Genomic DNA, 72,089 nt, shown 5'->3' with positions numbered 1-72,089 from the left:
TCTCATGTTTAGTTGCTTTTGATCGAAAATGTGTTGGAGGCTTTTGTGATCGGTGAAGATAGTACTCTTGGTTCCATAAAGATAGTGTCTCCACATTTTAAGTGCAAAGACAACGGCTCCGAGTTCGAGATCATGTGTCGTATAGTTTCGTTCATGAATTTTGAGTTGTCGAGAAGCATAAGCAATGACTTTCGTTCGTTGCATCAATACACACCCAAAACCATGTTTTGAGGCATCGCAATATACAACAAAGTCATCATTGCCTTCGGGAAGTGACAAGATAGGAGCGGTGGTTAGCTTCGTTTTCAAGATTTGGAATGCGGATTCATGTTCGGTCACCCAAATGAATTTCTTTCCCTTGTGAGTCAATGCGGTTAGAGGACGTGCAACCAGAGAGAAATTTTCGATGAATCTACGATAGTACCCGGCGAGACCCAAAAATTGACGAATGTGAGTAGGAGTAGTAGGAGTCTCCCATTTGCTAATGGCTTCGATTTTTGTTGGATCGACTTTAATACCTTGGTCACTTACAACATGACCAAGAAATTGAACTTCCTTTAACCAAAATTCACACTTGGAGAATTTGGCATAGAGTTGTTCTTGTCTTAAAAGTTCAAGCACAAGTCGGAGATGTTGTTCGTGCTCTTCTTCATTTTTAGAATAGATCAATATGTCATCGATGAACACAATAACGAATTTATCGAGATACGGTTTGCACACGCGGTTCATAAGATCCATGAACACCGCCGGTGCGTTAGTGAGACCAAATGGCATGACAAGGAATTCATAACTACCATAACGAGTTCGGAAAGCGGTTTTGGAGACATCTTCCCCCTTAACCCTCAATTGATGATAACCCGAGCGGAGATCGATTTTCGAATATACACAAGACCCTTGTAGTTGATCAAAGAGGTCATCGATGCGAGGAAGAGGATATCGGTTCTTAACCGTCAATTTATTTAGTTCACGATAATCAATGCACATTCGTAGGGATCCGTCTTTCTTTTTAACAAACAAAATCGGAGCGCCCCAAGGTGAATGGCTAGGTTGGATAAAACCACGATCAAGTAGTTCTTGGATTTGACTTTGCAATTCTTGCATTTCGGATGGAGCGAGTCTATATGGTGCACGTGCTACGGGTGCGGCTCCCGGAATAAGATCGATTTGGAATTCAACCGGTCGATGAGGTGGAAGACCCGGCAATTCGTCGGGAAATACATCGGAAAAGTCACTAACAATTGGCACATCATCGATATGCTTCTCATCGGACTCGACTTTCTTAACGTGGGCAAGGATCGCAAAACAACCCTTACGGAGTAGTTTTCTAACCTTAAGGCACGAAACGAGATTGAGTCTGGTGCAACTCTTATCGCCATAAACAATCAAAGGTTCACCATTCTCGATAGGAATTCGGATTGCGTTAAGATCACAAAGGATGTGAGATTTCGTTTTGACTAACCAATTCATACCGATTATTACATCAAAGCTTCCTAGTTCCATGGGTATCAAGTCAATTTCAAATTCCTTACCCAAAATGTTTAACGCACACCCCCGGTAATATGTGTTGGCACTTAATAGTTTCCCGTTAGCCACTTCAATGGTATAAGTGGTATCTAATGGAAGAGGTGGAGTGCTAAAAGAATGAGTCAAAGTCTTGGATACAAAGCATTTATCGGCACCCGAATCGAATAAGCAAGAGACATAAGAATTGTTGAGAAGAAACGTACCCGTGACTAGTTCAGTGTCATCCCGGGCTTCCTCGGTGTTGATGTTAAAAGCTCGGCCGCGCGTATTGGGGTTATCTTTCTTCTTTGGGCATGCATTTCTATAATGACCCGTTTGGCCACATTCGTAACAAGTGCCCGTCTTTGGTGCATTGGGCCACTTTCGAGCGACGGGAGTGGCACTTTTACAATCGTTGGCCTTATGACCAATTCCTTGGCACCGATGGCAAATTAGCTTACTACATTCGCCAAAGTGATGTTTGTTGCATTTGTTGCAAAAAGGTAGATTCCCGGCATAACCCTTCTTGCCGTCGAAAGTGAAAGATTTCTTGGCAAAGTTGTTGTTGCTTGATTGGGAGGGTTCCCACTTTCTTTTGTTGCCGCCCGATTTATCCTCGGCCTTAGGTGCCGGAACTACGATTTCGTCAATCGTTTCAATTTGTTGGCGAGCCATGTTCATAGCGGCTTGATGAGTAGTGGGTTTGGATGACATCACCCCTTGTTTGATGCTTTTTGGAAGACCGAGCATGTAGAGCTCAATCCTTTGAGATTCGGGGTTAACAAGATTAGGACACATCAAGGATAGTTCGGCGAAGCGTTGATTATAAGCCTTAAGATCGTTTCCGACCGCTTTCAAAGCTCTTAGTTCTTCCTCAAGTTTTCGGGTTTCTTCGCGCGGAAAATATTCAACAATCATCTTTTCCTTTAGATCGGCCCAAGAGAGGGCATGAGCTTCATCGGTACCCACCGATTGAACATAGGTGTTCCACCATGTTAGAGCAATTCCGGAGAAAGTGTGAGTGGAGTATTTGACCTTGTCTTGGTCCCGACAACCGCTTATGCTAAAGACGGCTTCCGTTTGCTCAAACCATCGGGTGAGCACGACCGGTCCCCCGGTTCCATCAAAAGTGTGAGGTTTGCACCCCATGAAAGCTTTATAGGAGCATCCCTCGTTTGAGTTTCCGGCTCCATTGTTGTTGTTGTTGTTGTGGTTGTTATTATTATTGTTGTTGGATGAGTGACCGGCCATGGCCGCATCTACGGCGGTGGCTATCATCCGTTCAAGAGCTTGTTCGGGAGTTTCATTGCGGCGTACACGACGAGGAGCCATTGTTCCTTCAAGACACAAGAATATCATTGATTAGTATTCTCAATAATACTAACCGTGATATAGAATAAAGATAAAGAGAAGTTTTTCCTCGACTCGCCTTAAATTCTTTATGCCATAATGTCGGAACGTTCATATGAGTCACCGTAATATAATCCCGGAAATTATATTACCCTGATTCATATGTGCATTCGACATTATTCTATAAAGTCAAGGTGGCGTGTCAATCAAATTAAACAACGTGAGATTAAGATGAACTAAGAGTAGATATGAGTAGAAACGTTCGAGTATAAATGCACAAGTAGTCAAGTAATTCCTACTTCAAGTCTATATGCCGGTTGTAGTCTAGACTCACCAATGTACCCTATGACTCGGGGTCGACACCAATGAACTCTAAATCCCTACAACCAACGCTCTGATACCATCTGTAGCGACCCGACCAAATCATGTTTGACGGCGCCGTCTACTTAGGTCCCGTTACGTGGTCATAAGTCTTTAAGACAAAGTTTGACCAAAATATGTCGCCTTCATTTAAAAATAAAGATTGTTCCCAAAGTTTACAAGAATTGTTCAACCAATAGTTAAGTTACAACGTTATAATACGAATGAAATCTAGGCGACACGGTTTAAAATAAAGTCAAAAGACGCTCCATGAAATGCACATATACTCGACATCCAATGCAAGTATCAAATAATGAGCGGAAGCATGTATCATGTATCGTTCAAGGACCTGAGAAAAACATAGAAATCTGTCAACGAAAACGTTGGTGAAATCATAGGTTTAAGTAAGTAAGTACAAGTGAACCACAAGATTTGCATCAATGAAATGATAGTAATACATTCCAAAAGTTTGTTTCACGAGCACCCAATTATCAATGCTTAACATTTCCTTCCATTGAACCCCATCACTTAGTGCTAGAACATACACTGTTTCTCGAAAATATATTTCATTCGTAAACGGTAGCGAACCGTTTGAATGAGGGTTTGTCAAACCCATATGGATCCATACAACATAAGTTCTCGCTTACACCCGGCAAGTGTAACTAATGATAATCGAATTGAGGATTTTGTTCTAAACTCGTATGTAGAATGTTTGTTTTCCTGTACTTGTGTTCACTTAGTAAAAGAAATGTTTATGTTTTCTCATCCCAAATGTAAGTTCAAAAAGAGTAAAAGTGGGACTATGATCTCACCTTGAGTGCACGAGTAGTAAAGTACTTCAACAAGTAAACGTGTGCAAAGAACAATGCTAGTCTTGACCTAAACAAATAGGTCGTATCAATAACGGTAAACACGATAGGTCAAAGATGTTCAATTAGTCCTATGGCTCGTTAAGACTCGATCTTAATAGCATGTGAATCAAATTGTCATGTTTCATGCAAGATACAAGTATAAAAACATGTTAGAACGATTGCACAATTATTTGGTTAAGTTTGATTAAAAGTCAACTTGGTCGGGTCAAAGTCAACAGAAAAGTCAACGGGGTCGGGTTGGATATCCGACAATTTTTCTAAGTTATATAATCATATATGAGCATGTTGGCCAAGTTTCATGTTAATCGGAGGTCCGTAGCATAGCAAACATTTTCATGTCAAATGACCAAAGCGAACAGCCAGTTTTAGGCAAACGGGACGGCGTCCCAAGTTGCTAGACGGCGTCCCAATATGAAGGTTGGGACGGCGTCCCAGGTTGCTAGACGGCGTCCCAATATGAAGATTGGGACGGCGTCCCGTGATGCTAGACGGCGTCCTGATCTTCTCCCAGGCCCTGTTTGCTGTATTCCTCAAATGGACGAACCAAAACACAAACAATCACATTTTATGATCCGCAAACAATTAGAACATGTATTTTATATCATCGGAAAGCTCTTTCGACAAGGAACGCAACTAAGCACTTATCAATAACATTAACAAGCATTCAACGCATCAAAAGTTCATCTAAAGCTTATCAAACCCTAATCCAAGTTCACAAAATCACTAATCATGTTCTTGGAGTTTCCTTAATTAACCTATACATCAAAACGAAGCTAATGATACTAGGAACACAATTAGAACATGAACTTTTAACATCTAACAACATATGATCATCCAAAATTCAAGAACAACACACCAAAATTCAAGTTCATGCTAGTTACACTAAAACAACGAGATCGAGCATACAAATTACATACACGACATCACAATGAGCCATAGACACTAACTAACACCATTTCAAGTCAAAAACACGAATTTAGAGAAATCTAGAGTTTTAGAAATGTTACCCAAACGAGATGAAGTTGGTACCAAAATGAAGAGGATGAAGAGAGGATCACGAATATGTAATTTATTTAGTTGTAAGCCTCCTAGATCGGATTTAGATGATGATTGAATGAATTTTGTAAATGGGTGTGTGTTCTTGCTAGAGAGAAAGAGAGAGAGGGAGATGATAATGAATGGGTGAAAGGGGTTTGACCCTTTGACCTAGTCAAGGGTTTGATCCCTTGTCAAGTTTAGTCCCTCAACTTTCGTTCGGGTGCGTGAATTACCTAAACGAGATAATTTAAAACGCTTATCAACGGGAGATGTTATCAACATATAACGGACTTTATATTAGTATAACGGAAAAATAAATGGAAAAAAAGGCGGGATGTTACAGAAATGTCCCGTTCTTATTGATTAAAAACGTTCCATATTAATTGATTTCGTTGCGAGGTTTTGACCTCTATATGAGACATTTTTCAAAGACTGCATTCATTTTTAAAACAAACCATAACCTTTATTTCATAAATAAAGGTTTAAAAAGCTTTACGTAGATTATCAAATAATGATAATCTAAAATATCCTGTTTACACACGACCATTACATAATGGTTTACAATACAAATATGTTACATCGAAATCAGTTTCTTGAATGCAGTTTTTACACAATATCATACAAACATGGACTCCAAATCTTGTCCTTATTTTAGTATGCAACAGCGGAAGCTCTTAATATTCACCTGAGAATAAACATGCTTTAAACGTCAACAAAAATGTTGGTGAGTTATAAGTTTAACCTATATATATCAAATCGTAACAATAGATCACAGGATTTCATATTTCAATACACATCCCATACATAGAGATAAAAATCATTCATATGGTGAACACCTGGTAACCGACATTAACAAGATGCATATATAAGAATATCCCCATCATTCCGGGACACCCTTCGGATATGATATAAATTTCGAAGTACTAAAGCATCCGGTACTTTGGATGGGGTTTGTTAGGCCCAATAGATCTATCTTTAGGATTCGCGTCAATTAGGGTGTCTGTTCCCTAATTCTTAGATTACCAGACTTAATAAAAAGGGGCATATACGATTTCGATAATTCAACCATAGAATGTAGTTTCACGTACTTGTGTCTATTTTGTAAATCATTTAAAAAACCTGCATGTATTCTCATCCCAAAAATATTAGATTTTAAAAGTGGGACTATAACTCACTTTCACAGATTTTTACTTCGTCGGGAAGTAAGACTTGGCCACTGGTTGATTCACGAACCTATAACAATATATACATATATATCAAAGTATGTTCAAAATATATTTACAACACTTTTAATATATTTTGATGTTTTAAGTTTATTAAGTCAGCTGTCCTCGTTAGTAACCTACAACTAGTTGTCCACAGTTAGATGTACAGAAATAAATCGATAAATATTATCTTGAATCAATCCACGACCCAGTGTATACGTATCTCAGTATTGATCACAACTCAAACTATATATATTTTGGAATCAACCTCAACCCTGTATAGCTAACTCCAACATTCACATATAGAGTGTCTATGGTTGTTCCGAAATATATATAGATGTGTCGACATGATAGGTCGAAACATTGTATACGTGTCTATGGTATCTCAAGATTACATAATATACAATACAAGTTGATTAAGTTATGGTTGGAATAGATTTGTTACCAATTTTCACGTAGCTAAAATGAGAAAAATTATCCAATCTTGTTTTACCCATAACTTCTTCATTTTAAATCCGTTTTGAGTGAATCAAATTTCTATGGTTTCATATTGAACTCTATTTTATGAATCTAAACAGAAAAGTATAGGTTTATAGTCGGAAAAATAAGTTACAATTCGTTTTTGTAAAGGTATTCATTTCAGTCGAAAGAACGACGTCTAGATGACCATTTTAGAAAACATACTTCCACTTTGAGTTTAATCATAATTTTTGGATATAGTTTCATGTTCATAATAAAAATCATTTTCTCAGAATAACAACTTTAAAATCAAAGTTTATCATAGTTTTTAATTAACTAACCCAAAACAGCCCGCGGTGTTACTACGACGGCGTAAATCCGGTTTTACGGTGTTTTTCGTGTTTTCAGGTTTTAAATCATTAAGTTAGCATATCATATAGATATAGAACATGTGTTTAGTTGATTTTAAAAGTCAAGTTAGAAGGATTAACTTTTGTTTGCGAACAAGTTTAGAATTAACTAAACTATGTTCTAGTGATTACAAGTTTAAACCTTCGAATAAGATAGCTTTATATGTATGAATCGAATGATGTTATGAACATCATTACTACCTTAAGTTCCTTGGATAAACCTACTGGAAAAGAGAAAAATGGATCTAGCTTCAATGGAACCTTGGATGTCTCGAAGTTCTTGAAGCAGAATCATGACACGAAAACAAGTTCAAGTAAGATCATCACTTGAAATAAGATTGTTATAGTTATAGAAATTGAACCAAAGTTTGAATATGATTATTACCTTGTATTAGAATGATAACCTACTGTAAGAAAAAAAGATTTCTTGAGGTTGGATGATCACCTTACAAGATTGGAAGTGAGCTAGCAAACTTGAAAGTATTCTTGATTTTATGAAACTAGAACTTTTGGAATTTATGAAGAACACTTAGAACTTGTAGATAGAACTTGAGAGAGATCAATTAGATGAAGAAAATTGAAGAATTAAAGTGTTTGTAGGTGTTTTTGGTCGTTGGTGTATGGATTAGATATAAAGGATATGTAATTTTGTTTTCATGTAAATAAGTCATGAATGATTACTCATATTTTTGTAATTTTATGAGATATTTCATGCTAGTTGCCAAATGATGGTCCTCACATGTGTTAGGTGACTCACATGGGCTGCTAAGATCTGATCATTGGAGTGTATATACCAATAGTACATACATCTAAAAGCTGTGTATTGTACGAGTACGAATACGGGTGCATACGAGTAGAATTGTTGATGAAACTGAACGAGGATGTAATTGTAAGCATTTTTGTTAAGTAGAAGTATTTTGATAAGTGTATTGAAGTCTTTCAAAAGTGTATAAATACATATTAAAACACTACATGTATATACATTTTAACTGAGTCGTTAAGTCATCGTTAGTCGTTACATGTAAGTGTTGTTTTGAAACCTTTAGGTTAACGATCTTGTTAAATGTTGTTAACCCAATGTTTATAATATCAAATGAGATTTTAAATTATTATATTATCATGATATTATCATGTATGAATATCTCTTAATATGATATATATACATTAAATGTCTTTACAACGATAATCGTTACATATATGTCTCGTTTAAAAATCATTAAGTTAGTAGTCTTGTTTTTACATATGTAGTGTCATAACCCGTCCTTAACCATAAGAACGTGTTAGATAACGTATGATTTCATTGCGAGGTATTGACCTCTATATGCGACATTTTTTAAAGAAAAACTGCATATATTATACATTACAAACCATGATCCTTATTTTTGATACAAGCTTTGGACAAAATAAAGATGATTATCATTTAGTGATAATCTTCGACTTACAAACTTTACAAATGATAATAACAACCCGATTTCTAGCATATTTTACAACACAAGTTCTTGGATATGCAGTCTTATTTTTGACACAAATATGCGTACGCAAGATCCTGCTTAGATTCAACATGATGCAGCGGAAGCTTTAGTAATCACCTGAGAATAGACATGTTTTAAAAGGTCAACATAAAGTTGGTGAGATATAGGTTTAATGCCGGCAGCAATATATATATATATAGACCACAAGATTTCGTATATAAACAGTTTAATAAAAATATTCTAAGTGGTTGAGCACTTGGTAACCATACTTAACATTTAATCACGTCGCATATTCCCTTTATTATGAAATCTTACTACACCGTACCAAGTGTAGTCACGAAACGAAGTACTGTGCAACCGTTGAATACTGGTCGTCCAGTCCGGTTGGGGTTGTCAGGCCCGATAGATCTATCAACAGGATTCGCGTTTACAATACCGCTGTAAATAACAGTTACCAAGCTACAGGGAAGTATGCCAGTGGTACAACTCAACGTAGAATATATTTTTCAGTTACTTGTGTCCATAACGTAAAACATAAAATACATGTATTCTCATCCCGAAATATTTAGAGTTTAAAAGTGGGACTATATACTCACTTTCGTCTTGAAGATATATATATAATTTGACTTGGTCTCCGGTTGATATCACGAACCTATCCATATATAATATATCAATACCTTTTCTTTTTAAACAAACGTCACATATATATACTTGTTATACTTTTAATACTTTGAATAATTCCTTAGTCCGTAGTTAGCAGTTCGTTGTTAGTAATTCAATTTTAATGGTTCATTTTTAGATGTTTAATATACCCGCAATGAAATAAATAAAACCCCCTAACGAAATAAATAAAACCCCATCGTATATGTATTGGTCGAGATTAATCTTGACCCACGGTACCGGTGTTGTCAAATGACGTGTTGCGTACATAAAGTACCGGTGTTGTCAAATGACGTGTTGCGTACAAACATGGGATCTTATGATTAATCTTCTCGTGTTGTTTGCGGGTGATCCTGAACCATATAAAATTGAATTATAAGTACATATATATAAAATATCATGTTATCTTAGAAATATGTGATTTTTTTTAATTTTTCCCAATTAATCCCGAAGTTAAACAAGTCTTAGATATCCGATCTCGTTTTGGTCATAGTTTCTTCGTTACAACTCCGTTTTCGTTGATTCAACTTGTCACTTCCTTGGATCGAGTCCCTCTTTAAGACTATGAACTGTAAATACCTTAGTTTGTATTCGAAATCACAGGTCATAGGTCAAACTTTAGTGAAACTTATGAAGTTAATCATTTTCCATCATGTAAACAACCTTAAATGATTATTTTTCTAAAAATACTTATACTTTGAGTTAAATCATGAAATTTTTATGTGTTATCATATTCATAGTAAAAATCATTTTTCCAGAAAATAAACCTCCAATTCAAAGTTTAAGATGGTTTTTAATTATCCAACCCAAAACAGCCCCCGGTTGCACTCCGACGTCGTAAATTCAGTTTTTAAGGTGTTCTTTGAAAAACCAAGTTATACCTTGTTAAATTAGCATATATTTATGATATATTACAGGTCTTGAAGTATTTTAAGTTAGAAGGATCTATTTAGTTTGCAAACAAGTTTGAAAACATTCAAACTATGTTCTTGTTGTTAAAATTTTATACCACAAAATAAGATAGCTATATATATATGAATCGAATAAGGTTATGAACATAGATTCTACCTCAAGTTCCTTGGACAAGGTTGCTGTAAAAGAGGAGTAAAAAGCTAGAACCAAAAGGGTGATGGAATTGGATGAAAGATTGGAAGTAAGTTTGTGTTCTTGGAAGGATTTCTTGAAGTGTTTTTGTATGGTTTTCTTATGGTGATTAAGTAAGGTTTTTGAAGCTAAATGATGGGGAAAATGCTTGGAGATGATCAAGTATGAAGTTAAGAGTATTTTGAGAGAGAAATGGAAGTGTAAGTATGAGAAAATGGGGTGAAGAAATGGTGTGCATGCATAAAAACGTTTTTAGGTTATAAAGGAAAAAAAAGATACCTAACTTTGTTTTCTTGCTAAATAATTCATGCTACTTGACAAATGGTTGGTTCCACATATTTCTTAATCATTTAAGGCTGCTAAGGAGCAGATTTTTATTGGTATATACCAATAGTAAATACATCTAGAAGCTGCGTATGATACGGGTACATATACCCTAGGTATACGTATAGAAATCTTTGAGAAAACGGAACGAGGATTCAAATATAGCTATCTTTTGTAAATATACTTATATTGTTTTATGTATTTAAGTCTTTAAAAGTGATTAAATACATTACTTATACGATATATGTATAAACATTATAGGTCATAAGTATTTAAGTCAAATAACGTTACGTATGGTTATCGTTTTGAAAACTTAAGTTAGTAGTTTCAAAATATACTTATAACTTATTGTTATTAATACAAAATGAGATATTAAAACATTCTTAGGTCATGTTAAATATGTATATATACATATATATACACAAACGTATAATTATCATATATTGTATAGTTCGTGATATCATCGGTCAAACTAGACGGTCAAACGTTGTGCAAAACTCTTTTCGAAAAACATAAGTCTCGACAATTTGGATTGCTTGTCATGTTGGTAAGGTTTAATTTATGTAAATATTAATCTTATAAATATAGAATGATCGAAAAAGTGCGGGTCATTACAGTACCTACCCGTTAAATAAATTTCGTCCCGAAATTTTAAAATTGTACCTATTTTGCGTCATCGGGAAACAAGTGTGGATACTTTTGTTTCATTTGATCCTCTCGTTCCCAAGTAAACTCGGGACCCCTTGAGCATTCCAACGAACCTTAACGATCGGTATGTTGCTCTGCTTGAGCCGTTTAACTTCACGATCCATGATTTCGATTGGTTCTTCGATGAATTGTAGTTTCTCGTCAACATGGATTTCTTCAAGAGGAATGGTGAGGTCTTCCTTTGCAAGACACTTCTTAAGGTTCGAGACGTGAAAGGTATTATGTACTCCGGCGAGTTGTTGCGGTAACTCGAGTCGATAAGCTACCGGTCCAATGCGTTCGATGATCTTGAACGGGCCTACATATCTTGGGTTCAGTTTACCTCTTTTACCGAAACGTATTACACCTTTCCAAGGTGACACCTTTAGCATAACCATGTCACCGATCTGAAACTCTAATGGTTTCCTTCGGACATCGGCGTAGCTCTTTTGGCGACTACGGGCTGTTTTCAATCTCTCTTTGATTTGTACTATCTTTTCAGTAGTTTCATGTATGATCTCGGGACCAGTTAATTGTCGATCTCCTACTTCATTCCAACAGATAGGAGATCTACACTTCCTTCCGTACAATGCTTCGAATGGTGCAGCTTTAATGCTCGCATGATAACTATTATTATACGAGAATTCTGCTAATGGTAGATACTTATCCCATCCGTTTCCAAAATCGATCACACATGCCCTGAGCATGTCTTCAAGAGTCTGAATTGTTCTTTCACTCTGCCCGTCCGTTTGCGGATGATATGCGGTACTCATATCCAAACGAGTTCCTAGTGCCTCCTGTAGTGATTGCCAGAACTTTGAGGTAAATCTACTATCACGATCAGATATAATGGAAATAGGTATTCCATGCCTTGAAACTATTTCCTATATATATAATCGTAATAATTTCTCCATTCTATCTGTTTCCTTTATAGGCAAGAAATGTGCAGATTTGGTAAGACGATCAACAATTACCCAAATGGTGTCGTATCCCCAGGCAGTCTTTGGTAACTTCGTGATGAAATCCATGGTAATACCGTCCCATTTCCATTCTGGAATTTCTGGTTGTTGAAGTAACCCTGACGGCTTCTGGTGTTCTGCTTTGACTTTGGAACAAGTTAAACATTCCCCAACATATGTTGCAACGTCTGTCTTCAAATTAGGCCACCAATAATGCGTCTTAAGATCTTGGTACATCTTTCCAACTCCAGGATGTATCGAATATCTTGTCTTATGTGCCTCGTTCAATATCAACTTCCTTAATCCACCCAACTTCGGTACCCAAATACGATTTGCAAAATATCGAATTCCATCTTCTCGCATAACGAGTTGCTTCTCATACTTCTTCATTATTTCATTTCCTATATTTTCTTTAGTAAGTGCTTCTCGTTGAACTTCTTTGATTTATGAGTTGAGATTCATGCGAATTTTTATGTTCATCGCTCGTACTCGAATTGTTTCTCGTTCCTTTCTGCTTAATGCGTCAGCCACTACATTCGCTTTCCCGGGATGATAGCGAATCTCACAATCGTAGTCGTTTATTAGCTCGACCCACCTACGTTGCCTCATGTTCAGCTGTTTCTGATCGAAAATATGTTGAAGACTTTTATGATCAGTAAACACAGTGCATCTAACCCCATATAAGTAGTGTCTCCATATCTTTAACGCAAACACGACTGCTCCCAGTTCTAGATCATGCGTCGTATAATTCCGCTCGTGAATCTTCAATTGTCGAGATGCGTATGCAATAACTTTATTTCGTTGCATAAGAACACAACCAAAACCTTGTCGCGAAGCGTCACAATATATTTCAAAATCATCGTTCCCTTCAGGTAACGATAAAATAGGCGCCGTAGTTAACTTCTTCTTCAGTAATTGAAATGCGTTCTCCTGCTCCGAGGTCCATTCGTATTTCTTCCCTTTTTGCGTTAATGCTGTCAACGGCTTAGCTATTCGGGAAAAATCTTGAATAAACCTTCTATAATAACCGGCTAAACCCAAAAATTGGCGTATCTGCGTTGGTGTCTTAGGAGTCTCCCATTTTTCAATGGCTTCAATTTTTGCTGGATCAACCTGAATTCCTTTGCTACTAACAACGTGGCCAAGAAATTGCACTTCTTTCAACCAGAAAGCACATTTAGAAAATTTAGCATATAGCTGTTCTTTTCTTAACAACTCTAATATCAACCTTAAATGCTGCTCATGCTCTTGCTCACTCTTGGAATAGATAAGAATATCATCAATGAAAACGATAACAAACTTATCTAAATATGGACTACAAACTCGATTCATGAGGTCCATGAATACAGCTGGCGCATTCGTCAATCCAAACGGCATGACCAAAAATTCGTAATGACCGTAGCGTGTCCGAAAAGCAGTTTTCGGTATATCTTCTTCTTTGACACGTAATTGATGATAGCCCGATCTTAGGTCAATTTTCGAGTACACACATGATCCTTGAAGTTGATCAAATAAGTCGTCAATTCTCGGTAGTGGATACCGATTCTTGATAGTTAACTTATTTAATTCACGATAATCTATACACATTCGGAAAGATCCGTCTTTCTTCTTGACGAATAAAATTGGAGCTCCCCACTGTGAAGTACTTGGTCGTATGAATCCACGATCCAATAATTCTTTTAACTGACTCTGAAGTTCTTTTAAATCGGACGGTGCAAGTCTATATGGAGCACGGGCAACCGGTGCAGCTCCTGGTACAAGATCTATTTGAAATTCTACAGATCTAAATGGAGGTAATCCCGGCAACTCTTCCGGAAATACTTCAGGAAAATCTCTTGCCACAGGCACGTCATTGATGCACTTCTCTTTTTCTTTCTTTTCGACTTTATTAACATGTGCTAAGATAGCATAGCACCCTTTCTTCAAGCACTTTTGAGCTTTCAAATAACTAATGAGTTTTAGCTTTGAGTTACCCTTCTCTCCATAAATCATTACTGGCGTTTTATTCTTACGAGGAATGCGAATTGCCTTCTTGGCGCACACAACTTCGGCTCCTATTTTGGACATCCAGTCCATGCCGATTATTACATCAAAACTTCCTAATTCTACGGGTATCAAATCAATCTTAAATGTTTCTCCAGCTAAATTTATTTTACAATCACGGCAAATTTTATCGGCTTTAATTAGTTTACCATTAGCTAACTCAATCATGTACTTAGCATCTAGAGGTAATGATGAACAATTCAATTTAGCGTGAAAGTCTCTACACACGTAACTTCTATCAGCACCAGTATCAAATATAATAGATGCGGATAAGTTATTAATGGTAAACGTACCCGTAACAAGCTCCGGGTCTTCACATGCCTCTCTAGCATTAATAACAAATGCTCTCCCACGTGCAGGTCCGATATTATTCTCTGGATTCGGGCACTGGCTCTTATAGTGACCTTGTTTTCCACACCCAAAACAAGTAATGGTAGCCAAAGCAGTTCTATTTGCATTGGTGGCAAGAGTCTTGGTACCATTTGTATTTGTAACGAGAGCCCTACAATCTTCAGCAAGATGACCCTTTCGATTACATTTGTTGCATACCACATTACAGTAACCAGAGTGATGTTTGTGGCATCGGTTGCATAAAGGATTTTGTCCTTTATAACCAAAGCTTAAACCACTACCCGCACCTTGCGTGATTTCTTGTTTCTTAAAAGATTGTTGTTGGTTACCTCGATCATAATTTCCATTCCACTTTCTTTTGTTACCTGATACCTTCACATCAGTATTGGATACTTTCTTATCCATGATGACCTGATCCATTAGCTCGTTTGCCATGGTTATAGCTTCATGAATTGTCTTAGGTTTCGATGCTGTAACGTTTGCCTTGACCTTTTTGGGCAAACCATCTTTGTACATTTCAATCTTCCGTTCTTCGGTTGGAATCAATTCAGGACATAGCAAAACTAATTCCATGAATCGCTGATTGTAGTTGGTGATTTCAGTACCAACAACCTTCAGACTTCGTAATTCATCTTCCAACTTCCTAACCTCGTTCCTTGGACAATATTCGTTGATTAACATTGTTTTGAATTCTTCCCATGGAGTATCATAAGCTACATCTCCTCCTACAGCCTTCACATAATTTTTCCACCACGTGAGTGCACTATCTTGTAAAGTGCATGATGCATACTTGGTCATGTCCTTTTCAACACAACCACTGATTTTAAACACAGTCTCCATCTTTTCTATCCATCGGGTTAAACCGATCGGTCCTTCTGTTCCACTGAATGATGAGGGCTTGCAAGCTTGAAAAGTTTTGTAAGTGCACCCCACACGAGGATTTGGGTTAACTGCAGCACCTCTTGCAGCCTCGACCCATAACATTCTGTCGTTCACTCGTTGATTGATGAGTTCCTGGATTTCTTGTTCCGTCATTCGGTTCAATCGCGCCATATTCTTCTATAAGAATGAAAAGAAAATAATTATTCACATGGAATATTATAGATGTAGTGTATATTTACAGTACATTATAGCTTATTAATAATATGAACCAGGTATTATTATAAAAGCCTTTTCTTCTTATTAGCGTTTTATAATTATATCTAGGGTAGTACCTACCCGTTAATGTCCATACTTAATAGCTTAGTACAGAATCAATTACTACCATCTAAATAATACTTAACCATGGAAAATTATTGCATTTCACACTTCACTATTTTACATATGCTTATCTTACATCGAACATTAAGCAAACCACACTAATAATATTATACAAAACATTATATGATCCCATGGTTTAATACGGCAGCGCATCGTTTGGTCTATTTTCTAGGACGTTTAGGTTCAAAGAATCGCTTAACGCTTATCCTGGCTGTCTGCCTATATTTTGGCTGTGGGACTGAAGAACTGGATGCCGGGATAGAACGAATAGGAATAGCGGGAATAGGGGTGGTAGTGTCTAGTGGAGTTGGTGCCACATCATCCTTATTAAACTCAGGATTTGAATTTTCTAATTCATTAGCCTTTCGTTTCTTTCCTAGTTCGAACTCGTCTTTTGTAATTTCCTGTATTTCTTCCTCGGGTTCACTTTCCTCCTCGGGTTCACTTTCCTCCTCTGGTTCACTTTCCTCCTCGGGTTCACTTTCCTCCTCGGGTTCACTTTCCGGGTTCTCTATAGTTGGTTCATCCGGAATTTGTGAGTCTTCCCCAAAGATATCATTTTCGTCATCGGATAGGTTAATGACTGGAACACCATCTGAAGATTCTGGTTCGGAGTCGCTGAATGTGATAACAAGTTTTGAGCCCGACATCTATCATACAACAACTAACCCATTAGTACTACATAATATTTACATATAAATTTTAACCAACAATGATAAGCAATGGTTTTTAAATCAGACCCGGTCAAAGTCCAGACTTACTAATGTATCCTAACGACTTATCAGTTAGACACACTAATGCAAACCTGGTTCGCTAAGACCACCGCTCTGATACCACATGTCATAACCCGTCCTTAACCATAAGAACGTGTTAGATAACGTATGATTTCATTGCGAGGTATTGACCTCTATATGCGACATTTTTTAAAGAAAAACTGCATATATTATACATTACAAACCATGATCCTTATTTTTGATACAAGCTTTGGACAAAATAAAGATGATTATCGTTTAGCGATAATCTTCGACTTACAAACTTTACAAATGATAATAACAACCCGATTTCTAGCATATTTTACAACACAAGTTCTTGGATATGCAGTCTTATTTTTGACACAAATATGCGTACGCAAGATCCTGCTTAGATTCAACATGATGCAGCGGAAGCTTTAGTAATCACCTGAGAATAGACATGTTTTAAAAGGTCAACATAAAGTTGGTGAGATATAGGTTTAATGCCGGCAGCAATATATATATATAGACCACAAGATTTCGTATATAAACAGTTTAATAAAAATATTCTAAGTGGTTGAGCACTTGGTAACCATACTTAACATTTAATCACGTCGCATATTCCCTTTATTATGAAATCTTACTACACCGTACCAAGTGTAGTCACGAAACGAAGTACTGTGCAACCGTTGAATACTGGTCATCCAGTCCGGTTGGGGTTGTCAGGCCCGATAGATCTATCAACAGGATTCGCGTTTACAATACCGCTGTAAATAACAGTTACCAAGCTACAGGGAAGTATGCCAGTGGTACAACTCAACGTAGAATATATTTTTCAGTTACTTGTGTCCATAACGTAAAACATAAAATACATGTATTCTCATCCCGAAATATTTAGAGTTTAAAAGTGGGACTATATACTCACTTTCGTCTTGAAGATATATATATAATTTGACTTGGTCTCCGGTTGATATCACGAACCTATCCATATATAATATATCAATACCTTTTCTTTTTAAACAAACGTCACATATATATACTTGTTATACTTTTAATACTTTGAATAATTCCTTAGTCCGTAGTTAGCAGTTCGTTGTTAGTAATTCAATTTTAATGGTTCATTTTTAGATGTTTAATATACCCGCAATGAAATAAATAAAACCCCCTAACGAAATAAATAAAACCCCATCGTATATGTATTGGTCGAGATTAATCTTGACCCACGGTACCGGTGTTGTCAAATGACGTGTTGCGTACATAAAGTACCGGTGTTGTCAAATGACGTGTTGCGTACAAACATGGGATCTTATGATTAATCTTCTCGTGTTGTTTGCCGGTGATCCTGAACCATATAAAATTGAATTATAAGTACATATATATAAAATATCATGTTATCTTAGAAATATGTGATTTTTTTTAATTTTTCCCAATTAATCCCGAAGTTAAACAAGTCTTAGATATCCGATCTCGTTTTGGTCATAGTTTCTTCGTTACAACTCCGTTTTCGTTGATTCAACTTGTCACTTCCTTGGATCGAGTCCCTCTTTAAGACTATGAACTGTAAATACCTTAGTTTGTATTCGAAATCACAGGTCATAGGTCAAACTTTAGTGAAACTTATGAAGTTAATCATTTTCCATCATGTAAACAACCTTAAATGATTATTTTTCTAAAAATACTTATACTTTGAGTTAAATCATGAAATTTTTATGTGTTATCATATTCATAGTAAAAATCATTTTTCCAGAAAATAAACCTCCAATTCAAAGTTTAAGATGGTTTTTAATTATCCAACCCAAAACAGCCCCCGGTTGCACTCCGACGTCGTAAATTCAGTTTTTAAGGTGTTCTTTGAAAAACCAAGTTATACCTTGTTAAATTAGCATATATTTATGATATATTATAGGTCTTGAAGTATTTTAAGTTAGAAGGATCTATTTAGTTTGCAAACAAGTTTGAAAACATTCAAACTATGTTCTTGTTGTTAAAATTTTATACCACAAAATAAGATAGCTATATATATATGAATCGAATAAGGTTATGAACATAGATTCTACCTCAAGTTCCTTGGACAAGGTTGCTGTAAAAGAGGAGTAAAAAGCTAGAACCAAAAGGGTGATGGAATTGGATGAAAGATTGGAAGTAAGTTTGTGTTCTTGGAAGGATTTCTTGAAGTGTTTTTGTATGGTTTTCTTATGGTGATTAAGTAAGGTTTTTGAAGCTAAATGATGGGGAAAATGCTTGGAGATGATCAAGTATGAAGTTAAGAGTATTTTGAGAGAGAAATGGAAGTGTAAGTATGAGAAAATGGGGTGAAGAAATGGTGTGCATGCATAAAAACGTTTTTAGGTTATAAAGGAAAAAAAAGATACCTAACTTTGTTTTCTTGCTAAATAATTCATGCTACTTGACAAATGGTTGGTTCCACATGTTTCTTAATCATTTAAGGCTGCTAAGGAGCAGATTTTTATTGGTATATACCAATAGTAAATACATCTAGAAGTTGCGTATGATACGGGTACATATACCCTAGGTATACGTATAGAAATCTTTGAGAAAACGGAACGAGGATTCAAATATAGCTATCTTTTGTAAATATACTTATATTGTTTTATGTATTTAAGTCTTTAAAAGTGATTAAATACATTACTTATACGATATATGTATAAACATTATAGGTCATAAGTATTTAAGTCAAATAACGTTACGTATGGTTATCGTTTTGAAAACTTAAGTTAGTAGTTTCATGTAAGACCCAAATATTTATTGTACATAATGTATTTATGGTGTACGATGCGTATATGAAGTGTACGAAGCAAGTACGTGTTGCTTGCTCGAATGTCGAAGAAAACTGGACGTTGTTTGAGGTACAAGGTGTGTACGAATCTTTTCAACCCCAAATAAAGTTTGAGTTGATGTTTCAAAGCCTTACCATTGGAAAGGAAATCTTATTACGTTTCCAACGATATTTGGTTCATCGAAAACGGAGTTACGGTCGAAAAGTTATGGCCAAAACAAGTTGCTGAAACCTGTTTTGGGCTCGACCACAAATTCCAGTTGTTTGGAGCGGCGCTCCACCTTTTGGCGCGGCGCGCCGATTGCCCCTGAAGCATTTTTCAGCCTTTTTAAAAGGTTCAAATGAGGGGTACTTTGGTCTTTTCATTTAGGGTCGGTTTAGGGTCACCAAAACTGATCTAGAACTCCATTGGAGCTCATTTCTCACCAAACACTAAACACATTCAAGAATAAAGGGAAGATTTGAGGTTCAAGGGTTTTGATTCGAACTTAGGAGCAAGAGGAAAGGTTTCTCTCCTCGTTCTTGGCTACACGGGAGTACAAACGGTATGTATTAACTCTAAGATCCGTTTTTGGTTGATTCTTCATATGAATTGGAGTTTGATTTGTGTTATTTGTCTTGTAATTAGTTTAAAGAATCCCACTAGTCATGAACTTGAAGGTTTAAACTAGTGATGATGGAATTGGTTGTTTAAATTGAGATTAGGGTTTGTTAATGTGATTAGTTGATCAAAGAACCTAATTAGAGTGTTTAATTCATCTAAAGGAATTATGATTTAAGGGATTTGATGAAAGAACTCGTGAATTGGAAAGTTTGACTAGTTTAGGTCATAAAAATGGGTTTTTGAGTAAACAACCCTATAAATGGCGTTTAATGGCTAAAAGAGTTAAGATTAGCTATTTCGGGAACGCGGGAAGTGATTTCATAAGTTTTGGACTTGTGAGTATCGTTTTATGCTTAATAGGGTGTAAAACACACTTTAGGACCAAATGGGCGGGTCGTGTGTTTAAATGAGCGATCGAATGACCAAACCATGTTTAAATGATGTTGTTGAGGCATAATCACAAGTCATTTGTGATTATGAAGGTTTTCGAGCGAAAAATGGTTTTTGGTCAAAGTTGGTCAATAGGATGTTCTAGGAGAACATATGTATTGTTTAAGTCGAACAAGCATTGTGAGTAGCTTATTTGCATGTATACTTTGCGTAGGTGATTTGCGTGAAGTCGGTGGAAGAAGTTAAGATCGCGGGATACGTTCTTCAAGTATTTCAAGGTGAGTGGAATATTTATACGCTTATGTATATAATTTGGTTGCTTGTATGCGATGTGGTAAGTGACATCCGTTAGGATTCACTTTTCGTGGACCACGATTGAGATGGGAAAATATAGTGAGTGATATCCGTGTGGATAGCTCTTCGTTGGCTATATTCATTTTGTGTTTGTGGCGAGTGATAAACGTATGACCTATCACTCTTTGTCGGCCACGTGTGTATATATATATGGTGTTTGGAATGTGGTGAGTTATATCCGAAAGGAATGACTCTTTGTTGACCACGATTGGAGGTGAGCATGTGACGAGTGATTAATGTTCGACCTATCACTCTTCGTCGGTCACACGTGTGTGTTTGGGCTTGTAGCGAGTGATTAACGTTTGACCTATCACTCTTCGTCGGCTACATGTGTATGTTTAGATATGTGGTGAGTGATTAATGTTTGACCTATCACTCTTCGTCGGCCACATATGTGTGTTGGGGTAAGTGGTGAGTGTTATCCGTTTCGGGATCCGCTCTTCGTTGGCCACTTATCGGAGGATGGTAAGCGGTTTCGCTTTTCGTCGGCCATCCTTGTGATTGAGGTAAGTGTTAATGTTTCGGTTGCACTTTTCGTCGGCCTCATGGTGCGTAGTGGTGAGTAGTTAACGATTTTGACCTACTACTCTTCGTCGGCCACTTACGCGTGTGATGGGTGGTGAGTAGTTAACGATTTTGACCTACTACTCTTCGTCGGCCACCATCGAGTCGAATGTCGACATTGGGTATATTGGGACGTGTAATTTTATTAGCATTGTACGTATTTTGTATTTGGCGTATATTATTGTTGAAATCTCTATGCTAATGATGTTGACTTGTTGTACGTACGATTAATCGCTTATTCGTTATTGCGGTTTGCTAATGTTATTGTGTTGTTGTGTAGGTGTATGCAAGTAATTGGATTATGTATGTATGCGTATAAGTATTGCATTCACTAAGCATTAGCTTACCCTCTCGTTGTTTACATTTTTAGGTTCGAAGGCGGACGTGGCAAGGGTATGCTCGGGATTAGATGATTTTCCCATTTTGATGCTTGCTTGGATTACTTTTGGATTCGACCTAGGATTGGGTAGTTTATCCCCAACATCATGCTCGTAGTTTGTTGGAACTTAGACTCATTGGGTCGAAGTTGTATTTTGTATAAAAAGGGTATTTTGGGCATATGTGGGCCCCGCGATGTAAAACTCGTTTTAATTAATTAATCGTGTTAAGTTTTACTTATATTAACGTGTTGTAAAAAGCATTTCGTCTGAAAGTGTCGGGAACGAGTCTATCTTTTTCGCATTTAAAAAGCCCGGAGACAGGCTGTTTTGGCGCGGCGCGCCAGGTAGGGGGCGCGGCGCGCGGGGTCACTGTACAGCAAAATTTTTTTTTGTTTGTATTTTCACGGGGTTTGGTTGAGGGTTGGTTTGGGTTGTTACAAGTGGTATCAGAGCATGGTCTAAGGGATTTAGGTGACTTGAGATAGGCGCCTAGACTTAGACTTTTTTTTTTGTGTGCTATTATGCGGGACTTGTAGGATTACGGGTCGGTTCGGGTTTCTAGTTAGTGCCTTTGAGAATAGGTGCTTTAACTATGTGTTGTTTATGTTGATACTAATTGTGTTGTTTTGTGTTGAATATCTAGCGAAATGGTTGTTGTATTCATGAGTTCGGCACGGCGTGTGAGCGTAATAATGCGTCGCGAACATTATTACGGTTGCAAGCCAAGTCATGCAAGTGATGTACAACAAGTATTGGACTAGATGGGATGCACGAACGTTGGCATACTTATGTGATGTGATTATTGTTCGTGGCGGTGTATGTGATTTACTTGTGTTGCGTTCCTAACCAAGTTCATTTCTTAGAATGAAGACGAGGAATGGACATGATAATGGTGATCAAAGCGACGACTCCGAGTTCACGGCTAAGGTTGAGGCCATCATTAAACGTTATAAAGTGGAGTTTCTCGAGGATGTTAGAAAGGTGTTCCAGGAATCGGTTGATGGGCAAGTAACCGAACTAATCAACGAACGAGTGGATGCCGCGATCGAAAAGGCATTCGAGGCTAGAAACATTTACCCTCGTGGTGAAGGGAGCGATGGTAACGGTGGACATGGAAGGCGGGACTTCCATTACAAGAACTTCAAGGATGCACAACCTCCTATGTTTAATGGGGTAAGGGATCCGTTGAAGAGTACATGTTGGGTTTCCGACATCGAGGGGGCTTTCCGTACTAGTGAATGTCCTCCCGAGAAGAAAACGAGGTACGGTTCTAGTATGTTACGTGAAGAAGCCAAGTTGTGGTGGGATGACAAGATTCAATTGTATGGCGAGGAACAATGTATGAGCTTGTCATGGGATGAGTTCAAAAAGGAGTTCTTTGATGAATACCGAACTTCTTCCGATCTTGATAAAATCCGGGACGAGTTACACAATTTGCGACAAGGTTCGATGGACTTGGTTACTCTCAAGTCAACCTTCTTGGCAAAGACTCGTTTTTGTCCGGAGTATGTTGGTGATAATCACAAGTTGATGAAAGACTTTTACCGTACGATGAATGATGAATTGAAGGGTAAAATTAGTCGGGGAATGGCTAAGTCTTTTGAGGAGCTATTCGAATTGGCTCGGGGTTTCGAACCGGAGGTGTCGAAGCCAAGCGTGTCCGATGTTAGTAAACGGAAGTTCGAAGCGACTGCGTTTTCGAACAAGAAGAGTAAAAGCGCTACCGAGGGTGTCGGGAGCATGAAAAGGAGTGGCACCGGTGGTTTTGTGCCCACGTGTTATAATTGTGGCGAACGAGGTCATTTGTCGCGCGAGTGTACGAATGCAAAGTCTAACAAGGTTATGTGTTTTAATTGTCAAAAGGAGGGACACCGAAGGTCGACGTGTCCGGATTTGGTTAGTGATGCATGAGAACCTGACGATGGTGTTCAGGTAATTTTTCGACTATCTTATTGAATCGTACTTATGATTGTGTTTAATGCATTTCGTGTTAGTGCGTAGTGTAATGAGGGGTAGTGTTCCTTATGGAATTACCCTATGTTGTTGGTCCGGTTGTCGGGCGAAGGGCATAAGACTTGGTGTAACCAAGCATTCCTTGATATTGGAAAAAGTTTATACCAAGCCACATGTGTGGGTTTGGGTGTTTGGATGTTAGAGCGTGTACGCTCTCGCGCTGAGGTCGTTAAACCGTGTGGTTCGTCGGGTGGATAAAACCCGAGAGGTCTAGTGTTGATCTCGATGTGTATTGGTGAAGGAGTCTACATGATGCGACGTTAGGTGCCTTCTTCCATACCTACAAGCATAGTGTTCGACTCTGATGGTGATGCGGTTACGTTGTACTTAGGGTACCGGGGATAAAACCTTAGGTGCATGAGTGACTAGGTGAAACTTTGGTAAGTTATGGCAATCGGAAAATTGCAAGGATAAAGTTTGTGTAAATTGTGGTGCACTTTTTGTTCGAAGTGTTTGAGATTAGGTTGAGGACCTTAGTATGTCAAGGTTGGAGCGAGATATGGTAATGGGTCGTGTGAACCCAATTGTTTGTAAAGTCTACCTTGGGTAGCATTGTACGGTTGTACAAAACGTGGTTATGGAACGTAGTTCCAAATGGGGGAGTTACACTCCCGCACAAGGAGGTATTAGTATGAGATTTCGGATGGTGTTTTTTTTTGGTAGATCCAAAATTTGTGTCGGGACCTTGATTTTTGGTCGATTTGTGGTAGAGTACAATTTCAGTTAAATTGTACTTATGATTTTGGACTTACATTATCACCGAGGTGGTAATGTGGTAAAACTCGTTGAGAGGTAATGGACATGTTTAACGAGCAAGGTGAAATCCCCCGGTTAAGGGATGTGTGTGTCGGATTCTCTTCTAGAGAATTATTGCTTTGTGCCTATGTGCGATATAGGTGGTTCTTGCTCGGTTGTGATGGCGATATTCGCGCGTGCGGATATTTCGTGTGCGAAAATTCCTAGATGTGTGGAATGATTCCAAGTATGCACATATACTTAATTTGTTTATATGTATTGTGGCAAGTGTCATCCAATTGTGAGGGTTCACTTTTCATTGGCCACGGTTGAAGTGTGATAAGTAGTAAGTGTTATCCGTTAAGATTCACTTTTCGTCGGCTACTTATTGGTGTGTGGAATGCGTTTTCCGTTAGGGATCGCTTTTGTTTGGCCATGTGTGGGTAGAGGTAAGTGTGATCCGTAAGGATGCGCTTTTTGTCAGCCTCTTGTTGCGTAGTGGTAAGTGGTTAACGTTTGATCTACCGCTTTTCGTCGGCCACGTACGCGTAAGGATGTGGGGCAAGTGGTATCCAATCGTGAGGATTCACTTTTCGTCGGCTCCATTGTGTTGTTTATTGGCCATGTTATTGGTGTGTTGTTACTTTAGCGATGTACGTGATAAGGGTACGCTAAAGGGATTGCTAACTTGATACGAGGTATGGAACGTTAGCTTACTTATGTCATGCGGTCGAGGCATGAGTTTGTCCCGGTTTGGGGACGAAGCGAGACTTAGTACTCGGTTTGGTAGAATTGGTGAATCACGGAGGATGATTCTAAACAGAAAGGTAACTTTGTGTAAGGTCGCCTAAAGGATTTGTATGAAATCTTCGAATTTGGGGGAAATGTTGTGGACATCGAGTTTGGACGTATGTCGAAGGACCATGGATTTTGGTACTTGCTAATTTAAGTGACAAGGATCACGAGGACGTGATCGATTCTAAGTGGGGGAGAGTTGTAAGACCCAAATATTTATTGTACATAATGTATTTATGGTGTACGATGCGTATATGAAGTGTACGAAGCAAGTACGTGTTGCTTGCTCGAATGTCGAAGAAAACTGGACGTTGTTTGAGGTACAAGGTGTGTACGAATCTTTTCAACCCCAAATAAAGTTTGAGTTGATGTTTCAAAGCCTTACCATTGGAAAGGAAATCTTATTACGTTTCCAACGATATTTGGTTCATCGAAAACGGAGTTACGGTCGAAAAGTTATGGCCAAAACAAGTTGCTGAAACCTGTTTTGGGCTCGACCACAAATTCCAGTTGTTTGGAGCGGCGCTCCACCTTTTGGCGCGGCGCGCCGATTGCCCCTGAAGCATTTTTCAGCCTTTTTAAAAGGTTCAAATGAGGGGTACTTTGGTCTTTTCATTTAGGGTCGGTTTAGGGTCACCAAAACTGATCTAGAACTCCATTGGAGCTCATTTCTCACCAAACACTAAACACATTCAAGAATAAAGGGAAGATTTGAGGTTCAAGGGTTTTGATTCGAACTTAGGAGCAAGAGGAAAGGTTTCTCTCCTCGTTCTTGGCTACACGGGAGTACAAACGGTATGTATTAACTCTAAGATCCGTTTTTGGTTGATTCTTCATATGAATTGGAGTTTGATTTGTGTTATTTGTCTTGTAATTAGTTTAAAGAATCCCACTAGTCATGAACTTGAAGGTTTAAACTAGTGATGATGGAATTGGTTGTTTAAATTGAGATTAGGGTTTGTTAATGTGATTAGTTGATCAAAGAACCTAATTAGAGTGTTTAATTCATCTAAAGGAATTATGATTTAAGGGATTTGATGAAAGAACTCGTGAATTGGAAAGTTTGACTAGTTTAGGTCATAAAAATGGGTTTTTGAGTAAACAACCCTATAAATGGCGTTTAATGGCTAAAAGAGTTAAGATTAGCTATTTCGGGAACGCGGGAAGTGATTTCATAAGTTTTGGACTTGTGAGTATCGTTTTATGCTTAATAGGGTGTAAAACACACTTTAGGACCAAATGGGCGGGTCGTGTGTTTAAATGAGCGATCGAATGACCAAACCATGTTTAAATGATGTTGTTGAGGCATAATCACAAGTCATTTGTGATTATGAAGGTTTTCGAGCGAAAAATGGTTTTTGGTCAAAGTTGGTCAATAGGATGTTCTAGGAGAACATATGTATTGTTTAAGTCGAACAAGCATTGTGAGTAGCTTATTTGCATGTATACTTTGCGTAGGTGATTTGCGTGAAGTCGGTGGAAGAAGTTAAGATCGCGGGATACGTTCTTCAAGTATTTCAAGGTGAGTGGAATATTTATACGCTTATGTATATAATTTGGTTGCTTGTATGCGATGTGGTAAGTGACATCCGTTAGGATTCACTTTTCGTGGACCACGATTGAGATGGGAAAATATAGTGAGTGATATCCGTGTGGATAGCTCTTCGTTGGCTATATTCATTTTGTGTTTGTGGCGAGTGATAAACGTATGACCTATCACTCTTTGTCGGCCACGTGTGTATATATATATGGTGTTTGGAATGTGGTGAGTTATATCCGAAAGGAATGACTCTTTGTTGACCACGATTGGAGGTGAGCATGTGACGAGTGATTAATGTTCGACCTATCACTCTTCGTCGGTCACACGTGTGTGTTTGGGCTTGTAGCGAGTGATTAACGTTTGACCTATCACTCTTCGTCGGCTACATGTGTATGTTTAGATATGTGGTGAGTGATTAATGTTTGACCTATCACTCTTCGTCGGCCACATATGTGTGTTGGGGTAAGTGGTGAGTGTTATCCGTTTCGGGATCCGCTCTTCGTTGGCCACTTATCGGAGGATGGTAAGCGGTTTCGCTTTTCGTCGGCCATCCTTGTGATTGAGGTAAGTGTTAATGTTTCGGTTGCACTTTTCGTCGGCCTCATGGTGCGTAGTGGTGAGTAGTTAACGATTTTGACCTACTACTCTTCGTCGGCCACTTACGCGTGCGATGGGTGGTGAGTAGTTAACGATTTTGACCTACTACTCTTCGTCGGCCACCATCGAGTCGAATGTCGACATTGGGTATATTGGGACGTGTAATTTTATTAGCATTGTACGTATTTTGTATTTGGCGTATATTATTGTTGAAATCTCTATGCTAATGATGTTGACTTGTTGTACGTACGATTAATCGCTTATTCGTTATTGCGGTTTGCTAATGTTATTGTGTTGTTGTGTAGGTGTATGCAAGTAATTGGATTATGTATGTATGCGTATAAGTATTGCATTCACTAAGCATTAGCTTACCCTCTCGTTGTTTACATTTTTAGGTTCGAAGGCGGACGTGGCAAGGGTATGCTCGGGATTAGATGATTTTCCCATTTTGATGCTTGCTTGGATTACTTTTGGATTCGACCTAGGATTGGGTAGTTTATCCCCAACATCATGCTCGTAGTTTGTTGGAACTTAGACTCATTGGGTCGAAGTTGTATTTTGTATAAAAAGGGTATTTTGGGCATATGTGGGCCCCGCGATGTAAAACTCGTTTTAATTAATTAATCGTGTTAAGTTTTACTTATATTAACGTGTTGTAAAAAGCATTTCGTCTGAAAGTGTCGGGAACGAGTCTATCTTTTTCGCATTTAAAAAGCCCGGAGACAGGCTGTTTTGGCGCGGCGCGCCAGGTAGGGGGCGCGGCGCGCGGGGTCACTGTACAGCAAAATTTTTTTTTGTTTGTATTTTCACGGGGTTTGGTTGAGGGTTGGTTTGGGTTGTTACATTTCAAAATATACTTATAACTTATTGTTATTAATACAAAATGAGATATTAAAACATTCTTAGGTCATGTTAAATATGTATATATACATATATATACACAAACGTATAATTATCATATATTGTATAGTTCGTGATATCATCGGTCAAACTAGACGGTCAAACGTTGTGCAAAACTCTTTTCGAAAAACATAAGTCTCGACAATTTGGATTGCTTGTCATGTTGGTAAGGTTTAATTTATGTAAATATTAATCTTATAAATATAGAATGATCGAAAAAGTGCGGGTCATTACATGTAGTTCATTGTTAATATACTTAATGATATGTTTACTTATCATAGTATCATGTTAACTATATATATATCCATATATATGTCATCATATAGTTTTTACAAGTTTTAACGTTCGTGAATCACCGGTCAACTTGGGTGGTCAATTGTCTATATGAAACATATTTCAATTAATCAAGTCTTAACAAGTTTGATTGCTTAACATGTTGGAAATATTTAATCATGTAAATATCAATCTCAATTAATATATATAAACATGGAAAAGTTCGGGTCACTACAACAGACACCCTAATTGACGCGAATCCTAAAGATAGATTTATTGGGCCTAACAAACCCCATCCAAAGTACCGGATGCTTTAATACTTCGAAATTTATATCATATCCGAAGGGTGTCCCGGAATGATGGGGATATTCTTATATATATGCATCTTGTTAATGTCGGTTACCAGGTGTTCACCATATGAATGATTTTTATCTCTATGTATGGGATGTGTATTGAAATATGAAATCTTGTGGTCTATTATTATGATTTGATATATATAGGTTAAACCTATAACTCACCAACATTTTTGTTGACGTTTTAAGCATGTTTATTCTCAGGTGATTATTAAGAGCTTCCGCTGTCGCATACTTAAATAAGGACGAGATTTGGAGTCCATGCTTGTATGATATTGTGTAAAAACTGCATTCAAGAAACTTATTTTGTTGTAACATATTTGTATTGTAAACCATTATGTAATGGTCGTGTGTAAACAGAATATTTTAGATTATCATTATTTGATAATCTACGTAAAGCTTTTTAAATCTTTATTGATGAAATAAAGGTTATGGTTTGTTTTAAAATGAATGCAGTCTTTGAAAAACGTCTCATATAGAGGTCAAAACCTCGCAACGAAATCAATTAATATGGAACGTTTTTAATCAATAAGAACGGGACATTTCAATAGTCTTCGTTTTCAAGATGACTATTAAGTACTTGTCCACTAATCATATCATTGTATGAGTTAACAACCATAGCTGCCAAAGCCATATCTTCCTGAATAGATTCGATAGATCTCTACTTGATATTCTCAGTTTGAAACACAGGAGTCTGAGTCTGAGTCTGAGTCTGTTGAATCGGAGAAGTCTCAATCATCTTAATTGTAGAATTCTGAGCTAGTAATTTAGCATTAAAGTAGCCGGACTGAGACGATGGTGCAGACATTTGTGAAGCATTGGCTGTTATGTATGCTGTCTGTAGTGGAGCATGAGTACCAGAAGATGTCCCAATAGTGGATGCAATAGAAGCTACAGAACCAAGTCTCTTTCTCTTTGCTTCATCCTGAATGTCCTTCTCCATCAACTTCGAAGTAAAAGCTGTCAGTGTTAACGTACGACCAGATGAACTGTACCTGTTCTGAATCTTTTCTATCTCATGATCCCACTTTTCTGGAAGACCATCTTTCAACACCCTGACTGCCTTATCAGCAGGCACCTCAATCCCATAATCTGCCATCTCTGCAACCAATAACCGATATCTCTCCAAAGTTTGTCCTAGAGATTCTGATGGAAGAGCTGCAAACACCCTCCATTCATCCTTCAAAACCTTACCCTTAGTCGCAAGATAAGTAGCTGTACCCTCTGTAGCAGATTGAAGAGCCAACCAAATAGTATACGAGGTTTTGTTTCTGTTCTTAAATTGCTGAAAAATCTCCTTTGACAAAGCTTGGGTTAGCTGAGCATAACATCTACACTCAAGATTGTACTCTTCACGCTCTGTAGGACTAAACTGTGTAGTTTCTTTGGGTTCACCATCTGCACCGCATGGTCATACATACAGATTCTCAATACATTCCCAAAGTCTAGAATCGACACCGTTTAAGTAAATAACAAACCTAACTTTCCAGTCCAAGAAGTTTTTAAGATTGTCAAGTCTAGGTACATTATTTGATGAACCAGATTCACTTTCATTAAGTAATAGTTTTTGTAGTCCAGGTGCATTTACTAGCGCACTGTATTCATTTGTCACTTGTTCGTTTGTGTCAGACATTTTAACAGATTGAGTATTAAGTTAAATGTAGTTATAAGATTCTGTCTCAAAAGAGGATCGGCCGAAGGACAAGACAATCGGTCGGAGGTCTATGACAATCGGTCGGAGGTCTATGACTAACGGCCGATGGTGTTAACTTTGGAACTGAATCTTAGAAATAAGACCTTCGGTCGATGGAAGCTACTGTCGGTCAATGGTAGTGGACGATCGGTCGATGGTCAAGAGACGAACGGCCAATGGTAAAGATAAACGGTTCTATGATATGACAAACTGTCCTCCGGTTCAATATGAGACGATCGGTCGATTGTGTCTGACGAACGGTCGAGGGTCGGGACGAACGGACGATGGTCAAAGACGATCGGCCGAGGGTAGTTCTTACGAATACTGGGCAGGAAAAACTAGGGTTTTCGCTAAAAACTTCAATTTTGATCGATTTTGACGTTCTAAACACAAACCAAACCGTTAGAAACCTAAGAAACTCACCCAGTAACAAAAATAAACACAAAAACACAAGATTTAAACGTAAAAATATCAACTTTTAATCAAAAACCCGTTTTGACCAAAAACCCTAAAAACTCTAACGATGAATTCGACTCAAAAACGTTTAGATCAACAAGCCTATGCTCTGATACCACTTTGTAGACGATCTAGGACCTTAGATTAAATGTTATACCTAGAGTAGAGGCGAAAAACACTAAACTAGGATGAATCGAATACGTTGTTCACTTTGGGATCAATCTAACCAATGAAATATTGATAGAATCGACGCCTAGATGATTGTATTCGGTTGGTGTATGGTCCGGGACAATAGTAACAGCGAATAACGACGGCTAGAGGGTGTAGGGTGTGTAACCTAACAATGTAACCCAACACTCGTATTTATATATAGTTACAGCGACCATCGGCCGGTGGTCTCTGACCTACGGCCGATGGTGATAGTCCCTCGACCGATGGTCTCTACCATCGGTCGATGGTCTGAGCTGCCAACCAAACAGCTCGAACTATTTTACGTCATTGCTTAATCAATTCAAACACACAATATCAATGACAATGTTTATACACGACTGAAATGTAAACGATAATACAAATAGAACTTATTACATGATAGAAATCGGGATTATGCACCAACAGTTTTTTTTAATCCATACTTTTTTTAGACATTCATGACATAATTCCTAAGAAGTGGATAGGATATTCACTTACCCAAAAAGTACCCGTATAAGGTGCACAGAGCCCAACATTTTAGAAGGGCTCAATTTTTTTTAAATAAAAAACGCTTATATGTACATGTTTTATTAACATCTATTCAAATACTTATTTTGTTTTGAGTTAAACAATAATTGAGCTTAAATCATATTTTGTTGGACTAATTTAATTTAATACATTAAAGATACATGGAATAGGCATAATGACAATTGTTTAGTAGTATTACCTTATTTTATATATATATATATATATATATATATATATATATATATATATATATATATATATATATATATATATATATATATATGTATGTATTGAAAATTGAAAATTGAAAATTGAAAAATTTTAACGTTTACAAGGGTTCATTTTTAGGTCTTGCAAAATGAGACAGCCCTAGCTATACCTCTCATTAGCTTCCAAGTCTGAAGACATTGGGATCTCAACATCATAATCACTATGAGCTTCACATTGTGGTTCAATAAACCTAAAATTCAATTTAGGTTTAAACTGATTATTATGAAGAGCCGAGAGGTGGGAATTAACCTGCTTAAGACCTTCCAACGCATCATTTAGTCTATCCATATCCTTTTTCGCATAACCATGCAAAGATGATGTATGCACAGGAGAACAAGGGTTTGTATGTAATGCAAGAAACTCATAATCTTTAGCAATTTTATTACCAATGCGGTACCCTGCCTGAATCCATATCATCTTCTGAAAACGCAGACGCCATATGGGTAAAAACTATCTCTTCGTCATCGACATCCTTGTTCAAGATATTCACCATATATTCACCATGTGATCATTCAACGTTCAATTCACGATTCTCCACCACATGATCATCAACTAATCCAGTGGCGGAAGCAGGATTTTTTTTTCACTGGGGGCGAAAAAAAATTTAAAACGTAACAAATTTTTTTGAACAAAATATGGAGGTTTTGGGGGGAAAATGGTATTTTTTTTTATAGGAAAAAGTGAAGTTTTTAAGCAAAATATGGAGATTTTTTGACAAAATTTGAAGGTTTTGAGGCAAATTTTAAAAAAATTTTGGCAAAATTTGAAGGTTTTGGGGCGAAAATTGAGGTTTTTAGGCAAAATATGAAGATTTTTAAACAAAATTTGAAGGATTTGGAGCAAATTTTGAAGAATTTTGAGTAAAACTTGAAGGTTTTAGAGCAAAATATATAGGTCTTGCGGCAAAACGAAAAATCCAAAAAGAATTTCACTAAAATTTTAAAATCGATGGGCGGGCACCCCGCTCTGTCCCCAAGTAACTTCGCCCATGACTCATCATTATTAACACCAATGAACCCGATGAGAACATAAACAAATTTAAATTATAGATTGTACTCCGTATTGCATAAGGGGATGATTCTCACACACACTTTTTTGATCCTCACACACTAATTGAGTATTATTAGAAGAGTAAAAGGTTAAAATAGGTGTGTGGGGATCAAAAAAGTGTGTGTGAGAATCATCCCCATTGCATAAACTTCTCGGGTGAAGGCGATATTAAAAAATTGCTTATTTGAAAACGTAGGACAATCACAAAGACAAGTACAAAAATTTATCCTTACCAAAAAAAAAAAAAAAGTACAAAATTTATAATTTTAGCAACTCAATATTCCTATCCCCAACACATCCTTCTAATGACAACCCTTAGGGTTGTCTTTAAGAAAAAATTTATGCATTAATTTGTGATACATTTGTTGACTTAGTGGTGGTTATTTCTAGAGAATGAGTAGTTACATTGAATGTACAAACATAATTAACATGTCCAAATATCTTAATGACAACCCTTAGGGTTGTCATTAGAAAACTTCTAAAAACAAATAGTTACTATATTTGTCGGATCTACTTGTCGGCTATGACTTTATTTTTGGAAATAATAAATCTAACATATATTCTACCTCGTGTTAAATTAACTAAACTAAATAATTCAGTCAAAAATTCAAAACGCGTTGAAACTCAATAGTCAACACTTGGACTTTGTTTTAAGATCCTTCTAACCGCCATCGTAACTATTATTCGGCCGTCTTCAACTCGTAAACTTTTATGACATATATATCTCTCAGTTTCGCATACTATAATTCAATCCAAACAAATATAAGTAATAAATAATAAATAATCATCAATAATTAAAAACAAAGTAAAGTAATCGTTATGTCAATTCGTATTGACGAAAGTATAAAGATCCGAGACGTATGGTCCGAAAACCTGGAATCCGAATTCGAATTCATCAGATCAGTAATCGATCAGTATCCGTACATCTCTATGGATACTGAATTCCCCGGCGTCGTTTACCGGCAATCTTCTGATCCGGCGAAACCATACGTACATCGCCGGCCGTCAGATAACTACAAGCTACTAAAATCGAACGTCGACGTTTTAAACTTAATCCAACTCGGTCTCACACTCACCGATTCCGCCGGTAGCCTACCGTACGACGACGAGACTAACCAGTGTTTCATCTGGCAGTTCAATTTTAACGATTTTGACTTGGCGCGTGATCTGTACGCGCATGAATCGATTGAGTTATTGAAACGGCAAGGTATTGATTTTGATCGGAATCGGATTGAAGGTATTGACTCGGCCCGGTTCGCTGAGTTGATGATGTCATCGGGACTGGTGTGCAATGACTCAGTGAGTTGGGTGACGTTTCATAGCGCGTATGATTTCGGTTATTTGTTGAAGGTTCTCACGCGCCGGGAGCTTCCGTGTGAGTTACGCGAGTTTTTGGAAGCTTTGAACGTGTTTTTCGGTGATAAAGTGTATGATGTGAAGCATCTAATAAAGTTTTGCCGGGAAAAATTGTACGGTGGGTTAGACCGGGTGGCGAATATGTTAGAAGTGGACCGGGTATGTGGAAAGTGTCATCAAGCCGGTTCGGATAGTTTGTTGACGTGGCATGCATTTCAAAAGATGAGAAATGTATATTTTGTCAATGTTGGGCCGGAAAGTTATGCCGGTGTGTTGTATGGATTGGAAGTTTATTAGTCGATAAAGAAATTTACAAAAATTATTTGGTTCGTTTGGTACATTGGTCGCTAATTTTTAACTTAGTGTTTGGTTGTTTGTGTGACAATTAACATAAGATTATTAAAAACGATAACTTTGCATTGGAAATATGTAGCACATTAATATTTAAAACGGGTCATCTCTACTGGTCAGTCTGACGGTCGATATGATACAAAAAATTGTGTAAGAAAAAAATGTGTAACTGATGATTAAACCATAACAAATACGTTATTGCATACCCTCTAATTATATTAGGCTATGTTGCGAACCTATTTCCCAACCATTAGGCTATATTGGAGGGACAACATCATCATATTTAGTAGGAAAAATAATAATACGGAGTACAAAATTTCATTTCAATATACAGAATAAAATAAATGGAAAACAAAGTAATACTTCAATTGCAATTTGCAAGATTTTAGCTCTACTGGGCCAAGCAATGATTTTTAGCTTATTTTTGGGCTTTCCTATACTTCTTTATTTTTGAAAAAAAAATGATAACATTAATAATAGATCCGAAGATCAACTCGTACAATCGATACTATAAAGTCCAAAACGAGCTCTAGTTAATACTAAACAGGCCTAATCAAACGGCTCAACAACATGGTGAGAAATCGCGTTTTACAAGGAAACAAAATCAACTAAAGCTAAAACAACAGGAATCTAAAATACTTGTTATACTACACGTAGACAATTTAAAATAAGAACGCAAACCAACAGTGACGATCGGGAGAACGTCGAACGCCACCACAACACACAAAGAACACAGCAAACAGCGACGCCCCAACCGTCTGAATAAGAGTCTAATCCGCAAAAAGCCGCTACCACCCTCGGATCTGAACCAGATCTCCAGCAGGGAGATCGTCGCCTGGACCAAACCCGAAAGTGTCCCCGAGCAGGAAGAAACTCGCACCCGAACTCACGGTTAACACTACCTAACAGCACGACAGAGCCCAAACCACCACCGCCCCCTGAAACTCCTCTGAAGCCACCCCCAACCACCAAAATCCGAGCACTAACGGTGGCCTCCACCAACAGGGTAGTGGACCACTGCATAACACCACCGAAAAATCTTCGGGTCTCACCGATGACCACCACCAACGGGGTGGTGGACCGCCAAGCATCACCGAACACCGCCAGATCCACCATACAACGAGGACGCCAAGGAAGAGACACGCAAGGGAACAAACATCACCACACCTAAAGCGGCCGGCGGCCACCACCTAAAGGGTGGTCGCCGGCCAACCGCCATCGGAGATGAAATCGGCCAGAGCATCAACGCCGGCGAAGAGCAGAAAAAAGGAGGCAGAAAAGGACCAAGCAACCATAGCCACAACTACCACGAGAACGGTGGTAGAAGGTGGCTATAGTCGCCGGAAGCCATCACCGGCCTCCACAAAGGGACGCCGCCCACCGGAGAAAAAAGGCAGGAAGGAGCAGGCAAAAACCCCCCACCCAACCGCGAAAACGGCGACCAAAATGGACGGCATCTGCCGGAACCACCTACCAAAAGAAAAACGAGAGAAAAGAGAAGAAAACGCTGAGCCACCGTCGAGATGACGGTGGCCGGAACTCACCTCAACACCTGAGATGCAAAACGGCGTAAATTGTGAAGAAGAAATCGAAGGATGAAGGTTGTGGTTTAAATTTGCAGAATAAAATGGGTTTTTTCTAGATCTGGAGGATGAAAAACTGTAGAGAAAAAGTCAGAGAGATGGAAAAAATTCGGCTTTGGCTTTCCTATACTTAACTCGAATAGTAGTGGGCTCTTTATGAGATGAGTTCATGTCATACGTTGTGCAATGCTGGAGGTAAAATAATCATGTTTGCATCGAAACCAATATTACTACATAAATTTATGTGCCTTTCTCATCTAACAACGAGACCAAAATAGGCTATACTAATAGTATAATATTTTACATAAACAAGAACTAAATCAAATGCTACTTTAGATGGGCATAACTCATTTAATATGAAGGATTATAAAGCATATTTCCATCAAAGGCTAGAAAAACACTCTTGAGTGCAATAGAGGGAGTTTATTTGATACACCGGAGTTTCTCTTCGATTCAATTACCGTGATAACTCTAGCCGAGATGCTGATCTCGGAAGGTGGTTATGCTTGTTTGCCGACCGATGTGGCGAGGTCGGTCGATGGCGAGGGGAAAAGCCTACACGAAAAGTGTAGGTAAAACTAGGGATGAGATTGGTACGGATACAGAATCGAATCGTACCGAAATCGAAATTGTCCAAAATCAAGAACCGAATACCTAATCGAATTAATAAAATAGTACCGGTTCGGTACCAGTATCAGTACCGGTATTTTTGGTATAGTACCGAATGGTACCAAATTTACATAACATTTGAGTAGTTAAAGCACACATGTATATTAGGATTGCTTTTTTTAAACTGTACACACTGTGAGAAGTTGTTGTAACATCCTAATTTTTATAAGGTATATTTATTTATTTAATTAAGTGTTGACTTCACTTTGGCTAGTTGAGAACCCATTTCTGTAAATACCTTATGAGGAAAAGGGTAAGAGGGTAATTTTACCCATGTAAGTGTCTAGAGCAGTCTATACACCCTATCATTTCTTCATTTGTGCAGAATTTTTTGAGAAAAAGTGTGTGAGTTGGTAGGTGGCGATTTAAGGAGGAAGAAGCTCAAATCCTTGAATCTCCTTCATGCAACCTAATTTTAGTATGTTGTTAATCATCTAGATATATACTAGTACAGTTGGAAGACTTGTTTTCATACCTTCTTCATCTTCTTAGTGTAATTTGGGGTTCTCTAACCCTAACTTAAGGTATGAACATTTATCTTTTAAATTCGAATTTTTATGAGTCTAGGTGATGTATTGTTGATGGAATTAAGGTTTTAATTTCTTTGGAAACCCTAATTCGAAATTAGGGTTAGGGTTCTTAAAATTGGGGTTTTGTTAAAAATGATCTAGTTGATAAATGGTGGGTATGACTTGGTTAATTTTAAGTCAAAACCAGCCCTTTGTTAATTATGAAATTTGTTGATAAATTTATAAATTTGTGTTTTGAGTGTGAGAAAGGAAGACTCAAGTGTAAGACTTGTGTTCTTACCTAAGTGTAAAGGTGTCAAAATGGGCTTTATGGGTCATGTAAGTTTAGAGGTAATCTTAAGATGATTTGGAAAGACTTATGGTTTATAAGTCTTGATAATTAGTAAAAAGATGTTAAAATGGGTTTATGAATTAAAATGGTTAATCTTTGAGTAGTTGGTCTTATTTGACCAAATGTGAATAAATTTTGATTTATGTGTTACTAGGTAACTTGTGCTTGAAAGATTGATAGTGACCATTTGGAAGTATCTTTGAATATTTGCTTGCTTGGAAATCGAGGTGAGTACAATGTGTGTTTACTTGTTAATAAGATTTGTATTGGTATGCGATTGTTTGTATTGTGGTTGGTATAAGGTGCTCGGTTCACGTTGGGAACGCATCGGGCGGGATCTTGGTTCACGTTGGGAACGCATCAGGATCCAGAGGATTCTCGGTTCACGTTGAGAACGCATCGGGAACCATATGTGATGTAAGACCCGAAACTAAATTGTACATAATGTAAATTTTCCCTTTAATAATAAAAAGCTGCTGACTTTGGTGACTGAAGAAAAGCGCGGCGCGCGTTTGCCTGCGCGGCGCGCAGATGCTAGACAACACATCTCGTTTTTCCCTTATTTTAAAGGAGGGCATTATGGAATTTTCACATGAGGCCGGATTTATGGCTACCAAAAAGGCTGATGGGGCTCATTAACCCCATTCACCAACCTTATCATCTTCCTCTTCAATTAGAGAGAAAGTAGATTTGTGAAGCTTTCCAAGTGGGTCTTGAAAGATCGAGTTCAATCTTGCGTGTATCCACCTCCTAGCATCTCTTTAAGTGTTGTGGTAAGTTTCTAACCTGAGCTTTGTGAATTAATTGTGTTTAGTGTTCATAATTGAGACTTATTACAAGTATTTAAACCCTAGATTGTACAAGATTGGGGGTTTATGGGTTGGTTGAAAGTGTAAGAAACCCAATAATGGTGATTTTGAGTTGGTTGATGAAATTACTAGCATTATGAACTAATATTGGCTAAAGTTCACTAATGAACTTGATTAACTAGCGATTTGGGGTATGAGACTTACAAGTTTAGTGTTTGACCCATTGTTAGGTCAAAATGGGTTTTTGGGTTAAAAATACACTAGCATGAACTTAAAGACCAAATGAGGTACACTTGGGTGGATTAGGGCCACGGTCACTAGCTTTAGTGATTATTGATGGTTTAAGCCTAAGGGTGGCGTTGTGAGTGCAAATGGTGAACATTTGAACTATGTGTCTATTTGGACGGGTCGAAAGCTCTATTGAGATGTGTGTTGATTTATGTTAATGAAATAGGTAAATTGCATTGACGGTTGAAGAGCTCATTTTGCTTACTTTCACTCTTCAGTTAAAAGGTGAGTGGAATAATTAGATATGTGTATATAGTTTATTTGCTTGCGGGCTTGTGGTTAGTGTTATCCGTGCGTGTGGATTCACTATAGTGTTATCCGTGCGTGTGGATTCACTACTCTTTTGTGCGATGGAGATCACATATGCGTGAAGGGTGGTTCGGTAAGTGCGGACGTCCACCTAGGGGTTATTGTACACTAACGGTCATTGTGCGAGTACAACGGTCATTGTGCGAGTACCGTTCCCTTGTGTGTGTGATATGGTTAACCATGGTTAAATGTTATCATATTTAGCATATTGTATGGTATTGGTTACATATTATTGGTTATGCTATCGTGTGGGATATTGGAGACTTTTAGCCGTACACTTGAGATAGTATGCTAATTATTTAGCTAGCGAGTATGCATATTTGTGTAAGTGATTGCAAGTAAGTAGATTATATATGTATATGTATAATTATTGCATTCACTAAGCGTTTTGCTTACCCTCTCGTTGTTTACTCTTTTTAGGTTCCAGTGTGGATAAATGCAAGGGGGTACTTTTGGAATAGAGATGTCCCTATTATGATACGTTAGAGGACGCTTTTGGATTTCGACCTAGGTTTGGGTAGTTTAACCCCAAACACTATGCTCGTCTTTTGTTTGGCAGTTAAACTCTTTGGGTCGAAATCATTGTTGGGCATGTACGGGTCATTGTACCCTTTTGTGAACTCGTTTTCTTGAGATGTACAATTTGTGGTGGTTGTTTAAACGATTCTAAAATTTAAGTGTTTGTGTTTGAGAAAATGAGCTTTGTACATGTAAAAACCGGACAAGGGCTGTTGTGCACAAAAGCGCGCTGCGCAAACCCTTGCGCGCCGCGCAAGTGGTCAAGCTCAGGTATCTGGTATCGAGTACAAGTTCTGGTTTCGTTTCACGCTTTAGCGCACGCTGCGCATATGGTCTGGCCAGAATGTACTTGTAGTTTTAAAAAAAAAAAAGTAAGCGTGTTTTTCTCGTAAATGTTTTCGGTCGTTTCATGTGATTGCATATAGTATGATTTGATTGGTTGTGGTATGTGAATAATTGTCTATACTTGTTAATAAAGTTGATATTTGTGTGAAATTGTCTATGTTGATTGGTATGAGGGCTCGGTTCATGTTGGGAACGCATAGGGCGGGAACTTGGTTCACGTTGGGAACGCATCAGGATCCAGAGGGTTCTCGGTTCTTGTTGGGAACGCATCGGGAACCATATGTGATTTTGAAATTGTATGACTTGATTGTTTTGTGATATGCAGATAATTGACTATCTTTATGGATGTTATTAACTCGTATGCACATATTGTATTCACTAAGCATTTTCGCTTACTCCGTTGTTGTTTAACTTTTTTTATAGGTTTTGGATTGAGCAAGAATGGATATGAAAGATGATTAGTCGAGTTATGCCTATAATACTTTTATGATGTGGTCAAGCTTGATTTGATGTAGATGAGACTTGTTTGTGCTTATGCTAGATGCCTTTGGTAGGTGCTTTGGGTGGGATAGTGATATCCCAAGAATCATGCTTTGATCTTTTGGTTGTCGTTTTGTCATATTGGTCGAAATTGCCACCTGATGTTGTAGCGGGTCGGTCTAATATCAAGTATTATAATTATGATATAAACCTGTTAAAATTTATATACATTTGAAATGAGATATGATTTGGTTGAGCCACTGGTGTCGAAATGGGTTGGAAATCGAAATGGGTCAAGGTGCAAAAATGTGGCCATATTCATTGTTTGATCACAACAGGATCCCATAGTGGGATCTGGAATCCCATAATGGGATCTGAAGGGGAAAAAAAATTTCGTTTTTCGAAAATGAGTCAAGGTTTTTTCAGTTGTAGCATTGAACTATGGTTGATGATATTTAATAGCAGACTACAATGTAGAATACAATGTTCTTGGAGATTTGAAGTGTTTATTACAGAGTAGTTCAGTAGCTGTTTAGATGTATAAAGGAAAGGCTAGAGATCACGATAGCTGTATCCATATATATTTTATATATAGAAGTTAACGAATAGATGTATTAAGCTCTGTAAGAAGAGCTAATATGAATTACTTTTTTGGTTGTAATACACTTGTATTATATATATATATATATATATATATATATATATATTGTAAATTATAATAAAGTGTTTGTAATATATGTTGGATCACAGTACTCCGTATTAGTTTATGTGGTTAAAACAGTACTCCTTTTTAGACGTGGATATATAACTAGTTATCGAACCCTCGTTTCGGGCCGGAGGTTCGATATTCAATGTATTTTATTGTGTTTAGTTTGTAAAATTATTTCGTGGCTAACGATCATGTGGTTAAAGCTCAACTCGAGTCGAACTAAAAGGTATAACCCGTCAAAGATTTAAATATTATTTTTATATCTTCGCGTTTCGCTATGAAATTGTCGACTTTTAAAAATTTAACGCAAAATCAACGTGTATGAAAAGTACCTCAAATCTTTATCGTTTTTTAAAAAGCGTCTGTTTTGCCTATAGTTAGTGACATTGTGTTCCTAAAATTATTTTGAGTTTAACGATTTTGTTGGAAAAATTTAACTCGTTGCGAGCGAGAAGATATTACCCGTTGAATATTTGGGTGGAGTTTAGTTAAGATTTTTTATGAAAATGGTTATTTGACACTTTAACCCCTGTTTGGAGGCTGGTTTTAATTTTTGAACAAAGGTTGGGGGCTTTACTATTCATCGTTTTTGTCTAATAGTTAATATGGTAATATTATGTAGTACTCCGTATTAATTTATGTGGTAAAACTCACTTCTAAGTTTTGATTGAATATTGTGCTATGTTTTGATAAGAAGAAGCTAAGAATTTGAATGTGTTTAGTTTTATAGTTTGGTATTTGAAATCGGTTTTTCCGTACCGAATCGGTATCGATGCCGAATTTACCGAAATCCAATTTTTTAAAAACTAAACCGATACCGATACCGAATACTATCGGTACTGTATTTCGGTACCGGTATCGGTCCGGTACCAGTACGGTTTCGGATTTTCGCTAATTTTGCTCATCCCTAGATAAAACTCTCGAGGGGAGTGAAAGAGTTAGGAGGTCTGATGTGGTAGCGTGGGGGTACGTGATAGTACTATATTTTACTACGAAATACGTTACAAATTACACAAGTTTTAATTATTTATTTACAAATGGGATATACCTAAACCTTGCTACAACACTATAGGCAGTGTACCTAATCGTAGAGTAGTATAGTTTTTAGTAAGTCCGGTTCGTTCCACAGGGAGCGGGCTTATTGCACACTATATTTTTAAACAACTATATTTGTACAAAATATATATAATTATATATAATAATATATAAAAGGGGGTTTACCGTTTAATGACCGGTTTGTCGATTTATATTTTAAGCGAAGCGTATAGTAAATGACGATATTTAAATAACAATATAAAATAAATAACAATAATTAAAATGACAATAAATAAAAGTACGAGGAAAAATGAAATAAAATATATTATACTTATTTAAACTTCCGTAATCATGATGTTTGACGTGTTGATTTTAGTTTTATGCCCATGGGTTAATTGTCCTTTGTCCTGGATTATTTAATATGTCCGTCTGGTTTTTGTCCATAACAGTCCATCGGTCATAAATATAAAGTGCGAGTGTCCTCATCAAATTATTATTATACCCGAAGTTAAATATTCCAACTAATTGGGGATTCGAATTGTAACAAGGTTTTAATACTTTGTTTAATGAATACACCAGGTTATCGACTGCGTGTAAACCAAGGTTTTACTACTTTGTTAACAATTACACCAATTACCCTTGAATGTAATTTCACCCCTGTTTTAATTATTCTAGTGGCTATTAATCCATTCCCGTGTCCGGTTAAATGAACGATTATTCGTACATATAAATACCCCGCCCATCGTGTCCGATCGAGTGTATATGGTAATTTATAGGGACGCCCAATTGTAGATCTTTATATTAACATTAACAAACTATCATTTAGTTAAACAAATATAAAGCCCATTAATAGCCCATAGTCTAATTTCCACAAGTGTCGTTCTTTTGTCCAAACCCCAATTATGGTACGAAGCCCAATTGCCCAATTTTAGTAATTAGCCCAACATCATGATTACTTCGTTTTAAATAAGCATAATAATAACTTAAGTACGAGACATTAATTTAAAAAGGAGAACATAGCTTACATTGATTATTTATCGCGTAGTGTTACACGGACAGAGCTCCGACTTTAAAAACCCGTAAAAATAACTTTTACATAACCCAAACTAATCTAATATAACACTAATCTATACTATATATACATATATATATTTATTTATATTATACTAGGGAGTATTATTATTATTATGTTTTTTTATATATATATTTTACATGCAGAACTCGAGAGCTTTTATAGCCAGAACTGAAATTCACTGCTCCGCGAGTCGCGGCCATTTTGGCCTTCCAGCTCCGCAAGTCGCGGAGGTTCCAAAACCAGCCCACAAGTTCAAGATCCAAGGCTGCCGACGGTTTTTATTTAAATATATATAATATATAAATAATTTTTATAATTATTTATATATTATATTATATTTATATACATAGTAGACTCGTAATTTTTTTTTTCCGTTGCGTCGAGCGTTGAGAGTTGGTTCATGTACCGGTTCCGGATTTTCGAACGTCCTTGCGTACGCTGAGATATTTTGTACTTTGCGTTTCGTAACTTGTACTCTTGTCATTTTTAGACGTTCCTTATCAATAAATTGAACCTTTTTAATTGTATCTTGTACTTTTGAGCTTTTTGGACCTTTGCATCTTCAATTCGTTGTTTTCGCCTTTTGTCTTCGCACTTATTTAATATAAATGAATATTACATGAAAATGGAACAATTGCAACTGAAATCTTTACATATCGGAGGGATATTGATACTAAATATATGTTCATTTGGAGCACTATCAAATATCCCCACACTTGAACGTTGCTTGTCCTCAAGCAATACAGTCTTGAAATAAAACACACTAGAATCACTTCTTTATTCTTCACACTTTGTACATCAGTGATTTTGATACGGCGGTATAAACAATGATAGTAGCATTTGTGGTTTACAGTCCCACATGACTATGAAAATTTAGATCTGTTAGGAAATTTGATCTTTATGAAAACATTTGATCTTTTGAAAATTCATGCTAGATTTTACCCTAGACAGGTTTTCCGGAATAACCCTTCACCGGTGTTTGCAAAATATTTTTGTGGGTTGGTGGGTTTCAGATTTGAAAATTTTAGCTCAAAACTTATGGTTTTGTGTCACCCACTTGCTAACGTTGTATTAGGAAAGCAACACGTCCAGTTTACTTGTCCCGTATATTACCTTTCGGTAAACTACCGTCCGGTTGTAAAGGAAAGCGATGAACAAGCAACTGTTAAGGCAATGTCCCGTGACATGCTTTTGATTATGGTCTTTAACGTGTCGGATGCAATACTATCCTTTGTAGGAGCAATAGTAAAGATCACCCTATAGTTTTTCGGTCTTGGCAAAAGGTCCTGTCTTCGACCAAGCTATGCAACCACCGTTCTTACGGTTGACACCCGATTTGGTTCAGGTGACCTAATGAATTCCAGGTGAATTCCTAGGATTTTACGTTCAATGGTAATGAACGCATTAAAAATGGGTTTTCAGAAAACAAATCGGTTTGTAATTTTGATCAAAATATTTTCTCGTTTCAAGCTCGAGTTTAGATATCATTGAATTCCATGAGTTTAAATTCTCAATCTTTAAGGTCAATCTCAAGGATTGAGTAATATCAGTCTTAAAAGCTGATTTTTAATCTTTAAGGAGATTATCCTTTCTGGGGATCTGATTCATTAGTCTTATCAAGCTAATTTGCACGGTGCCCCCCCATTGTACGAGATAAATCCTTCTCATGGTTAGGATAAATCTGACCACTTGGCGACCCTGTTTGATGCTGAGGTCCGTGGATTTCCTGCTGATTTTAGAGATGACTTTTCTAGATTTTTCGTCAACCTACAGCTGGTCTGGACGACAACTTCCTGACCTAAATCAAGAAGCGCGTGTCTTTTTCGGAAGACTTTACTTCCTTTTAATGATGGAATTGATTCATCGTGTAGATCCATCTTTTCTTTTCTTTCATCGGGTAAAATAGTTAATTTAGTCCAAAACAAAAGCACCTGCAATAAACCTTACAGAAACATGTGATAGATAGTTTTTAATTGAATAACTTGGCACATTCTCCCCACACTTAGTTTCTTTCTTTGCCTTTTTATTCTCCTTTATTCCATTTTAAATGAATTCAATCGTTTTAGGGTGTTTCTCAATTTATGTCCTTTCCGAGGTAACGATAATTTCGGTATTAACACCTAGTTTTCACCGTTCATAAATATATATAAACATGATTTTAAATTCATTTAGTTTAAAAATTTTCAAATTTTCATAAAATTTAGAAAATAAGCCAAGTATAAACCTGAGAGAATTTATAACCCTTCCCCACACTTGAGATCATGCAATGCCCTCATTTGCATGAAATCAGACTCTAATTATAAATTCATGAGGGTGATTAGTGTAGAAAAGTGATTGAAAATACTCAGTTTGTAATTATAAAGCTCGTCGAATGATAGATGGCGCGGCTCATCGTTCATTCCTTCTTGTTTTATCACACATATTTTTCTTCAAAAACGGTTGCTTTTCTGAACTGTTTGCTAATCTTTAAAAATGCGTCTTTTACCCTAATTTATTATGCATGTTTATTAACGAGTTATGCACTAACCTGAACCCCTAATTTAACGTTAAGTGGGGTTAAACTTCCCCACACTTAGCTGACGACATGTGAAGTCAGTAGAATAAGTTCCACGAATTAAAATAGTGAGCCAGTTATTCACATCTCGGGTGGTATAAAATATATTAATGGGTTTAAAGTTTAGACCCACCCGATCGTCACTACTAAATTCTTTTTTAAGTGTAGCTTTTAGTAAATGGATATGTCTCTTTTCTGGTTCTTGGTCAAATGGATCGATATACACCGACATACATATTATAGGGTGGACAATTTCTAACGTTTCCTTCCTTTTATTCTCAAGATCAAAGTTTTCACCTCTATTACCCAATTGGGTGAAATCCGAGGTGTCATTATCTATTACAGCTCGTAGTTCATTTTCGGTAGATGACTCGTCTATTGAGAATATTGGGTTGGAAGGTTGTGGAATGGTGAAGTTCGGTTTGGCCTTGGGGTTAAAATTTTCAACGTTATCGTATTCCCAAGAGTACCAATTTGTCACCCTTATTTCTTCTTCATCATTCATTGATGGATTGATGATTTTGTCTGTAGAGGCTAATGTGTCGATATGTTGTGAATTTGGTAAGACTGAATAAAAAGTATCATCGGGGTAGTTGGTGATTTCGGAGCTCTCGAATTCATCAAAATTCGATGATATGGGATTTTTTTGAACATGTCTCCTCAGATCAACAGGTGTGTAATTTGATAGAGTTTCAGCTTGCCGGTTTACAAACTCTCTCATTTGTTCATTTTGAGCATCGAGTTCTTCGAGTTTGATTTTTATAATGTTTAAAGAATTTTCGGACACGTAATTTTCCTCGTCTTCTGGTTGTTGACTTTGGATATATTCTTGGGAATAATCCCAATTTGAATTGTGTTCTTCGTAATCGTTCCATTCAGGTTCCGTGGGTGCGTAATTTTCCATAGGAACGTAATAGTAACATTCCCATGTTGAGTGATAATCTCCACAGATTTCACAACCAGTTATTGTTTCGTCGTTCGCGATCCAAGATTGACCGAATGAATTGTTATCAACACTCGTTTGAGGGTATTGATTTAATTGATTTTGGAGTTCAAAAAGAGTTTCCAAGGCCCTGTTTTCAAAATTTTCCATTTTATTGCGATGGACAAATTTTTAGCTACAATGTGGTGCGTTCACTAATTATCCTATTAGTTATAAAAATAGAAAAACTTATATAAGTTGTCCAATTAATAGACTTTTCTGCTTTTGCCCACGTTTCGAATAGCCAAAAGATGCAGCAGGGAGCCAGAACCCTTTAAATCGGAAGTTCACAACTCAGCCACTAACAAATCCAACTATTACTACGAAGCAGAAAATTGTCAACGTCCATTAATTTAACCACTTAAATAATTTTTCTTTCCGTTTGAGATATTAGATAAGAAATAGAGAAAATTTCTAAGTCCTAAAAACTAAAGCGTCGAGAAATAAGAAAGAAAAAGAATGCGCGTCGAAAAACGTTGAAAAATAAAAATAAGAAAATAGCGCGTCGTAACTTAAAAGTCTAAAAATTATATCTAAAAAGTTGCGCCTAAAGGTCTAAAGGTAAATGCAATTTTATTCAGAAAACGGCAATTACTTAAAGGCACTAAAATCTATTTAAAACTAAAGCAAAAAACGGCGTCGCAAAATTCTAAAGCACCTAAATCTTAGTCTAAAGAAAAAGCACTTAAGGGATTTTACGGCAAAGCCTAAAAATCTAGAAATAAAAATAAACTACGCCAAAAACTATGTCTTAAAACTAAATACGAGCGAAAAACATACAAATATTACGCTAAAAATAAAAAGGGACAAAATATAAAAATATACAAAAAGTTGTAAAAAAATACAATTTTTATAAAAATATTATTTTTTTATAATAGTATTAATTTTTATATATAAATAAAACTAATTAAAACTTAATATTACAAATTAATTAAAAACTTAAACTAAATAATATTATATATAAAACCTAATTAGGTTTAATAATAATAATAATAAATAATTTAAACCTAAATCGTATTAATTGCTGGACCAGGTTCGTGTCAGACGGCTCCGCGAGTCGCGGTTCCCGAAGCTACAAACCCCGCGAGTCGCGGGGTTCCAGAATTCAATTCTGGTACAGTTTGAAATTCGACATTTTTTTTTTTTTTTTTTTTTAGGATTTTATATTGTTTTTTTTTTAAAAATAATATATATTTATACAAAAATGAATTAAAAATATAGAGTTTTGCCGAGTTCCCCGGCAGCGGCGCCAAAAACTTGATGTGGTAGCGTGGGGGTACGTGATAGTACTATATTTTACTACGAAATACGTTACAAATTACACAAGTTTTAATTATTTATTTACAAATGGGATATACCTAAACCTTGCTACAACACTATAGGCAGTGTACCTAATCGTAGAGTAGTATAGTTTTTAGTAAGTCCGGTTCGTTCCACAGGGAGCGGGCTTATTGCACACTATATTTTTAAACAACTATATTTGTACAAAATATATATAATTATATATAATAATATATAAAAGGGGGTTTACCGTTTAATGACCGGTTTGTCGATTTATATTTTAAGCGAAGCGTATAGTAAATGACGATATTTAAATAACAATATAAAATAAATAACAATAATTAAAATGACAATAAATAAAAGTACGAGGAAAAATGAAATAAAATATATTATACTTATTTAAACTTCCGTAATCATGATGTTTGACGTGTTGATTTTAGTTTTATGCCCATGGGTTAATTGTCCTTTGTCCTGGATTATTTAATATGTCCGTCTGGTTTTTGTCCATAACAGTCCATCGGTCATAAATATAAAGTGCGAGTGTCCTCATCAAATTATTATTATACCCGAAGTTAAATATTCCAACTAATTGGGGATTCGAATTGTAACAAGGTTTTAATACTTTGTTTAATGAATACACCAGGTTATCGACTGCGTGTAAACCAAGGTTTTACGACTTTGTTAACAATTACACCAATTACCCTTGAATGTAATTTCACCCCTGTTTTAATTATTCTAGTGGCTATTAATCCATTCCCGTGTCCGGTTAAATGAACGATTATTCGTACATATAAATACCCCGCCCATCGTGTCCGATCGAGTGTATATGGTAATTTATAGGGACGCCCAATTGTAGATCTTTATATTAACATTAACAAACTATCATTTAGTTAAACAAATATAAAGCCCATTAATAGCCCATAGTCTAATTTCCACAAGTGTCGTTCTTTTGTCCAAACCCCAATTATGGTACGAAGCCCAATTGCCCAATTTTAGTAATTAGCCCAACATCATGATTACTTCGTTTTAAATAAGCATAATAATAACTTAAGTACGAGACATTAATTTAAAAAGGAGAACATAGCTTACATTGATTATTTATCGCGTAGTGTTACACGGACAGAGCTCCGACTTTAAAAACCCGTAAAAATAACTTTTACATAACCCAAACTAATCTAATATAACACTAATCTATACTATATATACATATATATATTTATTTATATTATACTAGGGAGTATTATTATTATTATGTTTTTTTTTATATATATTTTACATGCAGAACTCGAGAGCTTTTATAGCCAGAACTGAAATTCACTGCTCCGCGAGTCGCGGCCATTTTGGCCTTCCAGCTCCGCAAGTCGCGGAGGTTCCAAAACCAGCCCACAAGTTCAAGATCCAAGGCTGCCGACGGTTTTTATTTAAATATATATAATATATAAATAATTTTTATAATTATTTATATATTATATTATATTTATATACATAGTAGACTCGTAATTTTTTTTTTCCGTTGCGTCGAGCGTTGAGAGTTGGTTCATGTACCGGTTCCGGATTTTCGAACGTCCTTGCGTACGCTGAGATATTTTGTACTTTGCGTTTCGTAACTTGTACTCTTGTCATTTTTAGACGTTCCTTATCAATAAATTGAACCTTTTTAATTGTATCTTGTACTTTTGAGCTTTTTGGACCTTTGCATCTTCAATTCGTTGTTTTCGCCTTTTGTCTTCGCACTTATTTAATATAAATGAATATTACATGAAAATGGAACAATTGCAACTGAAATCTTTACATATCGGAGGGATATTGATACTAAATATATGTTCATTTGGAGCACTATCAAGGTCGAATGACTGTCAAATGTGTGTTTAGGGTTGAGGGTCTATCCTTTATTTATAGAGGCGAAATTAGAATTTTAGGGGAAAAGGCCAGCGGGCTGCTAACGGAACAAGCTCAAGCACAAGCTCAAATAAAAATCTGATGCGCTATGTGTATCATCAAAGGATTTGTTACACCAACTATATTTTGTTATAATTAATATCACATTTATTTACGACTTTTCTTATGAATTTACATCTAAACCTTCAACTTTTCAAACGATATAATCTCCAATAGTGAAAAGTCCATTAGTGTTACTAGTTCGCAATAGCTGATAGGATACAATCAAAGCTTCCATAGTCCGTTTGATTATATCACTTTATCAATACTAATGATTTTGTATATGCATACTTGATTTAAATACGTTTGTGCAATTAAAACATTACTTTAATTACCAAGTTCGCGTTGCCCAAACGCTATAGAACTCTTGTGTTGAGATGGGTTCACGTTCGTGAATTAATCGGCGGGGGTTCAAATCTTGGGGGTAGGTTTTCTCCAGGATTTTGTTGTGGTGACAAGGTGCAAGCCGTAAACTTCTCGATTTAATCCAAAGCACACAAGGTACGCACTTACAGTATTAGATGACAATATTATGCTCTCAAAGGATCAAGGTTTAACAATCTTCAAATGAGAGCCGAACACATCTATTTACAGTGTTTTAATCATATGCACAATCATATGTTATCATCGCGATTTATTTTTGCTCGACGTCTAAAAGCGCATATATATGCGTAAGTACGCATATGATCAACTGCCGTTTTAAAAAGAAAACATTACTTTGATTACCTAGACGTTTACAATATTATCATACATTTATAGGCAGGATCAATGGGGAAGTAACCAATCGGGGGGAAGTAATTTTTTTTTCTTCGTTTTTTGAGAAATTTTTTTCAGGCATCAATATCATACGAAAATATGAACATTTAAAAAAGACACTTCGTGATGAATGTTATTATTTAGGCGGGAAAACGATCGACAAAAATAACATTCATGATAATATTGATCGTGAAAAATGTTAACGTTTTTCTTTTTCATGTTATGTGAAGTAAAATTTAGTCCGATTTAGAGTTTAGGGTTTAGGTTTTAGGGTTTAGTGTTTTGGGTTTAGTCCCTAAATCCAAAACCATAAACCCTAAACTCTATGTCGTTCGTGTAAAAAACTCAATCTAAATCCTAAATCTAAACCCTAAACCCTAAATTTCTAACCCATAATATCTAAACCCTATAAACCCTAATATCTAAACCCTATTATCTAAAACCTCAACATACGCTCGAAAAACACTATAATTGTTATATATTAATTCTTCGAACGTTTTTCCGCCAAAATAATAACATTTATCACAAAGTGTCTTTATTAAATGTTCATATTTTCATCCAATCTATAATGTTCGTGAACAAAGTTTTTTCAAAAAACGCAAAAAAAAATTGCTTCCCTCCGTTTTTCCCCGATTGGTTACTTCCCCCTTGATCCTGAAGCGACCCGTCCTAATCTATAAGGATGAATACAATAACATATGATTACATCGCGAGGTATTTGACCTCTATATGATACATTTTACAAATATTGCATTCGTTTTTAAAGACAAACTTTCATTATATCGAAAGTTGACAGACATGCATACCATTTCATAATATCCAACCTATAAATGATCTAATCTGTCATTTACTTAATAATAATCTCTATTGAACTCAACGACTTGAATGCAACGTCTTTTGAAATATGCCATGAATGACTCCAAGTAATATCTTTAAAATGAGCTAATGCACAGCGGAAGATTTCTTTCATACCTGAGAATAAACATGCTTTAAAGTGTCAAACAAAAAGGTTGGTGAGTTCATTAGTTTATTATAATCAATCATTTCCATAATATTAATAGACCACAAGATTTCATTTTCATTTTTCATAAACATCATGCATGCATATAGCAATCGGCATAAAAATCATTCATATGTTGAACACCTGGTAACCGACATTAACAAAATGCATATAGAATATCCCCAAAACAGAAATCCATCTGTATTAATAACTCGAAGTACTAAAGCATACCATTTTCCAGTATGGGGGGAGTTAGTGCCCGTAGATCTACCTTTAGGATTCGCGTCAATTAGGGTGTCTGTTCCCTAATTCTTAGGCTACCAAGCTAAAAGGGTGATATTCGGTATTCATAATCCAACATAAAATGTAATTTCGAGTACTTGTGTCTATTTTGTAAAACATTTATAAAAGCAGTGCATGTATTCTCAGTCCCAAAAATATAAATTTGCAAAAGCATTTAAAAAGAGTAATGAAACTCACGATACTGTATTTAGTAGCAATACTGCAAATGACGGCACTGAACAATGCAAGGTTGGCCTTGGATTCATGAACCTATATTAAGTATGTATGTATATGTATATATATATATATATATATATATATATATATATATATATATATAAGTTGGTCAATATCTGTCTAACAATTTAAGTCAGGTCATAGTGTATCACAATCCTAATGCTCGAGACTACTATGCAAAAGTCAACGAAAGTTATCTTGACCAAAATGACTTCCAAAAATTTATACATAATTATTATATAGTTTAAATATAGTCGTTTTACATATTTAAATATTTTTAACAGATTTTATTAGAGTAATTAATATAATTCATTTATTAATAAATAAAATTTTATATTAAAAGTTATATAATAAAAATATACTTTTATATATATAATAAAATTTATAAAGTTCATTTAATATCATAAAAATAATATGATAGGTATTATTAATGTAATTATATTACACGTAGTAAAATATCTTTGTATCACATATCTATTTGATAAAATAATATCGATAATAACAATAGTAAGTAAAAGTTGTATTATTTTGTAATAATTATTATTATTCTACTAATAATAATAACAATATTTATATTTACTAAAAATAATATTATGATAAAATGATAATTTTTTTATTAATAATAATACTAAAATGATAATAATAATGATATTCTATAATAGTAATGATATTCCTATTAAAAATATTAATTTTTAAAAAAATGATAGTTTTAATATAAATGATATCTTTAGTAATAATAATAATAATGAAATCGATATTTTTCTCTTAAATCAATATCTTGCAATATTTTAATTTTAATATGATGCTCATACTCATTATTTTCTAATCGATTTGATTAATAGCTTTTAGTTCTCTTTTATATCGCATTCATTATAATGATAATAATAGCAATTATAATAATTAGATGCTACAAATATTAGGTTTAATGATAATGATACTAATAAGTATTATAATAATATTAATGATAATATAAATAATAATTTTAATGATAATAACAATAATAATAATAATAATGACAATAACAATTTAATAATAATACTTATATTAATAATGATAATATTAATCATAATAATAATAATAATAATAATAATAATAATAATAATAATAATAATAATAATAATAATAATAATAATAATAATAACTATTAGATAATAATAATAATAATAACGACGATAGCAATAATAATCATTTTAACAATAATACTAAAATTCAGTTGACTATAACTTCTAATCTGTTAATCGAAACCATTCGATATCTAAATGAAAAGTTATTGATTTTTCGTCAGCTTTCCAATGACATGCATATCATATACCTTATCCTAGTGGCATATATATTAAGTTCATGATCTAACATAAGATATTTAACGACGAACTTAAACATACAAGCATGCATAATCATAAATACTCGAGCACTAGTCTATTTTGTAAAACATTTATAAAAGCAGTGCATGTATTCTCAGTCCCAAAAATATAAATTTGCAAAAGCATTTAAAAAGAGTAATGAAACTCACGATACTGTATTTAGTAGCAATACTGCAAATGACGGCACTGAACAATGCAAGGTTGGCCTTGAATTCATGAACCTATATTAAGTATGTATGTATATATATATATATATATATATATATATATATATATATATATATATATATATATATATATATATATATATATAAGTTGGTCAATATCTGTCTAACAATTTAAGTCAGGTCATAGTGTATCACAATCCTAATGCTCGAGACTACTATGCAAAAGTCAACGAAAGTTATCTTGACCAAAATGACTTCCAAAAATTTATACATAATTATTATATAGTTTAAATATAGTCGTTTTACATATTTAAATATTTTTAACAAATTTTATTAGAGTAATTAATATAATTCATTTATTAATAAATAAAATTTTATATTAAAAGTTATATAATAAAAATATACTTTTATATATATAATAAAATTTATAAAGTTCATTTAATATCATAAAAATAATATGATAGGTATTATTAATGTAATTATATTACACGTAGTAAAATATCTTTGTATCACATATCTATTTGATAAAATAATATCGATAATAACAATAGTAAGTAAAAGTTGTATTATTTTGTAATAATTATTATTATTCTACTAATAATAATAACAATATTTATATTTACTAAAAATAATATTATGATAAAATGATAATTTTTTTTATTAATAATAATACTAAAATGATAATAATAATGATATTCTATAATAGTAATGATATTCCTATTAAAAATATTAATTTTTAAAAAAATGATAGTTTTAATATAAATGATATCTTTAGTAATAATAATAATAATGAAATCGATATTTTTCTCTTAAATCAATATCTTGCAATATTTTAATTTTAATATGATGCTCATACTCATTATTTTCTAATCGATTTGATTAATAGCTTTTAGTTCTCTTTTATATCGCATTCATTATAATGATAATAATAGCAATTATAATAATTAGATGCTACAAATATTAGGTTTAATGATAATGATACTAATAAGTATTATAATAATATTAATGATAATATAAATAATAATTTTAATGATAATAACAATAATAATAATAATAATGACAATAACAATTTAATAATAATACTTATATTAATAATGATAATATTAATCATAATAATAATAATAATAATAATAATAATAATAATAATAATAATAATAATAATAATAATAATAATAATAATAACTATTAGATAATAATAATAATAATAACGACGATAGCAATAATAATCATTTTAACAATAATACTAAAATTCAGTTGACTATAACTTCTAATCTGTTAATCGAAACCATTCGATATCTAAATGAAAAGTTATTGATTTTTCGTCAGCTTTCCAATGACATGCATATCATATACCTTATCCTAGTGACATATATATTAAGTTCATGATCTAACATAAGATATTTAACGACGAACTTAAACATACAAGCATGCATAATCATAAATACTCGAGCACTAGTCAGGGATACACTATTAATATATAAAAGTTAAGTTATGAGTGCTCACGTATCAATATTGAGATTCAATATTGCAGAAAAAGTACGTAGACGCAACGGAGATGATAAACACTAGATTGACTCATGAGCAAGATTCCCGAACCATACCCATAACCTCCTTAACTATAACCCATAATCTTTTTAGTTCTATCCCTTTCGAAAAACTCATTTTGAAATCACGCGAGCAGAACCTCGTCGTAGTATTTCATGTGTAATAATAATAATAATAATAATAATATCACTCAATAACCTTATTACTATAAGATTAATAATAATAATCTTAATACTAATTACTAATAATATTAATAATATAAATATAAATAAATAATATTACAGAGGAAGTAATATGTATGATAAGTGTGTGTAAAATTTGAAATCGAACGAGCTTTATATAAATATCCTGGCCAGACACCTCATGCGATCGCATGAGGCTCATATGGTATTATCATGCGATCGCATGAGCTTGATTTACAGCTCATGACCGTTTAACATTTTATGCCGACAGTTTTTAAATAATAATATATATATTAATAATTAATAATCTAATTATTTATATATTATATAATATTCATGTGCATAGTTAACATGTAAGATTAGTTCCGATGACTCGTACGTTGTCTCACGACTTATGTTCCGATTTCGGTTTATCGAATGCATTTTCGTACGGTTAGAAAACTAGTACTAAACGATACGCGACGTGTACCTTTATTAATAACTAGGCTTAATCATTGATAACCTATATCATTCGAAGTGTAACATAATCATTTAAATGTTTTGGTCATTTGCTTTTATAAAACGACTTATCGTTGTTTACTAAAATACATTTAATAATATTATCAAAACGTTTTATAACAAAGTTAGTATTATATTTTATCTTATTGTATAATATATATATATATTTTCATTTTGAAATATAAATATAAAATATTCATTTAATAATATAATATCTAGTTTTCAAAACTAATTATATTTCAATGTATAATTTAAGATCGTTTACATAATAGAAAAATATTATATCATGTAACGTTTTCATTTTAAAACTTAACTACATATAGTTCATTTATATACTAACGTATATTTTAATTTTTTAAAACGTTCTAGTTAACCTATATAAATATTAAACGACTCAATAAACAAATGTTACTATCGTTTACTTAATTAATTTGAAACCATTTATATTCAATATTCATAAACATGTTTTAAGTACACGTTGCGAGTTATTTAAGTACCTAATAATTAATACTCCTATCTTTTGTATATATAATCAAATTATGTTACAAAAACATCTTAATAATCCAATTCTATTGAATCGAAAAACGTTTCCGCACGTTTGAAAATAGATCAATCGAATATTATGAAATTCAACTCTCCACTAACTTTTGTCTAACTCTCGTTATTTGACACTTTGTTTTTACTTGTAATTCACTTTACCATTTATTCAGAATACAGTTAAAAAGAAAGGTTTCCTAAATCAAAGTGGACCACTCAACAGAGACTGGTAATCATATAATGTATCTGATAAATCAATCATTTGATATTATCTTCTAATTATGTCGATAAATATGTTAACCATATATTGAAACAAATTCGGTCATGTAAATTATTATACATCTAATATTTTTATTAACGTTTTCAAGTTATAATATATATATATATATATATATATATATATATATATATATATATATATATATATATATATATATATATAATCATATTCATTTCAAATTATATAATGGTTCGTGAATCGTCGGAATTTGGTCGAGGTTAAATAAATGTATGAACATAGTTTAAAATTCTTGAGATTTAACTTAACAAACTTTGCTTATCGTGTCGGAATAATATAAAGTTAAAGTTTAAATTTGGTCGGAAATTTCTGGGTCGTCACAGTACCTACCCGTTAAAGAAATTCCGTCCCCGAAATTTGATAGAGGTCATCATGGATAACAATAAGAATGTTTTCATGACAAATATGAGTTGACAAATAGAGTTTTATCATCATCGAGTAATATGGATGAAACAATTTGATTATGTGAAGAGTACGAGTGAAGCTATCACCAAAGAGTGAAATGAGTAGGTCATATCTTTTGATGTAGATAGGATTGATTTCCAAGTTCAAGAGATTTGGAGAAAATTCTCGTAATAAGATTTGATTCTTCGGTAATCAAGGGAATTAAGATCCGCTTTAAATGCGATCATCTGTTTTGATTGATCTGTCGGATATTTTACTATAAATCCACCCCCTTCGTTTCCTTACAACTCAAACCTTCTATTCTTTCTCCCTCAATTCATTTATCATTATGCTCCATCCAGTACTGATTCTTGATATATTCCTAACTTTCATAACTGTCATTCTTCTTTTTCACCTGCCGCCGGAAGAATCTATTTACTTCTACTATACTCTGGGTTTTATAGTGTTTTTAGTTCTCCCGTGTCTTTATGTTGTAATACTTATTGATATACATGGTTTGTAATTTATGTGTTGTCGTCGGCCTTTATATCTTTCCTTATTTTTTAGAGTCCCTGCTTCTGTCTTTCTATAATCATCGACATCCACAACTAATGCTCTCTCATATTTGCTGCGATTTATACCCTCATTTCTATTTCGTTCATGCTCTATCTTCTCTTCTATCAATTAAGCACCGCATGTAATGGTCCAGAATTCACATATATGAATTTCGGAAGGAATATAGTTAATGTTCTAAGAAGGAAATCGTAATGGCATGATCTTGATTTGTCAAATTACCAGAATACCTCAGAAAAGACCGAATCATCAAGAAAAATATTTTCTTGATATGTTTAGAGGTTAAATAGAATACAAGAGTCGTGTAACATGGCACATGATGACGTTATGATCTGTGAATCATCACGTTCCATTTAGAAACTCAGCATGACTTACTGTAATTTAATCACGATGATCAAGTGTCATTATATTATACTAACTCATGCTTCAGTTCACAACATCACTTCAAATCATTCATACTTTACACTCAGAGGTTTCAGATGTTTAGAAACTAAAACAGTTTCCTTTATGATATGATACAGATAATGCGAAGAGGTAAATGATTTCAGGTAAAAATAATTATGGAATATCTTCAGAAATATGGAGGATATTTATAATGAAAGATACGATGATATCTTAGAATTTCTAATATCAGAGGATGATGAAGAATATTGTCCGCAAGGGTTTAGAGTCAGAAGCAAGGTATTCGTTAATGAATTCAGCAGACACTGAATCATTTGGATTCTTTAAATGTAGATTTCGTCCTTGTGATTTGTCCACAGCCTCCTTCATACTTTGCTCAATCCGTTTTCCAGTTCCAAACCTTCTCTTTTTCTGAGCTTTGCCAACACACTATTAAAATTTTTGACTATTATGGTTGTCTACAGTTTCTGCTGCTTCATTCAGCTTTTCAAACAAAAAAAAAATTGGAGAACTCAATCGTAGATTGGGATGTTTTTCAGAAACTTCACATTCGAAGTATGTAAATCCAGGAGATAGATGTTATATGTACACATATAACTGTTGACTTAGACATGCTGCGAGATTTCAAAATACTGATTGCTAATTCCCGATGATTCGTATGGCAATCCTCGTTACAAGATGCAGATGAGTAAGTGATGGGGTTTTGATGAATATAATGATTTAAAAAAAAAAAAAAAAAAATCTTAGATCATTATGGTTGCTGATAAGTTTACTGCTAATGTGGTGGATTATAAACGATTCTTCGATAACGATGGCGAAAGAGCATCGTATATATCGAGGTTATAATAAGACTGTTTCAATTGAAAAGTCGAAGTTGACTTGTTGGAGCTGTGACAAAACTGTCTATTATGAAAAGGAATTGAAAAATTATTTTAGCTAATAAATGCCAAAGGGTCTGACACGGATACGTGTTAAACTATGACTTTGGTTTTGAAGGTTTTTCAGGTACAAGACTGTGGGTAATATGTGGTTGGATCATCATCTCGATTGTTCATTATTTGAAGTGTCTTCAGGAATTTTGGAGGGTTTGAACACAGATTGTAATTGTTAATATACCTATGATGTTCTAACACAATTTTAAAGTCAAAGTATAGCTTTGTAGGAATCTAAGAGTGATGATTTCGATTATATCTCGAATTGAATTCTGAGATTTCAAAAAACAGAATATGTAATTAGATTGGAATGAGTATGGTTGTCTTGATTTCTATACAAGAATGTATATTGTTGTGAAAGCGGGGAATATAGTTGATGATTTGCTTAATCAGATTCGAAGAATGTAACATATTAATTGTGAATTTATATATATCTCTCGGGTATTACCTACCCGTTAAAAAAAATTTCACAATTAATATTTTGTACAAAAGAATTTTTATTACAGTCTTTATGAAAATATATATATGTGTATATTTTCTTTAGATGTAACATAGATTTAATGAGTTAATATTAAATTAAACTTATTTGGTTTATGGTTGAAACTAGAATTGAGTAATCCCTAAAACTTTAGAAATCACATAAGTATTTCTTCAATGATATTGAAATTATGAATCAATACTTTATTATTTGTTGATGTATGATGTTGGTTTTCGTAAAATTCTTGTGAACTTCGCAAGATACGAATGATGTTATTTGAAAAGTTTCAAGTACATCGATGATGAAAGTGTAAAATCAAACATATATTTGATTAATACACTTGTTTTATTATGAGATGGAATTCATTCAATTAAAACAGAGATTGTAGTTAACGATGGTTAAGTTGTTGACTAAGGACGTACATCATTGCATATTTGTAATATGAATTAACCGAGTAGTTAAGATTCACACATAATAGCTTAGTACGGAAAGATTTATTCTGATCTCAAAATTTATATATATATAAAATATACATATAATTTCTTCAAAGGGAATGAGTTAATACTTCATAACTCATTGATACAATATACGCGTTATTGATTTGTAATGATGTCCACGATGATTCTTGAACTGGCGAAGCTTGTGATGTTAGAGGTGCTACTGATTCTGACGATGCTGACGGTACTGTTGATGCTGTTGGTAAAACAAGTCTAGCTTGTAAATCGTGCACCATTTTTGATCAAAGTTCTACTCTACCGTCTCCGTTCACTCATCTGATTTACGGTTAGAATTAAATAATCTCTAAGACTTTGGAGATTACATAATAGCCGCAAAGATATCTCTTCAATAAAGTTATGAATTAATACCTCATCGTTTGTTGTTGTGGGTATTCCTTGATATCTACAGGGCGTATGACGTTGATGCTTAAGGTACAGATTGTAATGTTGCGGTGTGGGATGCGGACATTGTTGGTGGTGGTGGTGATGGTACTGTTGGTGTTGCTGATGGTGGTACTGTTTCTGCCGATGCTGCTGCTGCTGGTGCTTGTAATTTTTGCACCATATTCTCCAAAGCCACTACCCGAGCGCGAAGCTCGTTGACTTCTTATATTATACCGGGGTGATTGTCGGTTCGTACGAGCGGATAAATAAGATCTAGAATTTGGTATAGTATATAATCGTGACGAGATATTTTGGAAATGAGAGAGAAAATGGTGTTTCGGACAGGTTCGCCGGTAAGTGCTTCAGGTTCTTCACCAAGAGGGCAATGTGGTGGATGGAAAGGATCGCCTTCTTCTTGTCTCCAATGATTAAGGAGGCTACGAACCCATCCCCAATTCATCCAGAATAGATGATGGCTGATTGGTTAATCCATTCCAGTCACACTGCTTTCGGAGCTTGAGTGGGATTCCATTTCGGAATCCGAGGGACTTGAACTAATGACGAATTCCATTTCATACGATTGAATAAAGTATTTTTTTTAAAATGATTTTCTGGCTATCGGGTGGTATTCTAATTACATAGAATATCTATATACATAGAGCAAAAGATTCCGTAGATTACGGAGGAATTTACGGAATATGTCAGGCAAAGTTTACAGTAACAGATACGCTAAGATATGAATTAGCAGATACGCTAAGATATGAATTTTGTCTATACACTATTCATGCAATCAATGCAATAAGATGTGTCTAGACTAATAATGATAAGCATATTATTTCTGACAAAATTGATAAGCAAAACTTTTGATATGCAGACACGGTCGAAGTGCAGACTCACTAATGCATCTTATCAACTATCAGTTAGACACACTAATGCAAGACCTAGTTCGCTAAGACCACCGCTCTGATACCACATGAAGCGACCCGTTCTAATTCATAAGGACAAATACAATAACATATGATTACATCGCGAGGTATTTAACCTCTATATGATACATTTTACAAACATTGCATTCGTTTTTAAAGACAAACTTTCATTATATCGAAAGTTGACAGACATGCATACCATTTCATAATATCCAGCCTATAAATGATCTAATCTGTCATTTACTTAATAATAATCTCTATTGAACTCAACGACTTGAATGCAACGTCTTTTGAAATATACCATGAATGACTCCAAGTAATATCTTTAAAATGAGCTAATGCACAGCGGAATATTTCTTTCATACCTGAGAATAAACATGCTTTAAAGTGTTAACCAAAAAAGTTGGTGAGTTCATTAGTTTATTATAATAAATCATTTCCATAATATTAATAGACCACAAGATTTTGGTGTCGAACGAGGTGTATATAAAATAGTTATTATTTTACTAGAAAAATACTATTAAATACGATACAATTTTACACAAGATATTTATTTATTTATAGAATGGATATACTTAAACCTTGCTACAACACTTATAGGCAGTGTACCTAATCGTACAGTAGTGTAGTTTTTAGTAAGTCCGGTTCGTTCCACAGGGAAATCTTTAAACAAAGCTCAACGCTATATTAGTTTACTTTTATAAAAATACAAATATATATATAGGTAATATTATTATTATAAAGGGGGGTTTTTACCGTTTAATGACCGGTTTGTCGATTTTAAAACTTTATTCGTAGTTAAAACCTAATGTAAAATATAAAATAAATACAAGACTTTAAATTAAAGCGTAAAGTAAATAACGATAATGAAATTGCGATTAATAAAAATGCGATAAAATTAAATTGCGATAATTAAAAGTACGATAATTAAAAGTGCGATTAAATAACAATAAAAGTGCGATAATTAGAAGTGCAATTAAATATAAAATAAAGGAAATAAAATATGAAATAAAAGAATTATGCTTATTTAAACTTCCGTAATCATGATGTTTGACGTGTTGATTTTAGTTTTATGCCCATGGGTTAATTGTCCTTTGTCCTGGATTATTCAATATGTCCGTCTGGTTTTTGTCCATAACAGTCCATCAGTCATAAATATAAATTGCAAGTGTCCTTGTCAAATTATTATTATACCCGAAGTTAAACATTCCAACTAATTGGGGATTCGAATTGTAACAAGGTTTTAATACTTTGTTTAATGAATACACCAGGTTATCGACTGCGTGTAAACCAAGGTTTTACTACTTTGTTAACAATTACACCAATTACCCTTGAATGTAATTTCACCCCTGTTTTAATTATTCTAGTGGCTATTAATCCATTCCCGTGTCCGGTTAAATGAACGATTATTCGTACATATAAATACCCCGCCCATCGTGTCCGATCGAGTGTATATGGTAATTTATAGGGACGCCCAATTGTAAATCTTTATATTAACATTAACAAACTTTCATTTAGTTAAACAAATATAAAGCCCATTAATAGCCCATAGTCTAATTTCCACAAGTGTCGTTCTTTTATCCAAACCCCAATTATGGTACAAAGCCCAATTACCCAATTTTAGTAATTAGCCCAACATCATGATTACTTCGTTTTAAATAAGCATAATAATAACTTAGCTACGAGACATTAATGTAAAAAGGTTGAACATAACTTACAATGATTAAAAATAGCGTAGCGTTACACGGACAGAATTTCGACTTACACCCTTACAACATTCGCTAACATACCCTTATTATTAGAATTATAATTAAAATTAAAATATAAATTATAAATATAAATATATTTACGTATGAAGAGAAAGAGAAAAAGATGATGAAATTTGATCAGAATTCGGTTGGCTTTATAGCCAGAGTTGAAAATTGGGGCTCCGCGACTCGCGGCAAAATGCCCTTAAAACTCCGCGAGTCGCGGAGATATATTTACAGCTCACACCCTTGGAGTTTCTTGCTGCCGACGGTTTTTAATATATATATATATAATATATATATAATTAATATAATTAATTATATATTATATTATATTTATATACATAGTTAACTTGTAATTTTTAGTCCGTTGCGTCGAGCGTTAAGAGTTGACTCTGGTCCCGGTTCCGGATTTTCGAACGTCCTCGCGTACAATTTAATATCTTGTACTTTGCGTTTTGAATCTTGTACTCTTGTGATTTCGAGACGTTTCTTATCAATAATTGGAACCTTTTTGATTGTCTTTTGTTCTTTTGAGCTTTTTGGTCGTTTGCGTCTTCAATTCGTCGAATCTGTCTTTTGTCTTCACCTTTTATTATTTAAACGAATATCACTTGTAAATAGAACAATTGCAACTAAAAGCTTGTCTTTCTTGAGGAATAATGCTATGAAATATATGTTCGTTTTTAGCATTATCAAATATTCCCACACTTGAGCGTTGCTTGTCCTCAAGCAATATCGTCTTGAAATACTAGAATCACTTCTTTATTCTTCACACTTTGTACATCAGTGATTTCTATACGGCGGTATAAACAATGGTAGTAACGATATGGTTTACAGTCCCACATGACTATAAAAATTTAGATCCATTAAGGAAATTGGATCTTCATGAAAACATTTGATCTTTTGAAAATTAAATCTAGTTTTTACCCTAGATAAGTTTTCCGGAATAACCCTTTACCGGTGTTTGCAAAATATTTTTGTGGGTTTGGTGGGTTTCAGATTTGAAAATTTTAGCTCAAAACTTGCGGTTTTGTGTCACCCACTTGCTAACCTTGTATTTGGAAAGCAACACGTCCAGTTTACTTGTTCCGTATATTACCTTTCGGCAAACTACCGTCCGGTTGTAAAGGAAAGCGTTGAACAAGCAACTGTTTAAGGCAATGTCCCGTGACATGCTTTTGATTATGGTCTATAACGTGTCGGACGCAATTACTATCCTTGGTAGGAGCAATAGTAAAGCTCACCCTTATAATTTGTCGGTCTGGCACAAGGTCCTGTCTTTGACCATGCTATGCAACCACCGTTCTTACGGTTGACACCCGATTTAGTTCAGGTGACCTAATGAATTTCAGGTGAATTCCTAGGATTTTACGTTCAATGGTAATGAACGCATTGAAAATAGGGTTTTCAGAAAACAAATCGGTTTATAATTTTGATCAAAATATTTTCTCGTTTAAGCTCGAGTTTAGATATCATTGAATTCCATGAGTTTGTAATTCTCAATCTTTAAGGTCAATCTCTAGGATTGAGTAATATCAGTCTTAAAAGCTGATTTTTAATCTTTAAGGAGATTATCCTTTCTGGGGATCTGATTCATTAGTCTTATCCAGCTAATTTGCACGGTGCCTCCCCATTGTACGAGATAAATCCTTCTCATGGTTAGGATAAATCTGACCACTTGGCGACCCTGTTTAATGCTGAGGTCCGTGGATTTCCTGCTGATTTTAGAAATGACTTTTCTAGATTTTTCGTCAACCTACAGCTGGTCTGAACGACAACTTCATGACCTAAATCAAGAAGCGCGTGTCTTTTTCGGAAGACTTTACTTCCTTTTAATGATGGAATTGATTCATCGTGTAGATCCATCTCTTCTTTTCTTTCATTGGGTAAAACAGTTTAGTTTAGTCCAAAGCAAAAGTATTTTCAGTTATTTGTTACAAATATATGTGACATATGTTTAAAATAACTTGGTAAATTTTCCCACACTTGGCTTTTTATTTTTCTTTTTATCGTCCTCTATTCCATTTTAAATGAATTTTAACATTTTAGTTTGTTTCTCAATTTATGTCCTTTCCGAGGTAACAATAATTTCGGTGTTAAAACCTAGTTTTATCGTTCATAAATATGTATAAACATGATTTGAATTCATTTAATTGAAAAATTTTACTAGAATTGGGTAGTCAGTATATAAGACTAGGGCTGTTCTTTTTTATCAGAGAGCACTAGATTCTAATACAACTACTGCTTTACTAGTATTTTTAATGGTAACCAAGTGTATAAAGTAAAATTTTTTTTTTTTTTTTTTTAAAATCCGAAAGAATTTAACCCCTTCCCACACTTAAGATCTTGCAATGCCCTCATTTGCACGAAATCAGTAACAATTTAAATTATTGAGGGTGATTTGTGTGAAAATGATTAAATTTTTACCAAAGTTTCCGAATATATTGGCGTTTGTTTGCTGAATGATAAATGGTGCACATCATTTGTTCATTCCGTCTTGTTGTTATTTCACATGTATTTTGCATCTTGTCGTCAAAATTAGTTGCTTTTGCTGAACTTAATGCCAGTCTTTGAAAATGCGTTGTTTTACCCTGTTGTGTACATAAGATAAACTGCAAACATATATACATATTTTTGAAGTTTGGTTTATTACCCCACATTCAAAAATTATTAAAATCTAAGAATAAAAGTTAGAAATTATAAAAATGATTACAATATTAACAAAAATATTAAATGTATCAATAATTACAAATTACAAAATAATAAAAAAATAAAAAGTTAAACTAAGGATGATATTGGTACCAATAGGGGTTCCACGCATAACCATAAGTGCTATAGAATGCTTCGGCAGGGTCATACGTAGGATATGGTGGCTGCATCTCTATCGACCAAGGAGGGAAGACGGGTTTCGGTGTAGGAATATAGTTTCTACCTATATGTTGGCAATGCGCTATGATCTGGTTCTGATGAACTTGCCAATCTTCAAATGCTCTTTGTCTAGCATTTTCGTATTCCTGAGAAGCTATAAACCTATGCATTTCTTGCATCTCATTCCCCCCTCCTACATTACCTTGTTCCTGGTTTCTCTCTACCTGTGGATGTCTACCATTGTATCGTACTGCGGCGTTATTTCGCCGCTTCAAAACTTTCGCACCATGGTATAAATTTAAACCTATAGTGTCGCGGGGTTCCGGTTCTTCTACTAATAATCCCCCCCGACTTATATCCACACCGAGATATTCACCAATCAAAGTAATAAAAATACCACCTCCTATTATGCTATGTGGTCGCATCCCCCGAACCATAGCTGATAAATAATAACCCACACAATATGGTATACTTACAGCGCTGTGTGGGTCTCGAATACACATATGGTAAAACAAATCTTGTTCATTTACCTTTTCTTTGTTTTTACCCCTTTGTGTAATCGAATTAGCTAAAAACCTATGTATCACTCTTAATTCGGCTCTATCTATATCCAAATAAGAGTAGTTTCCCCCTTTGAAATGGTGATGGCTTGTCATTTGACTCCACACACCGTGTGTATCAAAATTCTCATCTATCTTTCTACCGTTTAGTATCAATCCTCTACAATCGGCAGACGCTAATTCCTCAGGCGTATATATACGTAAAGCCTGAGCCATGTCCAGTAAAGACATGTGGCGCATCGAACCGCCTAACAAAAATCTAATAAAAGAACGATCGGTTAAACTAGCTACCCGATCATTCAACTCTATACTACATAACAACTCTTCACACCATACTTTATATACAGGTCTGCGTATGGTGAATAAACATATCCAGTCATTAAAAGAAGAATTACCATACCTCTGTACAAGTAATTCCCTAATTGGCCCGGCCAATTCTACAGCTTCCAAGGGTCCCCATTCTATGACCCTCGGTACCTCAACAACCTTGGAATGAAGAGTATGCAAACCCCGTTGATATTTTGGATAATCTATCCAAAGTCTGTCAAATCTCAGGTTCGGGTGCAACTGTTCCAAGTGCATATCTGAAAAGGTCATGACTGGATGAGGTACATCCTGCTTGTAGTAGTTATCTACCTCCTGTTGTTCCAAGTTCTCAGCAGGAGCATGGCGGGCTTGGGATGAAGATTCACCCCTTTCATTCTGCAAAACACATCAAACACAAATTTTGTGCATCCAAATATGCATTAGTGTCAGCAAAATCATCAATCAAAATAATTACAATGACATTATCAATTTATATCAAACTTAAGCTTATTTTCACATTTTTATCAAATCTACACTTTTTCAAATAACCATATACGAAAATTTTCGCCAAGTTCATAAGCATTCAACTCAAATAACATGTCAAAATAATCATTACTAGCAAATAAACAAGTCTCAAATGGCATTATTTTTCAAAAATCAAGTTCATGAATTTTGGACTTGAAAAAGTCCACTTTAATTCTCAAAATCATGTTTAGGCTCAAAGTTTTGATCATTTAACTACCTAGACATGTTACACTACTCAATTTAGCAATAATTCATGACAAAAATCGGCCATAACCTGTTTATATCAAAAAGCCCCAAATTTGCTCAAGAACACAAACCCTAGATTATTCAAAAATTGAAGTTTAAGGCTTCTAATCATGTTAAACAACATCAATCTAGGTTATACAAGCATAATACATAAACAATTTAAGTCTAATTACACTAAAAAGCATCAAAATCAAATTGGGGAAAAATAGCTCAAGAACACTAAAATTCGAATTAAATGGTGTTTAGGTGTAGAAATTTACCGTTTTTCTTGAGTAATTCTTAGATATCATCCTTCTCAACATGATTTTAGCAAAAAATTTGGTGATTAACGGTTAAAAATTGGGATTTTTGGGGGTGATTTTCGGGTTTTTTCGCAGCTATTTCGCTGTGTTTTTGTTTTGTGTGTGGGGGAGTGACTGATCGTTCAGCTATTTTATTTTTTTTTCTGGGTTTTGGTCCCTCCGCGAGTCGCGGAGGTTTGCACTTCAAACTCCGCGAGTCGCGGAGTTTGCTTTTTTTTTTTTTTTTTTTTTTTTTTTTTTTTTTTATGATCTTTAACTTATAACACAATTAAGAAATTAATTTTAAAATTTTGTTTCCCTTGTTATTTAGGACGAGGTCGTTTCGGATCGATGTCCTTGTCCGTCCCTCGACAAAATTTTAAAATTTGTCTTTTAGTAGCGATTGTTTTAAAAGCTAAGATTTTTGGGTTTTTTAATTTTTTTGGCATACTTTAAATCAATAAGATTAAAAATAATGATAATAAAAGTTCTCGTCCCTCCCTCGGGTAAAGCAATTTCGGTTCAAAGACCTAGTCTTCAACTTACGACGAATTTTAAAAATCATATTCTTAACTTAATGAGATAAAGTAAATTTTTGTTTTTAAATTCACACAACTTAAATATAAAATTCAAAATTAAAAATTCACACCAAACTCAAAATTTAAAATGCATAAAATTAAAATTTCATATTTTAAAAATTAAAAATTCACACCAAACTTAATTTAAAAATTCATATTTCATACCAAACTTATATTAATTTTTCAAATATTTACAATTTAAATATATTGTTTTTACAAAGTTTACAATATTAATTTAAGATTTAAATATTAATTTTTAAAAATATGGTAAAAATAAAATTAAAAATCTTTTTGTCTTTTTATCCCACTTTAATCAATCAAATATTTTCAAAAATATGCGCCCCTCTTTTCGGTAAAGTAATTTCGGTTCCAAGACCTAATTTAACTCATGACGAATTTTTGAAATATTTTGGGTTGATTGATTAAAGATATTTATACCTTAAGAATAAACGTTAAATTTCGCAGTGATGTAATAAATTTTTGAATGATATCAATAATTTCGGTCGCCAAACCTAATTTTATTTAATACCAATTTAATACTTTTTAGCGAACAAATTAGCGTTTATTATCAAAAGGTTAAAAATAAAAATAAAAATAAAAACTGTACAGACATACCTGTGAAATAGATTTCTTAGTTATATGATCTATTATATTCATAAGATAATCGGTTTAATTGGTTTTCCATGGCTGCATAGGCGTAACCTCGAGCATTCATTGTCTTTTCTTCTAAACATATGAACGGTCCGTCTCTGCATAAAGTAACAAATTCGGTATTTGAATAGGTTTGATTATTTGAACATTTACCTCCATGTGACCATTTTCCGCATTTGTGACATCGTTCTAGGTGTCGTGCTCTTCTTTTCGCTGCGGATTTTGATTTTCCTTTACCAAATTGTAACTTATTATCTTCGCATCTGGATCCTTTTCTAACTCCGTCCATTCTTTCTCTGATTACTGATACTAATTCGCTCGGTAATATATCATTATTTCTTTTAGTGATCAAAGCGTGTAGCATTAGACCATGGTTTAGTTCACAGGCAGTCTTCATTTCGTAAAAACCTAAAAAAATAAAAATTCAGAATGGGGGGAGAAGACTAGTTCTTTAGGGTCTGCTAGGGAAAGACCATATGTGTTCCATTTTCGAGAACTACACGAAAACAGACAATCTAACTCTAACAGAAATATATATTATCCTTTAAAGACTTGATTCTCCCCACACTTAGTTAGCTGTGGTATTGAAATTGTGATTAACTTCGTTGTCGACTTCCATCGGACCATGTATGTAATGTTTAACTCTGTGACCATTAACTTTAAATTCAATCCCATTTGAATTTATTAATTCTATCGTTCCGTATGGGAAAACTCTTTTGACTATGAATGGTCCAGACCATCTTGATTTCAATTTTCCAGGAAATAGCTTGAATCGTGAATTGAAAAGAAGAACTCTGTCTCCTTCTTTGAATTCTTTTGAACTTCTGATTCTTTTATCATGCCATTTCTTCATTCTTTCTTTATAGATTAACGAATTTTCATATGCTTCATGTCTTAATTCTTCTAATTCGTTTAATTGACTTAATCGTAGACGTCCGGCTTCATGTAAATCAAGATTACATGTCTTCAAAGCCCAAAATGCTTTGTGTTCAATTTCTACTGGAAGATGACATGCTTTTCCATAAACAAGTCTAAAAGGTGTGGTTCCAATTGGAGTTTTGTAGGCTGTTCTAAAAGCCCAGAGTGCATCCTCCAATTTAATGGACCATTCCTTCGGATTTGATCCTACGGTTTTCTCTAGAATACATTTTAAAGCTCGGTTGGTATTTTCAACTTGTCCACTTGTTTGTGGATGATATGCGGTGGAGATTTTATGAGTTACTCCATATCTTTTAAGAACTTTCTCAAGTTGATTATTACAAAAATGAGTACCCCGATCACTTATTAATGCTTTCGGTGTTCCAAACCTTGCAAAAAGACGTTTTAAAAAGTTGACTACAACTCGTGCATCGTTAGTTGGGAGAGCTTGTGCTTCCGCCCATTTAGATACATAATCAATGGCTACGAGTATATATAAATTATTATGAGATTTTGGAAATGGACCCATAAAGTCAATACCCCAAATGTCAAATACTTCACATACTTGGATGACATTTTGTGGCATTTCATCACGTTGACTTATTTTTCCGGCCCTTTGACATGCATCACAGGATTTGCAAAGAAGGTGTGCGTCTTTGTAAATTGTAGGCCAATAGAATCCAGCTTCATAAACTTTTCTTGCTGTTAGTTGAGGCCCATAATGCCCTCCTGTTGGTCCTGTGTGACAATGGTTTAAAATTTTACTAGCTTCATCTCCAAATACACATCGGCGTATTATTCCATCGGGACAACTTTTAAACAGATGTGGATCTTCCCAGAAATAGTGTTTTATATCACTGAAGAATTTCTTTCGTCTTTGGTACGATAATCCTTTTTCAAGGAATCCACAAACTAAGTAGTTTGCATAGTCTGCAAACCATGGGATTTCTTTATAATCTATCTTCAATAGATATTCATCAGGAAAGTTGTCTTGTATGGCCGATTCATTCAGAACTTCTAATTCGGGATTTTCAAGACGAGAAAGATGATCAGCGGCGAGATTTTCTGCTCCTCTTTTATCTCGGATTTCAATATCAAACTCTTGTAAGAGTAAGATCCAACGGATTAATCTTGGTTTAGCATCTTGTTTTGAAAATAGGTATCTAAGAGCAGAATGGTCGGTATAGACCACCGTTTTTGCTAGAACGAGATATGATCGAAATTTGTCAAAAGCAAAGACAATAGCAAGGAGTTCTTTTTCAGTAGTTGTATAGTTCGTTTGTGCTCCTTGTAATGTCTTACTAGCATAATATATAGGTTGAAATCGTTTTTCAATCCTTTGTCCTAAAACGGCTCCCATTGCAAAATCACTTGCATCGCACATTAGTTCAAATGGTAGATTCCAATTTGGTGTTATCATGATCGGTGCATTAGTGAGTTTTTCTTTAAGAATATTAAAAGATTTGATACATTCATCTGAAAAGATAAATGGCGCATCCTTTTCTAGGAGTTTATTCATAGGAGTGGCAATTTTAGAAAAATCTTTTATGAAA

At 34.9% G+C, this 72,089-nt stretch overlaps 1 protein-coding gene and 1 long non-coding RNA gene across 5 annotated transcripts; both read left to right on the top strand.

The window, feature by feature from the left end:
- Positions 1-34,020: 34,020 nt before the first annotated feature.
- Positions 34,021-35,182, top strand: LOC139844663 (probable CCR4-associated factor 1 homolog 11). Its single transcript, XM_071834892.1, has one exon. It carries the CDS (start codon positions 34,089-34,091, stop codon positions 34,920-34,922), a length of 834 nt encoding a protein of 277 aa, XP_071690993.1. The 5' UTR covers positions 34,021-34,088; the 3' UTR covers positions 34,923-35,182.
- A 2,380-nt stretch (positions 35,183-37,562) lies between these two features.
- LOC139844662 (uncharacterized) lies at positions 37,563-41,044 on the top strand. Of its 4 annotated transcripts, none has more exons than XR_011758054.1 (5): positions 37,563-37,752; positions 38,244-38,506; positions 38,585-38,862; positions 39,353-39,411; positions 39,916-41,044. It is a non-coding gene; the product is annotated as an uncharacterized lncRNA (long non-coding RNA). The 4 variants fall into 4 exon arrangements; XR_011758055.1 differs by having other exon boundaries at positions 38,244-38,862; positions 39,916-40,088; positions 40,783-41,044; XR_011758053.1 differs by having other exon boundaries at positions 38,244-38,862; positions 40,783-41,044.
- The last annotated feature ends 31,045 nt before the right edge of the window (positions 41,045-72,089 follow it).

The sequence above is a fragment of the Rutidosis leptorrhynchoides genome, chromosome 4, assembly GCF_046630445.1.
Source record: "Rutidosis leptorrhynchoides isolate AG116_Rl617_1_P2 chromosome 4, CSIRO_AGI_Rlap_v1, whole genome shotgun sequence".
In the NCBI taxonomy this organism is placed as follows: domain Eukaryota; kingdom Viridiplantae; phylum Streptophyta; class Magnoliopsida; order Asterales; family Asteraceae; genus Rutidosis; species Rutidosis leptorrhynchoides.
The sequence above is the reverse complement of the archived record's forward strand: the minus strand, read 5'-3'. Positions and strand labels throughout refer to the sequence as shown.

What these genes read in the sequence shown, in the direction of transcription:
- LOC139844663 (XM_071834892.1), top strand. Translation starts at nt 34,089, where the DNA reads ATGTCAATTCGTATTGACGAAAGTATAAAGATCCGAGACGTATGGTCC.